Source organism: Macaca nemestrina, chromosome 5, assembly GCF_043159975.1.
Source record: "Macaca nemestrina isolate mMacNem1 chromosome 5, mMacNem.hap1, whole genome shotgun sequence".
Taxonomy (NCBI): Eukaryota; Metazoa; Chordata; class Mammalia; order Primates; family Cercopithecidae; genus Macaca; species Macaca nemestrina.
The window spans coordinates 168,324,617-168,396,705 of record NC_092129.1 but is presented as its reverse complement, the minus strand read 5'-3'; the positions used below and the strand labels follow the sequence as shown (position 1 = coordinate 168,396,705).

The 72,089-nt window shown below is 41.2% G+C and overlaps 1 long non-coding RNA gene across 2 annotated transcripts; it reads left to right on the top strand.

Annotated features, from left to right (window-relative positions):
* The first annotated feature begins 16,696 nt into the window (after positions 1-16,696).
* LOC105482477 (uncharacterized) lies at positions 16,697-44,387 on the top strand. 2 transcript variants are annotated; one of them, XR_987649.2, is made up of 5 exons: positions 16,697-16,771; positions 24,424-24,468; positions 24,692-24,764; positions 37,069-37,186; positions 44,170-44,387. It is a non-coding gene; the product is annotated as an uncharacterized lncRNA (long non-coding RNA). The 2 variants fall into 2 exon arrangements; XR_011623159.1 differs by lacking the exon at positions 16,697-16,771 and adding an exon at positions 19,527-19,651.
* Positions 44,388-72,089: the final 27,702 nt, after the last annotated feature.

Genomic DNA, 72,089 nt, shown 5'->3' with positions numbered 1-72,089 from the left:
AGTATATCCAGTTAAAAATATTAGACTCCCTTGCAGCTAGGAATCAACAAGTATCAAAGTCTGGTTACCGTGACATGCTCTCTAGATTTCTGGAAAAGATGCCATCTCTTTTTGTCTCCCTCCCTTCTCCTATCTGGAGCTGGGGTAGCCATCCTGTGACCATGAACACGAAGAAATGAGCTGAGCACAAATCGTAAGTGCAGGATGATAGAGCAGAAAGATAGAAGGACACTGACACACTGTTGCAATCTACCTCCAGACTCCTTAGTATGAAACAAAAATCAACCTCTATTTGGTTAAACTATTATGCCTGGATTTGTTGCTCCTTATACAAAGGTATTATACGGGCTCATTTATTGGGTGACCAGCAAGGCTGTTAGCTTTGAGTGGGGCCCACAGCAAATCTCTCCAACTTGTCAAGGCGTTGATACAAAGCAGTTTTGCCCCTTGCCCCTTATTATCAGAGGATCCAATGAGGCTCAAAGTGCTTGTAGCAGAAAATATATTGTACGGACCCTTTGGAAAAATCTATTAGGAAAATTATGGGGAAGGTGCTTTGGGTTTTAAAGAAAGTGACATTCCACTGGGCAAGTAATAATTATGGAGAAAAAGCTTGTAACTTGATAATGAGTTCTGTTTCTGGGCTCTATTCCATTAGTCTGTCTATCTCTAAGCCAATACTATACTGTCTTGGTTTTCTACACTTATTAAGTTCTTGTTATTTGGTGGAGCTATCCTTTCACTTTGTTCTTCAAGAGGATTTTAACTATTCTTGGCCCTTTGTGTTTTTATATAAATTTTAGAGTCAACTTGTTGAGTTTCATTAAAAAAAAAAAAAAGATCTGTTGGAGTTTTGACTGAGATTGCCCCAAATCTATTAAATTGGGGAGAACTGGCATGTGTATTCCAGTCTATGAGAATACTTTGTCTCTCTATTTGCATAGTTAAGTTCTCTAAAAAATGTTCTAGTTTTCTCCATAATGATCTTGCATATTTTCTGGTAGATTACTCCTTGACATCTAATATTTTTAATGCTACTACAAATAAGAAATTAAAAATTGTTTATTTTCTAACTATTTGGTGGCTGGTATTTAGAAATAAGATTCATTATACAGACAATAATTTTGTATAAAGCAAATTTGCTAAACTCTCTAATTCTTATAATTTCTCTGTGGGTTCTTTTCAATTTCTCTAGATATAATTTTCTTATGTGAAAAATAATGAAAGTCTTTTCTGACAATTCTTAAAACTTTCCCTTATAAATTAGCTGGGTGTGGGGGCAGGTGGCTGTAGTCCCAGCTACTCAAGAGGCTGAGGCAGGAGAACCGCTTGAACCCAGGAGGCAGAGGTTGCTGTGAGCGAGATTGCGCCACTGCACTCCGGCCTGGGTGACAGAGTGAGACTCCGTCTCAAAACAAAACCAAAAACAAAAACACAACCAAAAAAACTTTCCCTTATTTAACCTGCTCTTACTAGGATCTGGATTAATGCTAATTAGAGAAGTATTACCAGAAATCTTCGTTTTGTTTTTGATCTCAAGGGGAGTGCTTTCAAAATTTTACCATTAAATATGAGGTTTTCTTTGTTCCCCTATATACCAAAAAGAGGTGTGTGTGTGTGTGTGTGTGTGTGTGTGCATGTACATGTATATTTAAATGTAATAGATGTTGCCCAATTGCTATGAAATAATTAACATTTCTATCAATTAGCATTTTTGCCAGTGATAGGCATTATAATTCTTTAAAACATTTGCCATTCTGTTGGGAATAAAATGATATCTTATAATTTTATTTTAATTTGCATTTTCTCAATGGCTAGGAAGTTTTATCTTCTCATATGTTGCTGGCCATTTGAATTTGCCCTCTTATGAACAGTCTCTTCATGTCCTTTGCCTAAGTTTTTGTTTATTTCTTACTTTTAATTTGAAATAAATTTTTGCATGGTATAAGTAACTTCATATGCCTTCTGAATTGCAAGTACTTGTTCAAGCTTATAAATCTTTACTTTTTTTTTTTTTTTTTTTCCAAGACGGAGTTTCACTCTTGTTGCCCAGGCTGGGGTGCAATGGCGCGATCTCGGCTCACTGCAACCTCTGACTCCTGGGTTCAAGTGATTCTCTTGCCTCAGCCTCCCGAGTAGCTGTGATTACAGGTATATGCTACCATGTCTGGCTAAGTTTGTATTTTTAGTAGAGACAGGGTTTCTCCATGTTGGTCAGGCTGGTCTTGAACTCCTGACCTCAGGTGATCCAGCTCAGCCTCCCGAAGTGCTGGGATTACAAGCATGAGCCACCGCACCTGGCCCTTATGTTTTTAAGCTATAAAATAGTTTTAAATTTGTTATAAAATCTCTATTTTTTCTTTTGTGTCATCTATTTTTCCAATCTTGTCCAGATGTTGTCTCCTAAATTTTCTTGTAGAATTTTAAGTTTTTAATATTCTACATTTAAGTCTTTTAGCCATTTAGGCTGAAATTTATCTTCATATATGGTAAAACAAAGAGATCTAATTTAATTTTCTTCCACTTAGATTATTTGTATTACCACCATTTATTAAATAATGCATTATTTTCTCACTGAGTTAAAACATCATCCTTATCATATATTAAATTCTCGTATGTAACTGGACTTAACTTTCAGATTGTCCTGTTAAATTTTGTGTTCAATGCCAATAAAATGTTTATTAAAGCATATTATTGTATGTTCTTATAATTACTGAAGCATGTCCTCACCCCCTTCACTAACCTTCTTTTTCATATTTTTTCATGGTTATTCTGAGATACTTATCCCCTGGTATAAACTCTAAGATCATTTATTTAATTATTCTTTCCTCCTTTCTTCCCCTTTGCCAAGAAAGAACCCTGTTGGAATTCTAATTTGAATTTTATTAAGTTTACATATTAATTTGAGAGATTGACATTTTTATATTAACATTTTTTCCATCCAAAGTCATAGTTTGCTTTTCTATTTGTGCATATCTTAGTTTATATCAAGATTTTCATAATTTCCTATGCTCTGATTTTTAAAATTTATTCCTAAGCATTTTAAAGTTTTTACCTTTATTGTGAATGAATTTCTCTCATATCCATTTTTAAATTTATTTCCAGGACAGAGAAAGGTTACTAGTTTTTGTACACTTATCTTTTATCCAGCCACCTTACCTAGTTCTCTTGTTAAGCCCAATAATATTTTTGTAATAGATTCCCTTGGATTTTCTATTTCTACCTTTTCTTTTCCAACGTTTATGTTATTTCACTTTTTAATCTTTTTTCAATTGCTAAAATTCCCAAGACAATGTTAAATAATGCTAATCTAGTTTCTGATTTTAATAGAAATAGTTATAGTCTTTTATCATTTAGTATAGTATTCAGTTTTATTTTTTGGCAATTAGTCTTTATTATACATATTTCCTTCTTTCTCTGTCTGACTTTGATTTTTTACAAAGATTAAGTGATACATTTTATCAAATGACCTTTTCCATCTATTGACATAAGCATTTGCCTTTTTCCCTTTAGTTTACTCATGTAATAATGTTAATAGATGTTTGATACTCATTCACATGTTAATTTACATGGTAAGTCTTGATTTATTATTTTTAATTTTAAAATATACTGTTTTGTTTCTTTCAATATGTTGCTGGATTTATTTGTTAAGGTTTTATTTAGAATTCATAATTTCTGGATTCAGTCCTGTTATCCTGCTCCTTAAAAAAAGAATAATTTCTATACACATGAGATTAATCCCAAATTTTATTGTTGTGTTATAATTTTCATGGTTTAGTATTAAAGTTATTTAGTCTTCATAATAAATTGGAGGAGTTTTCATCTTTTTATAAGGACTGGAATATTTTAGATGCCATTGGAATAACCTGTTCTTAAAAGGTTAAAGCTCAGCTGTGAAACCATCTGAAGGGGTGCTTTGTTTGTCCAGTGATAGATCTATAATTATTTTCCAATATCTGCTATGGTAACTGGTTCTTTTCAAGCTTTCTTCTTATTACTGGGTTTTCTAATTTTATTTTTGCTAGAAAATTATTTCTCTTAGATTTAAAAATGTTTCGTCATAGAGCTGCTTGTAATATTTATTTATAATATGTTTAATCTCTCCTGTGTCTATGGTTTTAGAGGTGTTTGTCATTCCTTTCAAAGAACTAGCTTTTGGACTTATCTGTTTTTGTTTATTTTTATTTTTATAAATTTCTGCTTTTTCTTCTTTATCAAATCATTCTTTCTAGTTTTTAAAACTTTTTAAATGTAATTTGGAAAGTTTCTTAAGATCTGAATAATCTATTAATAAGTTTTTTTTTGTTGGTCAAATACACCAAGATTAATTTTTATTGTTTAGAACTAGAATCCATAGTTCTAGTTGTCAAAAAGTGTTTAAGTAGGATGAAAGGATTAATACATGAAGAAAGCCAGGAAGAAAACTTCATAAGCGAAGTGAAAAATTCTACTGGTGTAAATGTATCAAGGAGGTGAAAGGCAAGAAGAAAGTATGCTTTATCCTTTGGGGCAATGTTTCTCCACTTTAAAAAAAATTATTATTTCCCCTTAAGGAGAAAAATTAAATCAATGAATTACTGAAGTTTCAAATTAAATGCAATTTCTCTCCAACAACAGAAATTAAATACTAAGGAATAAAATGTTTTCAGATAGGGTTGAGCTTTGGAGGATTTCCAAACTTTTATAAAAATCTACATTTTTTTCCCCTGTTCTTCCCTCCCCACCAAGAACAATTTTTTCCCTCTTGGAGGCAATGTTACCTCTGCTGAGAATTCATGCTTCGAGGTATAGGTATAAGACATAAGGAAACTTTGCCCCATAGTGGGTTATTACAGATATCCAGAAAGTGAGTAATACCTAAGGTTCTGGAGAAACTTAAAGATTCTTCAGGACTAGCAGATTTCAGAAATCCCCTTCAGACCCCCACAAGAATAAATAAGGTCTCTGGTGTTTGCTAATAGATCTGGAGGCAACCAAATGTTGATCTGTGTTAGTTCAACAGAGGTTGGGGTGTTTATCTGAGACTTAATGGAAAGCCAATAGAGACTCAGATGGAATAACTTGACCATTAGAAGTAATGTGGAATATATCTTCAACAACTCTGATGCCCTTGCTAGGAAACTAAAGAAGTTAATGGATCACAGGTGGTGGTTATACTTCTTTCTTTTTTTTTCTTTTTCATTGAAGGTCTTGAATGTGCATAATATATGAAGATGTTGGAAGTAAACATTTGCCATAGAAATGGTATAAAAGAATAAGATTTAACTTTGTGTATGGAGTTTGGGTTTTGAACACCAATAATTTGGCTGGTGGTTATGGCTGATAAAGTAATGTCATATTGAAATTTGAGGTGTGAGAACCAAAAATCTACAATTATGAATATGACAAAGGAAGACTAGTAGTAAAAGAAGTTTCTGTAACTCCAATAAGGAAACAAGAGATGTTTTGGGGAGATATTTACACCCTCCTGTGTATACCAATACACACACTAGAGACAAAAAAAGTGAGCTTGAAATTCAACCACTAGGTAAAATTCTATTTTACTAGTACTACTAAATTTAACAGGTATATCTGTAAAGAGGTCATATTAGTCTGTTCTCATGCTGCTAATAAAGACATACCTGAGACTGGGTAGTTTATAAAGGAAAGACGTTTAACTGACTCACGGTTCATCATGGCTGGGGAGGCCTCAGGAAACTTACAATCATGGTGGAAGGGGGAGCAAATATATCCTTCTTCACGTGGTGGCAGGGAGGAGAAGAATGAGGGAAGGAGAAGAAAGCCCTTTATAAAACCATCAATCTCCTGAGAACTCACTGTCATGAGAATAGCCCTCACGATTCAATTACCTCCCATTGGGTCCCTCCTAAGACATGTGGGCATTATGGGAACTACAAGATGAGATTTGGGTGGGGACACATCCAAACCATATCACTGGTATAACTTTTCAAAGTCATAATCTAGGAGAAGAGACAGGAAGTAGCACTGTATGTCGACAGGGAATGCAACTATGCTCACCTGGGGCTTGTTTGCTTTTTGATTAACCTCTTGCTTTCCCCCAGCTCTGCTCTATAATACAAGGGCCGAATCCCACAGCTTGTGCCTCTCAGGCTCTCACGTTTCCCAATTAGGTTTGTCCACTGGGAGGTACTGGCAGGGAGATTGGAAGATAGGAAAAAGGGAGAAGCTAAGGTATTTTTTTTCTCCTGTCTTTGCCATGGCTGTGTATTTCCTGTGGTTCCAACTCCTACTGAATGCTGGCTCACTATAAGTTCAGCTATCAGTGGGCTATCCTAGCCTCTGGACTCTGGTAACATGACCTCCTCCCTTTGTTCTTCCAGCCTATGGGTATTAATGGCTTCCATCTCTAATGTCTCACTTGCCTCACAGTTCCCTATTGTCTTCTCAGTTCTCCCACCATCTGTGTAACTGATTCCCTACAATGACTATCCTGTTTTTAGATGCTCAGACCCTGACAGATAGAGCAACTAATTGGAAGACCCCCAAATTTAGCATGGATGCATACTGGAAAGCATTTTTGATCAATGAAAGAAGAGACAAAAGTGATTGTAATTATAGAAGTTTATTTCAGACTGCTTAGCCAGGGTGAGGGGACAGACAATAGCTTACCCTTTGAAATCATAAACAAGTGCATCCACAATACTTTGCTTATGTCTTAGTCTATGTTGTCATGCATACTATTAGTTTATACATTTGATTCCCTTAGTAGGCAATGAGGGTAGGTACAGAGTTGTATTGAACTTTCATATACCAAGTACTAAGCTCAATGCCTAGCACTTAGCAGGTGCTCATACATGTATGTAGAAAAAACGAAGGATCATGCAGGTCTTCAAGTCTTAAATTATTTTTAAGATTCAGTCTCTTTATATAAGTTCCTAGCCTGGGGTCCATAAAGAGATCTCAGGGAGCCCACAAACTAGGATGAGAAAAAATTATATCCTTGTTTTTGAGACAGAGTCTCACTGTGTCACCCAGACTGGAGTGCAGTGGTGTGATCTCAGCTAACTGCAAGCTCCACCTCCTGGGTTCACGCCATTCTCCTGCCTCAGCCTCCCGAGTAGCTAGGACTACTGGTGCCTGCCACCATGCCCAGCTAATATTTTTTTTTTTTTGTATTTTTAGTAGATATGGGGTTTCACCATGTTAGCCAGGATGGTCTCAATCCCCTGACCTTGTGATCTGCCTGCCTTGGCCTCCCAAAGTGCTGGGATTACAGGCGTGAGCCACCATGCCTTTTTTTTTTTTTTTTTGGAAATGGAGTCTCACTCTGTTGCCCAGGCTGGATTGCAGTGGCTCGATCTCGCCTCACTGCAACCTCCGCCTCCTGGGTTCAAGCGGTTCTCCTGCCTCAGACTCCCAAGTAGCTGGGATTACAGGCACTCTCTACCACACTCAGTTAATTTTTGTGTTTTTAGTGGAGATGGGGTTTCACCGTGTTGGCTAGGCTGGTCTCAAACTCCTGACCTCAAATGATCCACTTGCCTTGGCCTCCCAAAGCACTGGGATTACAGGTGTGAGCCACCATGCCCAGCCAGGAAAAATTACATTTTTATTTCCCCTAACTTTTAAGGAGAAATTTAGCATTTTCTTCAGTTATGAATGCAGGACACTATCCCCAGTAGTTTTTGGAGTACCCATCACCAGTAGAATTCGCAGATACTTTTGTAGCACATTTTGTTTGTTGCAACTATCTCGAAATGTATTGTTTATACCCACAAACTGTCATCATATCTTGCTATTCAATGTGTTAATAACATTACTGTATCACATGTTTGTTTTTTAAATCATTCTGATAACTGTATTTCAATATGATTGTTTCCTTTGTAATTTCTATTTTTTTTTTCATTTAAAAACATGAATCTGAGAGGAGGAGCATAAGCTTCATGAGACTACTAAAGAGGTCTATGGCTCAAAAAAGGTTGGAATGCCCTGCAAACTTTATAAATTGGACTCTGCTGTTAGATTCCCAATTCTGCTTCTTAACAAGTTGCATCTGCTTGGGCTAAGCACCAGTTCCTCATTTGTGAAGTGGGGTAACAATAGCAACTAACTCCGAGGAATGTTGCATGTCATTAAATGGCAAGTGTGTAGTTTCATACCTGGCACAATTAGTATTACCTATCTAGGCATATAAACTATAAGTCACACAAGAAAAAAAGTAGAGTTTGGCGAAGAATGGCTTGTCAAGCTAGGGTCTTAATTTGAAGACTGTGAAAGGAGGACTCATGCATAGGTTGACAAAATAGGCCAAGTCTGCTGGACCACTTAAAACAATGGGGTTTAACATCCCTGATATTTGTCACTACATCTATAGGGAACACATTAATGAAGCAATTAATTACAAAAAGGATTTTACTTCTTTGTAAGAAAATATTCTTTCAGGGCCTTTTTAGAACTCTAAAAGTCAGGAGGCACTTAAAGCTTGCTGTTCTCCTGGTCTGGTCCCAACACACTGTGGATCAGTTGGGTCTGCCAGGTGCCCCCAGTTGGGAGTGACTTGCTGGAAATAAGCTGTAAGAACAAAACTTAAAGCAACCAAGTGATAAAAGGAAAACAACGAACAAATCCAAAAAGCTGAGTAATGAATCAGAAAAGCCTAAGAGACTTCCAGGCGGCGATTTCAGCACCAGGCTGCGTTGCTGCAGGGTATTTATACCTTTTCCAAAGGCTGAGAGTTCTGGAGGTGTGGCAGGTGCGCAGGAGGCAGAGATAGTTTATGTGACAACATGGCCAGGGCAAGGACAGGGGCAGGACGTTTCTATGTTATCCACCATTTCACTGTGGGTTAAAAACACAGCCTAGCCCCTGTGATTAGGAGGAACATCTATCACAACTGACCCTTAACACAGACTTGAAATACACAGTTCCGCTGACATGTGGATTTTCTTCAAGCAAAGTTACACCAAGTGTGCCTGCCTCTACTGCTTCCCCTTCCACCTCCCCTACCTCTTCTGCCTCTGCCGCCCCTGAAACATCAAGACCAACCCTGCTCTTCCTCTTTCTCCTCTTCCTCTTCCTCTTCCTCCTCTTCCTCAGCCTCCTCAACATGAAGACAATGTGGATAAAGACTTTTACAATGATCCACTTCCACTCAAGGAACAAACACATGGTCTCCTCCTTATGATTTTCTTAATAATGTTTTCTCTAGCTTACTTTACTGTGAGAATAGAGTCTATCATAAATATAACATGCAAAATATGTGTTAATCAAGTGTATATATTATCAGTAAGGCTTCCCAGTCAACAGTAGGCTATTAGTAGTTAAGTTTGGGGGGGAGGTAAAAATTATATAAGGATTTTCAACTGTGCAGAGGGGCTGGCACACCTCACTCCTGCATTATTTGAGGGCCAGCCTTAATATTTTCTTCTTAAATGTTTATATGCTAGATACGTTACACATTCCTCACAACAGTCTAAGAGGTAGGTATTATTACTCCCACCCTCTTCTTTAACAGGTGGGAAAACCAACGCTTAGAGAATGTGGTTAAACTATCTGAAGTCATGTAGATTACAAGAGATCCTGCAGGGATTCAAAAATTGCAAAATACAGAGAAGTTGAGGGAATTGTAGAGTGAATACCTACAATTCACACTGAAAGCCTGCCTGTCTCTTAGGTCTTTTATATCCATATCACCTGACCAGAAGTCACCAGATTTACTAGCAAAGGAATTTTGCCAGGAGAAAACAGAAATCTGAAAACATCTGTGATTCTAGACTAATGAACAGAGTTCTTAGCTTCAAAGTTAATCACCCTTAATGAAAAGTCCATCTCTCCTTTTCGGAGTTTCCTAAGCTTCCTTCAGTGTTTTTCAGGTTTCCTTTGGGCCGGCAAATTCAATCAGAATAATACATAATCTTGGCTGGTATTAGGGCTCTGTCCCTTTCAAAGATGCTGTGATAGGGGATGAAGCTCTCTTGTTGCTGCCATTGGTGATCCTTGGGAGTCTCCCTTCCCTCTCCCGCAGAGCTCAGTGAGAGGCAGCCTTAGGCAAAGTTCAGCTCAGTACATAGTCAATGTCTGGTGAAGCAGAGAGAGAGGGAGAGAGAGGGAGAGAGAGTGAGAAGCTGGGGACATCTCTGATCTATCCTACCCATCTCTGGGACCAAACATTTGTCAGATCCCATAAAATCGTCAACCTTAAACCTGGAAGGGATCGCAAAAATGATGCAGTTATACCCCATTTCACCTCTTAAGAAATAGAGGCCTAACAAGGCTTCCAACAGCCATATAACTGGCTAATGGCAGAGCTCACAATCCATTGCTCTTCTCCCTGCACCACAATGTCATTCACAGCCATTCAGTGATGCATCATTACTTTAGAGGACACTTAATACTATCAGGTACGATTTGAGAGGCCGGAGTTATATTGACTCCTTCTCTGCCCATGAGGGGCTTACAATCAAGTGAAAATGATAGGCCTATTTATTGAACAACTTCCGATGCCTCAAATACATTACTTACTCCACCCAACATTTCAAGTTGTGTTATTATATGTTCAGAGAGGTTAGTGTGTACACAGGTGAATGTGCCCACAGCATTCATTGGTAGGGCTGGGATTTGAGCCCCTGTCCATTTGACTCTAAATCCTAGGCTTATTCCACTGTGTAACTCTGCCTCCCTAATATTAACAAATGTGTGGGAGAAGCATATCTATGACCCCTCTACCATGCTGGCTCAGATATCTGTGTGTTTCTAGAAGATTAAGAAGTTATTATTCTGGTACCTTTCTTACAGGGAAAAGATGGGGTGAAGTAATGCAGAACATGGAAATGACTTTCTAAAAAGGATTTGAAACAGCTGAGAGGAACATAAACAGCAGGTTAAAAGATGAAACAAATACGTAAGTAATGGGGGAAATGAGGGCAAAGCAACAACAAAGGATAAAGAGGAAGCCAGGGGTGAAGGAGGGACATAAAATGCCTACCATGGGGTCCAGGAAACCTGCTAGCAGGAGTCAAAGGACTGAGCTGCATTTTGATGAAATCGTTCTCGAAAATGCTAATCTATTCTCATATACAGTCTGTCCATTAATACTAGAAAACAGAAGGAATAGAGAGACAGAATACAAAGCTGTTAGAGTTTCAGCCTCTCTACTCAATGGATTTTAGAGGACTCAATTTGATTCAAACTTCACGTTACACAGACTCTATTAGATACTGTCTTAAACCACCAAATAAACTTTACACTAGTATAGCAGAATATAACTTTGTTTGAAAGCAATATCTTTTGCTGGCAAGGCCCAGTTTTCAAAAGGTACATGTGCAAGGCATATTTAACTATATGTTGAATACACCAACATTTAGCTGGGGTTGGGAGACAGAAGACTGAGGCTTCAATGCATTTGAGCCCTGTGGTCTAGTCAAGTTATTCTCCGTCTCCAGGTCAGTTTCCTAATTCACAGAATGAGGATGAGGTCTGCTTTATCAAATGTTTGTGAGAGTTAACTGAAGTAATAGAGGGGAAGTGCCTGGCAATTTCATGTCATGGATGCTGCTGATGAGGTAAAAACTTGTGATCTTTCTCCTTTGCTATGAGCTGATTCTCGGTCCAGTTTTGTTTTGGTGTTGTCTCCTTACCAGAGAGGTTAGTGGTAATCATTGTTAGTGATAACAGACCAGCATCTGGAGATGATAAAGAAGACAGCGGATCATGCTAATACCCTTTCACTTTTCCAAATAAACACTCTGTCACAGGGTGGGTCCCCCAGAGTTTAGCGTGCAGGGTGTTGATTAAGGACTGCCCTCAGGATCAACATCTGTGGAAGGTGTGGGCAGAAGAAGCTGAGCTGTCATGCAGGCCTCACAAAAGCCCCAGCCTATGGGGCACACTGGAGTGGAAATGGCCCTTCAGAAGTGTCCCAAGGTGGGCTGAGATGGCCCGGCCTTTTTACTCCATCAATCAGTCATAGCATGTAGGGGGCGACCTTGGTCAAGGGGGTTCTCCACAGCCGAGAAATCCCTGACAGGGCATGTCCTTCATGAAGTGGGGGGTTGAGGGGGGGTGAGCATCTGGACAGCGCCCCACTGCCTATGCTGCACATACTCATAGGTTCTCTTTCTTTGGTGGCCTTCCTGCCTTTCCAGACACAGAGAATGTCAACATTCCTTCTAATTCTTTTATTAGAGGTTCCTAGGGTAGATTGAGAGAGATCTGAATCAAAGGTACACAGTGGTTTCCAAGGGAGAGGGACCGCTTTATGTTCTCAGTTGAAGAGCAACTCTGACTTCTTCTGAATGAATTCGTCAGGGGCGAAGGGCAGAATGCAGACAGGCGTCACACAGCCCCGTCAAAAGAACCTGAACAAAGGCTGAGGGAGGCTGATTGGGGACATGTACAAAAAGCACAACCTCTGAGAGATCTGAAGTCCATCAAGTTCTACAGGCATGACCATATCCCAGCCATATCCTTAAGATAATGAGGGCAAATAAGAGTGTAGCAGGTGCATGGTAGCTTAGGAGTTCAGAGTCCAGCTTTGAATATAGAAATTAAGTCCCTAAATGGCATAATGCAAATGGCAGCACCTTCTTGTTGAAAGCTTTTTTAAAAAGGTGGAGGAGGGGGTGCTATGTTCTCTAAACGTTCTCTTAAGAAGGAAACTCAGAAAAGCTTAGTCTCCATAGATATTACTAATGAAATGTACCTATTTTCTTTGTCTTAAATCAAGTGAGGAGGCCAAGAATTGTCCAAATAACTATAGTCTTCCATGAAACTCATCTCCTTATATCAACAGAAAGAAGGAAATATAAATTTTCTGCAGGGTATTACACCCAATAAGAGAGAGAGCGTTGTGTTCTTGCAGAGAGACTACTAAATAATACTTCAGTGATTATAAAGAGGATGGATGTCTTTCTTCTAGTAAAACAGACAGGGTCATCAAATCTGCTTTGCCAAGTATTTATTTGAATCTCCATTTCAAGGCTGAGGGATCAATAATATACCAGAGGAAAGAAAAAGAATTAAACTACGTAAAATCACCTTATGAAATAAAATACCATGAAATAACTTATGCACATGCGGCTAGAGTCTTTTCTAGAACTTGTTAATTTTGGCTTCTGACAATCACCTCTGGCCAACAAATCTACCTATTATACTAGCTTGGCATCTGTACCTTTGTAGCTATTCGGAGAGGGCTGAAGAGAAAAACAGTGAAGTCCTGCTAACCAAATAAAATGGCACCTGTCAAAACATCAATTTGTGTGAAGTGGCAAAAGAACATCTAATAGATAGAGTTGGCCAATGAACATCTAAATAATAGTGCTAAATAATAGTGCTTTTATCAGCAACGTCTGTGCTTGAGTTTACGTTTAAAGTACGCAATACAGGAACTCAGAAGTCATGCAGGTTGAGTTAGAGCTACCACCGATGTTTCATATTTGAGCTCCACCTCATGACAGGCTAATAGTGCATTTAAAGCATTGTTTATCCTGAACAGACAGAAAAGAGAGACGGAGACCCTGCTTTATAGACTACCTGTAATTATGGGTGTGCATTAAAAGCAAAGAAAAAAAGCCATGGATCCCATTTACAAGCACAACAGTTCAAAGCCTTTGAGAGTGAAAAGTGTGTGGCCGTGTGGGAGGGGATTTTCTTACAAAAAGTTATCAAAGGCATTATTGTTGTGTTTCTATTCCCAAACTCATATGAGCTCCTCTGAAGAAAAAATACCTGGCCAGGTGCAGTGTCTCTTGCCTGTAATCTCAGCCCTTTGGGAGGCGAGGTGGGTGGATCACTTGAGGTCAGGAGTTTGAAACCAGCCTGGCCAACATGGTGAAACCCCGTCTCTATTAAAAATACAAAAATTAGCTGGGCGTGGTGGCACATGCTTGTAATCCCAGCTACTTGGGAGGCTGAGGCGGGAGGATCACTTGAACCCAAGAGGGGGAGGTTGCAGTTAGCTGAGATTGTGCCACTGTACTTTAGCCTGGGTGACAGAGCAAGACTTCATCTCAAAAACAAAAATAAAAACAAAATCAAAGCATGATGTGGACAGACCCTTAGGAAAGTTAGTGACATCTGTGCAGGCTTGTGACTTCACTCAGCCAGAGAGAAAGACACTGAAGTACAGGAGAATATTAGACCAGTGCTGGAACAGTGTCTGCCTCATGATATACTGGATCACACGGAAAGAAGATGCAGGGAATTAACACATCTTCCCTCTCAAGAGAAGGATGAGGGGTCATAGGAAGTGAAGCAAATCCTGGAAAATCTCACTAATTGCGATTTCCAGATTTGTAGAGATGAGTGTTAGAGGCATGGGTGGGTTTCAGAAAACATCACATGGCCATTTACTTTTTTCTCCCGCTCTCTCAACTTAAAGCCCTTTGTAAATGCAATCTGTGGAATGGTTTCATCTCAGTTCTACCTCATTCTTTATGAGGTATTTCTCTTTGAGAAACTATATTAAGACAATCACTTTGTGATATTCAAGAGATTTTCCTGATAATGTCTTTGTATTGCTTTCCTTCATTTTCATTCTGTTATATCCACCTCAGTTTCCTTAAACTATTCTAAAGAAATTTCCCACTGTCAGGTTAGGGATTTAATAATGTGGTAAAATAATTGTAGAACCATTTGAATTACCAGTGAAAGAAAGAAGGTAGACAAGTCTCACACACACACACACACACACACACACACACTGGTTCCCTGCCATATCCAAGCAGCAGTTTTCATCTGTTGAGCCCAAGTCTGCCAGGACTGTCAACACCCCAAATCCTTTCAACTGTGAGAATGCAGCAAAAAACTCCCTCACACATTTCCAAGGGAGACTTCCAAACCCTTGTAGTATTGTGTGCCTTTCAGCTTCACTGCTGCGTGCACTCAAAACATGACAGCCTCTTTCTCCACAGAATACACACACGGGCAGTGAAAGATCTAAGAAGAACTTACAAGCAGGGGGAGGTTGAGCTACATTCAGAAATAAATTGCTTTTCAGAGAACCATTTTCAAGAAAGAATCACCACCATTTGCTGCTAAATAAACCCAAAGAACTTGAGAGGGACTGAAACAGGCTGGCTGGCTGTTTGAACCTGGTATTTCTTTAGAGCTGGGCCTTTCTTTTTTAGAACTATGATTTCATGCTTCAGTTTTTGGTGAAAGGCAAAGGTGTAGGAGAGGTGCATAGTAAAACAGCCTGCCAGAAGCATAGCACTGAGGTGATGCTTCCAAGGGGATGACACACTCCTGGTTTCAGACCTCTGGATCCACGGGATAGTTTCTTTTTTCTCTGAAACAAGCCTACCATAAAGACTTTTCTATCTACATCTACCTCTACAGTTGTAGACAGACATGTGGATATTACAGCAGGAAGTTCTCTTAAATACCAACTATTCCAGTGTTTAGCCATGGAAGCATTTCTTAAATTGGTGGAGTGTCGCTAGAAATGCAGATAAAACTGTTCTGGTTGACATAAGGGAAGGGCTGGCCACCCCACATCCCCACAGAGCCTTCACAGTAGCGCTATGGAACCTTAGGTAGACTTATTTTGAAAACTCGAAAGAGTGTCAAACTGCTGCGTTTCGGGCCATAGCACTGGCTCACAGGGGCGTCTTCGGTTTGGTTCTCCCAATGTTTTAAATGTTGTTGTATTAGTTTCCATACTCAGAATCAGTAGATTTTTGCAAAAAGACAAGGATGCCAAGCTCCTGGCAGAAAATCTGAAGATAAAGAGTAAACGTGCCTGCATTGCCTCTTGGCCATGGTGTTTTGGGTCGAGTTGCTGCTTGCTACTGCTTCCACCGGGTCTGGATACTATGAGGTCACATGCCCCCCCATTTTGGATTTGCAGCCTCCTCTGAGCTCTGATCTAGACTTTCTCCTTTTACAGATGAGGCAACAATAATGACCTGGCTGGGTAGTGGCGAAGGCAGGACCAGAATCGGTTTCCTAAGTTCAGATTTGGAGTTGCCTTTTCTACCATGCATCGGCATTTCTTAAACTGGGGGTACGTAGATGTGGTCTTCACGATCAACAGGAATATTTTTTCCTTAAAAATATGTCTGTACTTGACTCACATTTGAGAAATCCCATGCTACACCCAGTTACCAGTGGAACACCCAAACTTTCCCAACCATATATTCAGTTGTTTCTGCTTTGTTATCTGTCTTGGAATAGCGGGACTCCTTGTGGCACAGCTTATTGTTGTCCAAATTTGTATATGCTGCTAACCAGATATTTCCCCTGAAACTTAATAGTTAGACAAAGAAAAGACGTTTGTTGTTGTTGTTGTTTGTTGTTGTTGTTGTTTGTTTGTTTGTTTGTTTTGAGACAGAGTTTCGCTCTGTAGCCCAAGCTGGAGTGCAGTGGTGCAGTCTGGGTTCACTACAACCTCTGCCTCCTGGGTTCAAGTGATTCTCCCTCCTCAGCCTCCCAAGAGGCTAGGACTACAGGCATGCCACTCAGCTAATTTTTTTGTAGAGATGGGGGTTTCACCGTGTTGGCCAGGCTGGTCTCGAACTCCTGACCTTAAGTGATCTGCCCACCTCAGCTTCCCTAAGTGCTAGAATTACAGGTGTGAGCCACTCTGCCCAGCCAGAAAAGACATTTTAAAGCAGTAAATAGTTCTGATTCCTCCAAGGTAACCTCACAAAGGGATCCACAGTTAAAGATACAGAAAGGAAGTGTCACAGGAGAGAGCCCATGGCAACAGCACTGCCTTCCACCCCGGAGAGGCCAGGGCAGGAGCAGCTGCAGCCTCAGCTTCTAACAGTGATTTGAGTCTGCTATACTGGGAAGTAGCACAGGACAGTTGGTAAGTGAGTAGGCTCAGCTGCCAGATGGCCTGGGTTCAAATCCCAGGTCCACCATTTACTGCTGGCATTATGTTTAAGCAAGATATTTAGGTTCTCTGTGCTTCAGCATAGTCATCTGTCACGGGAATAATATTTACCTTGTGAGAATTCAATGAGATAAGCCACATAGAGCTCAGTGCTTAGCACATAATGAATAATGCTATTATTAGCACAGCAGGTTTACAGTTTATAAACCACACTGACATCATTTCCTCCCATTTTCTCCACGTAACAAATCTATGAGATAAGTAGGATGGATCGGATCCTGTTTTAACAAAGACTCTTAAGAGGTTGAGTCATCCAAGATCGGGTAACAAATACTCAAATCCAGGCTTTCTGCCTCAAGATCCTAGGTTGCTTCTACTATCCACAATGCCTGTGGGACCCTCTAAGGAATAAGAATGATTTTCCAAGACTATTCTGAGGCTTAGCTATCAACATGTGTTCAGATATAGTGGGAGCACATCACTTAAGAGTTAGGGCTTTGAAGGCAAGCAGCAGAGGTGGGGGGAAAACCAGAGAGGGTTTATATAGACAAATGAAAAACTGCAGCACACCAAGGAAATTTCTCATTTGAAATTTTGAAAACCCTGGAAGGGGATGGTGCTCAAATTACCTGCAGTTTTCAGGCAGCAGCAGGAGATTCCATGTGGTGCTAACGGGGCCTTCAAGGGCACTCTGGTCAATGTGAGTGGTTGGTCTGCTGCTCTCATCGGGGGTGGATGGAGTGCAGTATGGGGACCGGGCAGGAGACTAGGATGGGAGACAGAAAAGAGAAAGGTCCCAGTCAGGGAGCATGAGTGATTCTGCACATTGCTGGTGAGAAAGTCTATAGGAGGCAGCAGTCCCATTTCCCATGCAAAGGAAACCGGTCAGATTACAGGATTTTCACTGGGTGCTTTTTATGGTGTTTCCTAAATTATTGCTTTGGATTCCAGAAATTTTGTATTAGGACTTGGCACTGCAGCAAGCTTGTTGGAAATCTTGAGTAGTCTGTTTAGACTACTGCTTGGTCCTAGAGGCAGTAATAGGAAATTGGCTCTAGCCTGGACAGGTACATTTTCAGCTTTATAAGAATCCAAATGGGCCCACGATTTTATTTCCTTTAAGGCCAATGTGGAAGAAATGCGGGTCTCTTTACCATCCCATGGTACCGTGGGCACTTTCTTCTCCTCTGGCACTCCTAGACCCCCATCTCCCCTGCCCCCCTGCCTCCTCCTCCCCCTCCCCCTCCCCCTAGGTCTTGCTGAAGTGGGCCAGGCTGAGGCGAAAGCTGTGCTAAATATCTTCCGAAATAATTTAATGGGTTTCATTTCCTGCAGCCTCTTTCTATCCTCTGAGGGAGACATTTTCCATCTAGCAGGCCATAGTAGGAATGTTGAAAAGAAGAATATAGTGTGGAGTGGGAAAAATAATTTTTGTGTCTTGGTACCTGAGAAGGTGTCCTGCGAGCTCCCTTCCCAAGACGCAGGGGCCCTGGGTGCAGCTCATCAACATATTGCATTCTTTCCCCATAGGGTTGCCAGAGAAACTACAGAAAGCCCAGTTAAATGTGAATTTCAGGGAAGAGAAAACCAATTTTTTAATATAAGCATGTCCCAAATACTGCGTGGAACATATTGTTAATAACACTATAAAAAGATTGTTGCATATCTGAAATTCAGATTCGACCATGTGTCTGTGTTATTTTCTGCTAAATTGGGCTACCCTATTTCCCTAGGAAAGTATCTACGTAAGCCTAGTGAATGGTAAAGAAAAGAAGGCAGGTAATTTGAAGGTCTTCTGAAAACTGAAGAACATAATAAAAAGATTAAAGGTAATATTTTCAAAAAAAAGAAAAAACAGTGCATAATACTAACCATTTCAAACAATAAATTAATTTTCATTTTGCATATTCTGTTCACATTTCTGTCCCTGAACATTTCTATTTTTTACAAATGTAATGCTGCATAATTTATATTTCGCTTCATTTTTTTAAACATTGTCTCAAGTACTTCTAATAATTTTATACTATTTTATAATTATTTTTAAGGGCAATATAAAGTTCCATAGACTTGAATATAGATACCCATATTTTAAAAAAGTGTTAAAAGATTTCCATACTGTTAGGCATTAAATAGTTCTGAATGTTTGAGTTTGGGGGATTATTAAAATTAATAAGGTCTCTGTATTTCTCTTAAAAATAATGTTATGCCTTTCCTGTCTTTAAGAAAAAGTGAGTATTTAAAAATGTGGGGGGACACAAAAGCGGTGTTTGATTTGACAGAGTCTCTCTTTGATCAAACTTTAATCAGGCTTCTCTGCTTGCGCTTCCCAGCCAGTCTCTGACTTTTGCATTTCTGTGTCCATCTTTGTATTGTTCAATTTTAATTAGAATCCTGTCGAATCAGTTTAGCCAGCGTCCTCCATCCTTGATATCTGACCAATTTCTTCACTCCCCACATCCCCCAGGTAATGTGTGATCACCCTGGTCTGCCTTTGGCAAGAATCCTATTAGGTCAATTTAGCAAAGACTTACCCTACCCTCTCAGTAATTCTCGAACCATCTACCTCCCGCACTGCTCCTTGGCTATAAATCTTTCCTTTTCCTTGTTATATTTGGAGTTAAGCCTAGTCTCTCTCATCCACCGAAAAGCCCCATTATCACAGTCCTCCTTAATAAAGTCTCCCTTATTGCTTTAACAAGTGGTGTGAATAATTTTATCTTTAACGGTTATGGTGCCGCAACTTGGATAGGACCAGATTCATTATTGGACCCCTCCAGACCAAAGGTGGGATGTTAAGTACCCACCTTTGATGCCTGTATCTTCACTCCTGACTGATTGATCAGGGATTCACTGGTGAGTCAGAGTCCTGAACCACTGCTCAGGACAAATGAAGCACAGTAAGGGCAAATTTTGATTCTTATGAGTCTGAGTATACTCTAACAGATGCGTTAGAAGCCCAGATGAACAGAAGTTGGGGCCAAGTGCAGTGGCTCACGCCTGTAATCCCAGCACTTTGGGAGGCCGAGGCGGGCAGATCACTTAAGGCCAGGAGTTCAAGACCAGCCTGGCCAACATGGTGAAACCCCGTCTCTACTAAAAATATAAAAATTAGCCAGGTGGGGTGGTGCATGCCTGTAATCCCAGCTACCTGGGAGGCTGAAGCAGGAGAATGGCTTGAACCTGGGAGGCAGAGGTTGCAGTGAGCTGAGATCGTGTCACTGCACTCCAGCCTGGGTGAAAGAGCGAGACTGTCTCAAAAACAACAACAACGAAAACCCAGAGGTTGGGTAAGAGGCCTAGGCAAGTAGAAGCTGGGTTAGGGACCCAGGCTTCTTTGTTTGAAAGGTGCCTGCTGGGCTGGATATTTTTCTTCCTGACTCCGTCTTTAGTGAGGCTAACTCCCCAACTCCCTAGGCTGGAAGTCTCTTTTCCCATTCTTTCTCTCAAGTGGGGTCTGACTTCCAAACAGTGCGCTGGAAAATGTTTCCTGGCTCTGTGAGGCCTGCTTTGTTTGATCCTCTTTCTTCCATAGGAACTTCTCAGTCGGCTGAAGCCACCTTCCCTAACCCCTGCTGACTAGATGCTTTGCTAACTTTGTCCACCTCCTTCTTGTTGGCACAGTTTTACTAAAGATAATGTGGAACTTCATTGGCTTCTTTGGGAAACTTAAGATCACCCCCAACTGGCTCCTCTAAGACCACTGTTTTCCCATTGCTTTTGCTCCTTCCCTCCCTTTACTACCTTTGATCTCCCTTCTGTCCTCTTGTAGAGGAGCACTTTGATACGCTCCTTCAAGTCCCTGCTGCTTCTGCCTTCTACCACTCCGCCAGGCCTTTCCTTTCCCACTGTAGCCTTTCAACTACCTTCAACCACTTGAGCTTTAGGCCCCTTGCCTCCAGTGGGGGCTCTTAAAGGATGCAGGGATTCCCAAACAGCAACCACCTATGGCCGAAAAGAAAAAAAAGAAAAAGAAAAAGAAAAGGCTAATTGGAAATAGACTAGACATTTTATCTGCTCAGTCAGGCTTTCGAGACGTCCAGACAGTTGACTTGATGTCCCCTCACTCTCTTACCTAAAATGTAGTCCATAGCTTCCATAAGGTTACACACCAGGGCAAATGAAAATCTAAAGTCTCCTACAGAAATATGGGTAAAAAACATTAGCTCTCATATTGAAGGTGAATATTTGCATGTATGCCTATATATGTATGTATGTTTTGTATACATGATATTTTCTTACCTCTGGATGGTATTATGAAATTAATTTATAAAATTCCTTAAAGGAGTTTTATTCAAATTGATTAGAAATAAATGGGTGCTTATATAAATTAAACATTCCTAAAACTCCCAGAAATATAGGAACTAACTCAAAGGTGTTTCAGGTTCACATGACATGGGTACATCTTTGGTAAGTAAGATTAGTTTAAGACTATTATTGGCTTAATAAAAACAGTTGTGTGTTCTTAGTTGTTAGCATTAAACATAATATGAGCATACTTTTTATTCTACTTGGGATTACTAGCCAAATAAAGTTAAAAATAGTTAATAGGGAAATAACTTGAGATGATATATTAGTTTAATGCTATAATATGTCTGTCTGAAAATAGTTTCCAAACTCTCTTTGGTAACTTGAAACCTTAGACTTAAGCTAAATTAAGTAATACATATTTATTAAATATTAATCATTTCTAAGTAAGATAAATTACTCAAGTATTAATTACTAAGCACAGGTTAAGTTTATATATTTTTGGCTTCTTATTTTTATATGGTATAAAGAAACTGAAAATATTTGGATCTGTTAATAAAAATAAAAAGTTGTTCTATAAGAAGTGTGAGATGCAGGCGGGCATGGTGGCTCACGCCTGTATTCCTAGCACTTTGGGAGGTTGATGTGGGCAGATTGCTTGAGCCCAGGAGTTTGAGACCAGCCTGGGCAACAAGGCAAAACCCCATATCTACAAAAAATGCAAAAATTAGCCAAATATGGAGGCACACACTTGTATTCCCAGTCACTAGGGAGGCTGAGGTGGGAGGATTGCTTGAGCCTGGGATGTTGAGGCTGCATTGAGCCCTGATCCTGCCACTTCACTCCAGCCTAGGCCATAGAGAGTAAGGCTCTGTCTCAAAAAAAAAAACAAAAAACAAAAAACAAAAGACATGTGAGACGGTATGTTCATAAAATTTGCTAGTGTGCTACAGAATGCTTATTTATGACAGATAACTCATAATTGTCTACCCCTTACTAACCCTTAGTTTTCTCTGTAATAGGAGGTTACTAATGATTAAAATTACAATCAATATATGTCAATAAAACTGTTGAAAATAGTAATGGAACAATTCTGTATGAAAAGTGTACAAGGATATAGGATGTGTTTTTGATTTGTATTTTCATGGCAATATAATTATTTGCCCCAGTTCGATAAGAATCTAGTCTTCTTGTAACATGACACTATTGTGAACATTGCTTATATATTACTAAGGCTTTGACTGACATAGCATATTTTTTTTTTTTTTTTGAGATGGAGTCTCGCTCTGTCGCCCAGGCTGGAGTGCAGTGGCCGGATCTCAGCTCACTGCAAGCTCCGCCTCCCGGGTTCACGCCATTCTCCTGCCTCAGCCTCCCGAGTAGCTGGGACTACAGGCGCCCGCCACCTCGCCCGGCTAGTTTTTTTTTTTTTTTTGTATTTTTTAGTAGAGACGGGGTTTCACCGTGTTAGCCAGGATGGTCTCGATCTCCTGACCTCGTGATCCACCCTTCTCGGCCTCCCAAAGTGCTGGGATTACAGGCTTGAGCCACCGTGCCCGGCCCGACATAGCATATTTAAGAATGATGTGCATAGGGCTGGATGTGATGGCTCACACCTGTAATCCCAGCACTTTGGGAGGCTGAGGTGGGAGGATCACATGAGCTCAGGAGTTCAAGACCAGCGTGGGCAACATAGTGAGATGCCACATCTAAAAAGAAAATAATAATAATAATAATAAAATAATTATATGCATAGAATCTGATTTAAGAAACTATGGTTGACTTTATGGAACTGATGTTTATAAAGCTGTCTTGAAAAAATCTGGCCTGGTACCCAGTTTATAGTGTTCTAGCCTTACGGGTGTCATTCCCTGGCAGACCTAACAACCTAAAGATATTTGGTGACCCCAAGAAGAGAGAAATTTACCCAATCTCTTGATTTTGCAGGTGAAATTTGGTGGTGAGTTCTCCAGAGGCTTTTAATATGAGATTTGATATGAGATTCTGTATTAGTCTGTTCAAGACATTCCTGAGACCGGGTAATTTAAAAATGAAAGTGGTTCAATGAACTCACAGTTCCACATGGTCGGGGAGGCCTTACAATGATGGCAGAAAGCAAAGGAAGAGCAAAGGCACATCTTACATAGCAGCAGGCAAGAGAGTGTGTGCAGGGGAACTGCCCTTTATAAAACCATCAGATCTCGTGAGACTTATTCACTATTATGAGAACAGCACAGGAAAAACCTGCCCTGCCCCCATGATTCAATTACCTCCCACTGGGTCTCTCCCGTGACACGTGGGGATTATTACAGTTCAAGGTGGGATTTGGGTGAGGACACTGCCAAACCATATCAGATTCCTATGAGAAGTTCCAGCAAAGCAAACTCAAAAAGTTCTATGTGGTTGATTACCATTCTTGCTGCACTTATGTAAATAATCAGGCCAAATCTAATGAGACTAGACGTATTTGGTAAACAAGAATCAAGGAGTAGAGTAATTATAGAGAAAAATTTTATGTTTCAATGGAAAACAATAGTGTGCCCTGGTTGGTTCTTTCTTGTACATTTTGTCAGTCCCTAACAAATTCTCAATTCTTTTCATTTCCTCTGATCTGACTATAACTCTTCAAACTAACATTTCTAGTTTTTTTCCTACCCTCCTGGCTTGACATCATGGAGAACTAAAACTGACCTTTTCCCAAAGTCCTGAAAGCTGAAGCTAGACAACTCTATATATAAGTTTCAAAGAAATCACAATGGATCATGTCTGGACAACCTTTGCTGGCTGCTGTGAGGGCCATTCGGAAAGTTCAACTAAATGCCAAATGCCATTACCAAAGACACTGAAACTGCAAACCAGGAAACCTGTCAGATTGCTACTGCCATCCTCATTCCACCACCTAAAGATGCTCCGAGCCCTTTATTTAAAAATTTTCTTAAATGTTTGCCCTTCAGACTCAGAAACTGCACTTGTTAATTTTGGTTGGTTTTTCTTTTATTTCTGTAGAAATTGCCCTTATTTCATGCCTAAATGTTTTTATCAACGTCAGTAAATACCCTCTACTACCGAGTCTGAACAGATGGTTCCGCTGGTTGGTAAAGAACAAAAGGCGACTATAGGAGAAATGGACCTACATTGTAGATACGTTACATTCTTGTTATGTCTCTTCTTTCCTTTGAACGAGAGGATGGATTGACAAAGAATCTCCCCTTGAACAAAGTTAGGCTTCTCTGAATCCTCTTCCCAACTAGTCCTCAACTTTTGGACTTCGTGTCTATCTTTGCATCACTGAATTTTAGCAAGAATTCTGTCAAGTCAGTTTAGTCAGAGTCCTCCACCTTTGATATCTGACTAATTTCTTCATTCTCCATATCCCCCAGGAACTGCTGATTACCCTGGTCTGCCTTCAGCAAGAATCCTATTAGGTGAGTTTGACAAAGAATTATCCTACCCTCTTAGTAATTTTCCATCCACCTACCTCCCACCCAGCTCCTTGGCTATAAATCTCTCCTTTTCCTTGTACGTGGAATTGAGTCCAATCCCTTTCCCCCACTGCAAAACCCCATCGTAGTACTCCCCCTTACCATTCAAGTAAGTAGGCTGCCTTGCCATTATGCAAGTGTCACAAATAACTTTTTTCTTTAACAGAATGTAGAAAAATCAGCAATACAGACAAATACAAAGGATGTACTCCTCCCCATCCAACTCTGTGGACTCCTTGGTCTGTATCTTTTCCATTTCTTTTCTATATACGCTTCCAACAATGGGGTCATACCACAGTTACCACACTGTAACATGATTTTTCATGGCACCATGTATCATGATTTTTTTTCGTTTCAGTAGACAGATTTCCGCAACATCATTTCAAGTAGCTGCATAGTATGGAGGCTTCATGTTTTATCTGGACAATGGTCTATTGTTGAACGTTTTCATTTATCATCCCAGCTTTTCTTTATTGAAAATAGTACTGACATGAATATCCTCTTGTAGCTAAATCTTCATACACATCTTTAATTATTTTCCCAAAACAAATTTCCAGAAGTGAAATTGCTGTATCAAAGGTCATGAATATTTTAAGGTTTTGATAAGCAGGACCAAACTGCCTCACAGAAAGTTTGCTCCAATTTACATTGCCATTCCCAGTTAAAAATGACCAATTTCTCAAGGATCTCATAAATATTGCTTATCATACAAACATATTTTTCCCATTTTGGTGGTAGAAAATGGTATCTAGTTGCTATTTTAAGTTCACTTCTTTGATTACTAAAAAAAATTGAATATTTTAATGCTTATTTGCTGTTTGTTTTCCTTTTAATCCTTTGTTCTTTGTTAGTCCTTTTTCCCCAGTGGAATGTTCTTTTTTTTCTCATTAATTCATAAGAGAATATTATACTAAGAATATTTATATTTTTATATACTAAAAATATTTATATTCTTACATGTGAATAATAATATATAAAGGATATAACATATCTTCATATGTAATATTCTTAATATATATTAATATTTTTCATATGTAATAATATTACCATATTCTTCATATATGAAGAATATTACCCTTTGGGTTTTTTATATTATAAAATTTCTTTCCTAGATTATCATGTGATATTCATTGTGAATTTTTTGAGGTACAGAAGTTTTAAAATGAATTAGTGATTGCTATATACTAATTATTTTGGTAGAGAATTATATGTTCTATAAAACATATAATTGAGAAAAGGGGAACAATCTTTGCTTAATTTCACCCAGTAGTTCTGGTATGGTTTGGCTGTGTCCTTGCCCAAATCTCACCTCGAATTGTAATCCCTGTAATCAGCACGTGTCGAGAGAAGGAGGTGATTGGATCATAGGGTGGTTACCTCCATGCTGTTCCCTGACAGTGAGTTCTCACGAGATCTGATGGTTTTATAAGTGGCACTTCCCCCTTTGCTTCCTTCACAGTTTATCTTGCCTACTACCATGTAAGACATGCCTACTTCCCCTTCCACCATGATTCTAAGTTTCCTGGCCTCCCCAGCCATGCGGAACTGTGAGTCACTTAAACCTCTTTTCTTTATATTACCCAGTCTTAGGTATTTCTTTATAGCAGTGTGAAAATGACCAATACAAGTTCTGAAGAGCGACTTAAATTTAGAATCACCTGAGATGCATTAAAGCATCAGGTGTCCTGCTGTCTGGGGTCTACACTGAAGAGATTCTAATTGGTTTGAGGTGGGGCCTGACATTGTTGTGTTTCTAAAGCTCTGCAGGTGATTCTAATTGCAGCTAGTGGACCAAGGGTAACTCTAGTTTTTCTCATGGTGTGAATAAGGTACAGAAATTTTAAGAAACATAGTCTCTGAACTGTGGCCCTGTATAAAACCATGATGTTGTGGCAAACCTATCACAGGTTATAACATACAGTTTATTTAAGGTTTTAATGTTTTAACCAAAGAGACACATATTTCCTACCACCAGGTTTCATTTACCTCTCATAGCAAGTGACCTTCCGACGTTACAAGTATTTAGACAAAGCAAGAAGCAGAGGATGTGTTATTGGTGTGGTTAAGGGTGGTGTGGCTGTTGTTTTTTCCCTCAATATTTTGCTTGTTGACTTAAGGCCTTATTTATTTTTTCTTGTACTAGGTGCATACATCTAGAGCAATAACTAATACTAGTACTATTACTACTAACACCATTCCTGTTGCATAGATGAGAGCATCTCAAACTTTAATCTGCCTAGGAGACACCTGGAGATCTTTTAAAATGCAGATTCTGATTCTGTAGAACTGGGGCTTCCTGGGATTTTGCATTTCTAACAAGCTCCCGGTGGGTGGTGATGCTGCTGGTCCTTGGGCCATACTTTGAGCAGCCGGGTAATGATTGATGAGACTGGGTTTAGAGATTACCCACATTTCTAGGAAGTAGCAGAGTATGTATTAAAACCCAGGTTAGCCTGACTTCAAGGTCACCGTCTCATATCTAACAAAACGATATATGCATTTGCCTTTTGACCCAGCAATCCCACTTCTAAAAATCTACCCTGAAGATTTACTTTCAAAAATACAAAAATATATAAGTAGAGGTAAGGCACTGCAGCATGATTTGTGATAGTAAAATACTGGAAACAACATGAGTGCTCATACACAGGCTGAATGTGTGGTACATTCACCTATGTCCGTACAATGAAGTACTATGCAGCTGTAACAAAGAATGAGGAAGATCTCTATGACCTGAGCTGGAGTGATGTCCAGGATCTGCTGATGAGTGAATAAAGCAAAATGAAAAAGAATACATATAGTATATACAAAAATACAATATGTGTCTCCTCATTTAGTGCAAAAGAAATACAGGAAGGATAATCCAGAAACTAAGATGGTTGATTATCTGCTGGGAATGGGATGAGAGTGGTGAGAGGAGAGCAACACTTTGAGTATACCATTTTGTATAGTTCTGGCTCTTAGAAATATAATGATATTTGGCCGGGCTCGGTGGCTCACGCCTGTAGTCCCAGCACTTTCGGAGGCCAAGGTGGGCGGATCACCTGAGGTAAGGAGTTCGAGAGCAGCCTGGCCAACGTGGTGAAACCCTGTCTCTACTAAAAAAAAAATACAAAAATTAATACATGCCTGTAATTCCAGCTACTACTTGAGAGACTGAGATGGGAGAATTGCTTGAACCTGGTAGGCGGAGGTTACAGTGAGACGAGATCGAGCCACTGCACTCTAGCCTGGGTGACAGAGTGAGACTCCATCTCAAAAAAAGAAATACACTGATATTTTACATACCCTCTAAAATAAATATGTAAATAAAGTTAACCAGGATGAGGAGGCACAGAGTAATATGAGGCCCAAAATGGAATACAAGCAATAACAAATGAACCTAAATGTATTACAAATGAGTAATATAACCATACAGAAGGGGAGGAAAAGAACCTAAGAAACTTTAGAAAATAAAATCTTGACTGTGTATGTAAGTACTTAAGGCTAAAGACAGAACTGTAGACAAATGTTATACTCTAGTTGGCAAATCTGTTTCCCATGGGGGTAATGGGTTAGCAAGTCTGTAACCCCGCAATGTATAGTTCGGACAAATAAGTAATCAACTCATCTTGATTGTCCTGGACTTCCCTGGTTTTAAAACAGAAAGTCCCATGTCTCAGGAGCCCTCTCAGTCCCAGGCAAACAAGAAAGGTTGAACACCCTATATACATGTGAATGTATTTTAGATCAGAAGAGCGAGACCTCATTGCTGGAGAAAAAAGAAGCTACAAATAAGAAAGGGAGAAGAAGTTAATCTTGTGGTATTAGATTGGAACCGGAGGTGTCAATATAAATTCATGGTTTTTAATGCAAAAATAAACCGTTGAGTGTGTATGTGTTAGTATACACAGACATTATTTCCTAATTCTGCTTGCTTTGAGGCCTAAGGACAATGATCCAGTAGCACAGAGATTTCAGTTTTGAAATACCATTCTAAAATACAAGAAACCAGGGCTCTTTGGAGAAGCTGATTCCAGAATGGGGCAGGGAAAATACCAGATAAGCCTGTGGTGCCAGAAGTTAAGAAAGTGCTTGAAAAGAATGGTGTGCATTAAACGGACACAAGCATCAACCTGAAGAAGCTCTTGACTGCCAAAGCTGAAACAATTTAAGCAACAGGATGGGTGTAGTGGTTCATGCCTGTAATCTCAGCACTTTGGGAGGTCGAGGTGGACAGATTGCTTGAGCCCAGGAATTTGAGACCAGCCTGGGCAACATAGGGAAACCCCATCTCTTAATTAAAAATACAAAAATTAGCAGGGTGTGACGGCGTGTGCCTGTAATCCCAGTAACTTGGGAGGCTGAGGTGAGAGGATCACTTGAGCCTGGGAGTTCCAGGCTGCAGTGAGCCGAGATCACACTACAGCACTCCAGCCTGAGTAACAGAAAGAGACCCTGTCTCAAAAAACAAACAAACAAAATAACCGTAAGCAACAAAATAAATGATGGTGTTGGATTATAACCCATAGAATAAAGTACATATCCATGAGTTCACACTGATATAAATAATTGAGTAAATAAGTAAACAGGGGAGAAGGGACGGCTTTTCTTTACAGAGGAATGCAAATGTAGAAGGACTGAGTGAAGTGAAAATCATCACTAGGTGAACATCACAGTAAACATTATTGTGGACAAAATCCACCGACGGATGCTAAAATTAGTGGGCAAAAGTTCGAAGAGAAACAACATGCTAGCCTTGTCTCAAGTATCTTCCCGAAGGTATTTATCAATTACCAAGAAGAAAATGGTAACTTTATGGTAACTTTAAAGTACAGAAACTTTCTACACACCACCTAAGCCCAGTGATCAATGTTAACATTGCCAGTAATATGACATTAACTTCATGAAACCCCCACTATGACACACTGAGGACAAAACACACTTCTGTGGTGTTCTTGCCAAAAATTGTACAAGTTCAATCTGGTCATGAGAAAACAGACAAACCCACATGGATATTTTATGAAGTAACTGGCCAGTGCTCATCAAAAGGGTCAAGGCCTTGATGGATAAAGAAGGACCAAAAAACTATCCCAGATTGGAGGATACTAAGAAAGCAGGACAAATACATGCCATGTGGAATCCTGGATTGGATACTGGAACAGAAAAAGAATATTGGGGGAAAATGTGAAATGGGAATAAGGTCTATTTTTTAGTTAATAGTGTAGGCTGGGTGCAGTGGCTCATGCTTGTAATCCCAGTGCTTTGGAAGGCTGAGACTGAAGGACTACTCCCTGAGGCTGAGAGTTTGAGACCAGCCTAGGCAACAAAGTGAGACCCCATCTCTACAAAGTTTTTAAAAATAGCCAGGCATGGTGGTGCATGTCTGTAGTCCCAGCTACTCAGGAGGCTATGCTTGGAGGATCACTTGAACCCAGGAGTTTGAGGTTACAGTGAATTATGCTTGCACCAGCCTCCAGCCTGGACAACAGAGTGAAACCTTGTCTCAAAAAGAAAAAAGAGATATAGTATCAATGTTGATTTAACGATTTTATGGTTTTGATGATTATTGTATACTTTTATAATTTTTTAACATTAGAGGAAGCTGGGTCAAAGGTATATGTAGGCTCTCTATACTATTTTTGCAATTTTTACATCTAAAATTATGTCAAAATAAAACATAAAAATCTAAAAATAAAAAATAAAGTCACGGCCCTTCCCACTATGAGGCCATTTCATAGTTAGTACCTGCTTGCCGGCTGCCCCACCCCAAAGCTCTGAGACATAATGAATCTCCCTAACCTAGCTCCATCACTGAGTACAACACTGACACATCAAGGTGCTCAGGAAATGGTTGGTTTTTCCTAGCTTATCACTAGATAATAATGTACTATTTTAAGTTACTTTACTTGGTTAATGGATGTTTATTTGGTGACGAGCTGGTGGCAGGGTTCTCCCTGTTTTTTAAAGCTGGTCTAAGTCAGCATGAAACTTTCTCAGCCTGGGCATCTTGCGCTATGATCACAAGAACACAGTGAATTCTGATTTTCTTTTCCTTAGCAGATCCAACTCTATGATTAATTTTACAGTTGCAAATAATGCTAGTCAGCATTTATTATATGCCCGCTCAGAATCATATTCAAAACCAGGAAATCCACATTTGTTCCCATAGGTGCATTTTTAGACATCCCATTATAAAACGTGGAATTGTAAAATTCTGTTTTCTATATGTTACCCTCCTCAATCACAGCAGAGACTTGTGATCCCCTAAAGGACAGAGGGCACAACATCCATCCCTCGGTCATCTGGATTACCCTGTTTGTTCTCTGATCTTTGGTCCTCCATTCTCTAGTTCCTGGTTTCTGCTCTTTTGGAGTCACACAACTTAGTTCTCTCACCTGGAAAAAGGGAGAAGATAATATCACAAAGCAGGGTTGTGGTGAGGGTTAGAAAACATGATGTGTAAAGAACTATGGTACAAAAGCATGCACAAGCGCTTGATAAATGCTCAAGTCCTTGTTTCCTTCAGTTTCCTCTGTGCCACAGGGCCTGCCTAACCCATTAACAACATATAACAGAGTTTGGCATTAAATAAGGTTTGATACAGTCCCCAAACTGCAAACTAGAGTGTTAACCTAAAGGCTACTGTTCCAAGGTTTATAAAAAATTATAAGATTATATAAAGTGCCCTAACTATAAGATCAGCAAACACATAAACAATCTAAATATTCAGTATTATAAATTTGAGCAACAGAAAACACGCTGATGGCAATAAGTATCAAATTAAACATTTTCTGGGTAGTTGTATTTGTCTCTTATAGGAAGTTTTTAAAGAGATGATTTGCATGATTCAGACCTCTTAGGAAGTTTTTAGAACATATTTGGGCTGGTGACTTCTTTTTTATCAGTTATTCAGTAGTACACAGAGAACGTATTCAGTGAAAATGTGTTATTAATCGTGATAATTAAGATGACAATGATGTTTGATACTGACAAATTTATTTTAAAGATATAATCCTCTTTTTGCCCTCTTTAACATCCTCAATCTTCTGACTTAAAATTGTAGTAGTTGTAGTAGTAAAAATTTATTAAAACCTTACTAGATTATAGGCATTATTCTGAATCTTTTACTTGTATTAACGTATTTAATTCTCCCCAAAACCCTATTATAATGGTAACAGTTAGCGTTGCTATAGCATTTACTATGTGCCAGAAATTGTTCAAACACTTTATATGCATTAATTCACTTACATCTCACAGCAGAAATGTGATGAAATTACAGTTGTTAACTTATTCATAAGGAGAAGAAAAGTAACTTGCTGAAGACTACAAGCTCAGCATCAGGCAAAATCAAAGTACTGGGAAATAATAAATGTCAGTCTATCACTTTACTTTTGGCTGTCACAGGTCCTATTTAATTTTATGTCTGCCAACAAAAGAACACTTCACACTGTGTCCTAATAACAGATAAACTAGACCATTAAAGATCACCATCAGAGAATTGCTAAAATGATCACAATATCCTGAAAATGCTTGATCTGTTTTCCTTTGTCATTTTTGACATTTTGCTGAATTTCTTGTCTGTGTGTGTGTGTGTGTGTGTGTGTGAGAGAGAGAGAGAGAGAGAGACAGACAGACAGACAGACAGACAGAGACAGAGAGAGAGCGAGCATGCGCACAAGGGAGCGCTTCTTTCCTGCCCTCCTGGCCTGGAGGAGAACCAAAACTGCCCTTTTCCCAAAGTCCTGAAAGCTGAAGTTAGACAACTCTCTATATATAAACTTCAAATAATTCATGACAGGTCATGTCTGGACAACCTTTGCTGGCTGCTATGAGGGCCATTCAGAAAGTTCAACTAAACACCAAGTGCCACTACCCAAGACACTCAAACTGCAAACCAGGAAATCTGTCAGATTGCTACATGCCTGGTACCTGAACCTACTGGAGCCGTCTTGCACCCAAAGGGGAGTTAGCACACTGAGGATGACAGAGGGGAAAGAATCTGGGTCTTTGATGATACAATTGAGTAGGTGAACTAAGGGATCCTGGAATTACTATACCTCTCTTATATAAGACAATAGATTTATTGTGAAAGCAATTTTCATTTCGGGTATCTATACTTGAAGACAAAAGCTTTCTGATACAGATATATTAACTATACTCATATTTCCCTCCATGTTTCATGTAATAGTTGTTTCATGGAGGGAAATATGAGTATAGTTAATACGTCTGTAAAAGAGTATACCTTATCTTGGTATACTCTTCAGAGATATAAACATGCAAACCACACATACACACAGACACACCAGGACGTCTCACTGCAAATCAGCGCAGTAACAATCCCCAAATCTCAGTGACTTAAAACAACAAATGTTTATTTCCTGCCATGCACGCCTGTTGCTCGTGTCTACTGTGAGTTGGCTCTGTGTCAGCCTCTCTCTGGGACCAAGACTGATGGATGGCACTGACTTGAAAAATTGCATGTCACTGCAGCAGAGGACAAAAGACATCCCATGGATCTCACACTGGCAATTGGATGCTGTAGCCCAGGAGTGACACACATCATTTTCTCTTCCAACTCACTGGCCAGAACTAGTCACACAACCCTCCCCAACCACAGGACGGCAAGGAAATGCAATGGGACCATGTGCCTGGAGTGGGAGGAGAAGTGCAACAGCACTAAGGACTACCAAAGTTTACTAAGTATTAAAGCTGCTAAATAGGGCTATTCGACAGGGGAGGGGAAATGAGGGGTGGCAGGTAAATAGGGGAAAGAGTTTTGTTGTTGTTGTTAGCATTTGGATTTTCTTAAACTTTGAAAGATTGAAGTATGACCATAGAGATAAGTGAGCAAATCATAAATGTACAGCTCAGTGAATGATCAGAAAGTGAACTCATTTGTAAAATTACCACCTAGATCAAGAAATAAAACATTACCAGTTCCCTAGAAACCTCCAATTTCTACTTCCATTCTTCCTCCCAAAGTTATCCTATAGACTGAAAATTTAAAAGAAATACACATTTTCATACCCATCATGAGGGAAGTAGAAAGTATCATTCCTTTGGGGTTTCTCTAAACCTTGGGGAGAATGACTATATTGTTATTTTGGATAACTGAAACCTACAGGGGGTAAAGAATGGGTCTGAGTTTACTAGGAAGTAGCACAAACCAGGGAGAACTAGGTTCTCTGAGACTTGGAGGATGGAAAGTTCTGCGAATGGAGATGATACAGATACTTGCTCCCCTGCACTCCTCAAGGTGTCAGGACCTATGATGATGCTATATCTTGCTTCCTGGGAGTTAGCATTGGCCATCTCGGCTTTGGAGGCTTACAGCCCAGGCTGAGGCAGACTGGAATGCTGATGAGTTTCTCTGTGGCAGCTATGCCTGATAAACAACAGAGGGCCAAATTCAACACTGGTACTGGGAAATGACAGGAGAAAGAGAAGTGATAGCAACCAAATCGGACTAAGGCCAGGCCCTGCCCTATTTCCTGGCCAACACTCAGGATTCCTGTTCTATACAATGGGGAGGTGGTGGTGGTGGTAGTTAACTGTCCCAGTAATGACCGCTTTTGTATGTACTCCCAGCCAAGGAGGTGGAGGCACAAAGCCAGATATAATTTAGCTTAACACACAAAACAGGCCAGGCATGGTGGCTCACATCTGTAATCCCAGCACTTTGGAAGGCAGAGGTGGGTGGATCACTTGAGCTCAGGAGTTCAAGACCAGCCTGGGCAACGTGGTGAAACCCCTCTCTCTACAAAAAATACACGAATTAGCCAAGTGTGGTGGTGCATACCTCTTGTTCCAGCTACTCAGGAGGCGGAGGTGGGAGGATCGCTTATGCCTGGGAGGTCAAGGCTACAGTGAATCCTGATCTTGCCACTGGACTCCAGCCTGGATGACAGAGTGAGACCTTGTCTCAAAAAAAAAAAAAAAAAAGATAAAAAAAAAGAAGAAAAAAGAAAAACCCCCACAAAAACAGCAAACCCACCAAAATTAAACACCAATAAACAACAACAACAAAATTATGCTGTTTCTAGCCCCTGGATTTAAGGAGCAAATTTAAGTGGAGCCATGTCTGGACTCAGCAGAAAATGTTGCAGTTTGCTGGTGATGTCTACCATGGATGCATCTAAAGCGATGCTGTCTGCCATCTTTGTTGTGGAGTTTGGTAAAATCGTGTTCCTCTCCCTCTTCACTTACAGCGTAGGGTGGGTAGGGCCTCTTTCCTCAGTTGTTATCTGAGCAGAAGATAGTAATTCCATCTTCCTTCAGTGCCAGGTGGGCTGTGAATGGGAACTTGTCCTCAAAATGCAGTTTCACCTTCCTGTTGTTGTTGGTGTCCAAGTCTGAGGTAAAGCAGCAGAGCAGAGGGCCGGCAGTGTGTGCGTTCTCTGTGAAGCCCAAGGTGTACCAGTGCCCTGACATAAACTGGGGAGGGGGAACACAATGAGTGTATCATTCTGGGTCCAACCAGAGAAGAAGATGGATATGTATATATAATTCATTTGGAAGACAATTATAGGAGCTGGCTAAGCAGCCTCCACAAGGCTGTTTCCTTGACTAATGTTTGAGCCTGAAGCCCGTGGGCAGGCAGGCAGGGAGGAGAGCTGATGACAGCAACCTAGAACCCCATCGGGCCAGACTGAAACTCATCCTTTTTTTTCCCTCTCACCTTGATGATGAGGGTATCCTGCAGAAGTTGAGGCCCTGTGTCATGTTGCTGAACAAGTCAACACCCACCTCAGGGGTCAGAGAAGCTGTGGGAAGGTCCAGAGGGAAGGGAGGGCAGCGACAGGCCCAACCATGCTTCATGTCAACAAGGTGAGTCAGCAGATCAGCAAAGCCTGTCCATGCGCTGCAAAATGGCTGTCCCCACCATGCCTCCTTCCATCTCTCACGAGAGAATAACCCTTTAGCTCTTTCTAACCGGAAACATAGGAGAAAGAATTCTGGGAAATGTAGTCTAGCCTAGCCAAGTTAGCACATTCCAAAGCCACTGGACTAGCTATTGAGCCAAGCCTCACTAAGGCTGTGGCTCTGCCCACTTCTCAGGAAGTGAATTTGGTCTTTAAACCAATACCATGTGGCCTCCCCTGTTTCCCCAGCTGTTTTCTGCCCCTGCTGGCAGAGCCACTTATGTTAGTCCAGACCAAGGAGCAGACACCAGACTAGATTACATGTGCCAGATATTTACTAGGGGAAACACCTATGAGAGAAAACAGGGAGGAAGCCAAGAGAAGCTTGGAGAGCTTTCATACCATGATGTGAGTCCAACCCCGGGGAAGGAAGAAATGAAGGTTGGATAGAAATGACAGACTTTGATGCAATTCTAAGGAAAGTTGGGAAATGCTGCCTGTCAGAGGAGCCCTGCTTTTCCCTGAGGCAGGTCTGCTTTAGTATCCCGATGTGCTTAGGAGCAGCATTTGGGAAGTGTGGCCTGCAGGAAAACGCAGAGATGGATTTCAGAGCACAGTGTTGGGGGCCCTCGATCAATTGCTGTCTCAGCAATAGGAGGTCCAAGGGTGCCTTGTCCTGGCCACACTGCCTTGTTCTCATTTCTTGCTTTGGTCAAAACTCAGAACCAGCCCACCTTCCTCTTTTAGAGCACGAGAAGTAACTAACTAGGGCCAGGAGTCTTGCTGGCGCCTCTTTTGCCCAATGCCTGATTTCTGTTCAATCAGAAGAAGCTTTGTCAGGAGGAGATGGTGGCCATACTTGGAGGTGAGGGGGGTTCCAGAATATTCAAGGAAGATGGAATTGTTGCCTTGATCTTACAATTGGTCTAACCTTAGGTCATTTTATGAAAGTGTTTGGCTAAATATTAAACACTCCTGATGCCCTGTGATGTATTACATATTTCTTAAAGGAAAAAAAAAAAAAAAAAGAAAAACAGAACCAGTGAAGTTTTCTGCTATGAAGGGGGAAGTATGGGATTTGCTAGAGATAGGGATTTGGAAAATATAGGTCAAGGCATTTTCTGCAGTCTTTTATTTCTATTCTCTTGAGAAATCAAAGGTAAGCATCTGTAACAAATGAACGTAATGAAATGGAAATAATTTTTGCCTAGGCATTGGAAAGGTAAGGATTCATTAAAATGTTAACTCCTGGAAGGCAAGCATTGCTTTTCTGAAGCTGTGTGACACCTAGCGGGTATCTGTACAAAAGAGGACTTAGTTGCTCTTTGGCAGTGAGTCTTTTGAATTTTCGGCTTTCTTTTCATCGTTGCGTAACAGCAATAATAAATAAATTCACATTGTTCATGGGAAATGTGGGGTGGAATGCACCACAGCCTTACCAAAGCCTGCTCTTAGTATCTCGCGTTTATAGCAAACAAACTCCACTTTTGCAATAAGTGTAAATGACACTTTTGCAATTCTATTTTTTCTGTAATGCTCACTCACCAGAGATTTTTCCAATCAAGCATACAGTCCCCATCATGGTTTCTCATCTGTGCAAAGATGGAGTGTGAGTTGCTCTACTTGACCTTTGTTCTCAGTTTTCTGCCCTTAGGGTCAAATTATGCGCTTTTAATGAGAATTCGTATCATTTTTTTCAAAGAAAACACGAAGGGCTGATTGGCTAGATTGTTGAAGCCTGTACTGACAGCTAATAAATGAAAAGGATCATCAAGAAATCATCTCCCTTCCAGTGTACCTGCCTAATGGGAAAAACACAGGTAAATTGTCTTTATTCCCTGTTAAGCCCTAAAAATGGGAACAACAGTTCCATTGGATTCAAATTCCCTAGAGAGCATTCGTTTTTTCACGTTTATGGATGAATAAACCTCACACGCTCATTAGGCCCCATCGACCTCCTAATCAGCTCAGGAGACACTGAAAAGCAACCCTCTATTAGTAATTCCTGGCTAGGGCACTGACTTGAAAGAACTTGTTTTCCCCTAATTTAGAGCAGTCCCCTGGGTGTAGCAATATTTGCGGGAGCTTGGTAAACAGTCTGTCTGACACACTGCAGTTGCTGGCAGCTTCACACCTGGATCCTCATCAGGTCTAAAGACTGAGAAGTGAATTCATTACTATCTCCCAGACAAGGCCCTGCACTGGTGCAACAGTTATCAGGAACTGGGATGAAGAATGAATTGGGGCCAGGTACAGTACAGTGGCTCATGCCTGTAATCCCAGCACTTTGGGAGCCCAAGGTGGGCGGATCACTTGAGGTCAAGAGTTCAAGACCAGCCTGTCCAACATGGCGAAACCCCGTCTCTACTAAAAATACAAAAAGTTAGCTGGGCATAGTGGTGAGTGCCTGTAATCCCAGCTACATGGGAGGCTGCAGTAGGAGAATTGCTTGAACCCAAGAGGCAGAGGTTGCAGTGAGCAGAGATCGTGCCACTGCACTCCAGCCTGGGCAACAGAATGAGACTCTGTCTCAAAAACAAAACAAAACAATGAATTGGAAATACGCTGAGAGCCCCAACCTTGGATTACTTAGAAAACAAGCCCGAATATCTTTTCCATTGATAACAGTGTCTCTGTTTACCCATTTTCTTGCACTTCATTCTTCATAGCCAGGCCCATCAATTTTGCCTGTAAAAAGTCTCTCATAGCTGCCTCTTTCTCTCCTTTTTTCTCCCACAATCAGGGCTTGTATTCAGCTACGTTGTAAGGTACAGGTAAAGCCATCATAGCTGGCAAATAGTCACTGGTGATTGCTTCCCCCCACCCCATTATCAGCCCTGGGCCTCTCTCCTTGGACCCAGCGCACACCAGAGCACCAGGCTGGCCAGAGCTCCAGACTGGTTAGATGATCTGCTCTGCCTAGGTCCTTACCACCTGCGATAGGCTGATAAAAGTCCCCAAAGATATCAGGTCTGTGGTCGCTTACCTTAAAAATCAAACACCTGTGAATATTATTTTAAGTGGTCAAAGATGTGATTAAGTGAAGGATTTTGAGATGAGGAGATTGTACTGGATTATCGGGGTGGGCTTTAAATGCAATTACATGTATCCCTCTAAGAAGGAGGCAGAGAGAGATATGACAGCTGACACACAAAGGAGAAGGCCATGTGAATATGAACAGGGAGAGACTTGAAGATATTGGCTTGAGAATTGAAGCGTTGTAGCCATAAACTCAGGAATACCAGAGCTACCAGAAACTGTTAAGAGGCAAGTAACACATCTTCTCCTATGGTTTTTGGCAGAAGCATGGTCCTGTTGACACCTCAATTTCAGACCTCTGTGAAATCCAGAACTGTGACAGAATAAATTTCTGTTGTTGTAAGCCTCCCAGTTTGTGGTAATTTGTTATAGCAGCAAATTATAGCAGCAAATTAGTTTCTCCTAAGAAACTAATATACCACCTTGTTCCAGAATCATAGCAGCCTCCCAGCTGACTTCTTTTTTTTTCTTTTTTTTTTTGAGATGGAGTCTCTGTCATCCAGGCTGGAGTACAGTGGTGTGATCTCAGCTTACTGCAACCTCTGCCTCCCAGTTTCAAGCGATTCTCTTGCCTCAGTCTCCCGAGTAGCTGGGATTACAGGCGCCGGCCACCACTCCTGGCTGATTTTTTTGTTTGTTTGTTTTTAGTAGAGATAGGGTTTCACCATGTTGGCCAGGCTGGTCTCGAACTCCTGACGTCAGGTGATCCACCCACCTCAGACTCCCAAAGTGCTGGGATTATAGACATGAGCCACTGCGCCCCGCCCCAGCTGACTCTCACGGGCCAGTTCTCTCCTCCCTAACCCGCCCTGCCTACTTAATTTTCCTGAGCTCCTCTGCATGGTTTCCAAAACTTTCTATAATCTGTTCCTCTCTCTTACTGGCACAGCTTTAGTTCCCATGAATAGTAATGATAGTAATAATAATAACTTTATTGAGTGCTTTCGATGTGCTAAGCACTGTGCTGAAAGCTTTATTGCAAGTATGATATTTCATTCTTGCAACAACACATTGAGTTTAGCATTATTATGCTTTCTTTACAGAAGAGGAAGCTGATGCCCAAAGAAGTTAGGTAGCTGCTCACATGAATGGCAGAGCTGCAGGTACCCTCATGCTCCCAGCCAGTGTACTGTTTTTGTTCTCCCTCCCATCTGCTTGTCAAAAACTCACCCTCATTCCAGACTCAGTGTATATACCACCTTCTCTCCAAACCAAGTTCTATTCTTCCGTAAAATATCTCAAAATATGATAAAACAAGATTTTTATAAAACGTCGAAAGTACTTTTTTTTTTTTTTTTTTTTTTTGAGACGGAGTTTTGCTCGTCGCCTAGGCTGGAGTGCAATGGCACGATCTTGGCTCACTGCAACCTCTGCCTCCTAGGTTCAGGTGATTCTCCTGCCTCAGCCTCCTGAGTAGTTGGGATTACAGGTGCCCCCATGACGCCTGGCTAATTTTTGTATTTCTAGTAGAGATGGGGTTTTGCCATTTGGCCAGGCTGGTCTGAAACTCCTGACCTCAGGTGATCTGCCCGCCTTGGTCTCCCAAAGTGCTAGGATTACAGGCGTGAACTGAACCACCGCGCCTGGTCAAAAGTACTTTCCATTCCCTATAGAAAATGTGGAAAATACAAGGAAGAAAATACGACTCCTGAGTATTTCAACCTTGGAGGGTTTTTTTCCCTAAGCGTAATTAAAAATGTAGATTTTAAAAATTAGGATTATTCTTTTTATCCTATTTTGTAATATGGTATTGGCTCAGAAACATAGCACTTCCCCAAAGTTTTTGTATTGTTCCATGCATGTTAGTTTTCTAAGTAGATTTTAAAAGTAGAAGACAGAGGTCATGATTTATACCATTTCTACATTTCTAGATACCTCAGAGTGTATAATTGGGCACATGGCACTCATTCAATAAACACTTGAATTGACCAAGAAAAATGTTTAATCAACAAATATTTATTGAGTGGGGTTAGGCGTCTCTGACCTTTTAGTTAACAATAAACTTAATTTGTGGGTTGAAAGCCCAGCTAAACAACTCACTTTAGGTTGAAATAACCTGCTGATCTTGGAGACAGAAGCTCATGCCGCTTATTAGTGTCTACACATAGGGTGAGCCATTAAAGCTCTGTCAGCCTCATTTCTCCAACTGTATAGGTGAGAAATGTGTGCTTGATTACCTTATCGACTCTCTCACCTCTTCCAGGATTATGTGAGAACCAAATGAGGTAATGTTCAAATGACATAATACACAACAGCACTCTATAAAATAAGGAGGTATGTTATCATTCTTCTTTCTAACCTTGCTATAGTAGGTGAAATGTGTTCTGAATATGCTTACAATTTGTCCCCACTATTGATCACATCTACATCTTGGTAACGTGATCTAATATTATAGACTCCAAATTATTAGCATTTATATTTTAAATTATTACTTTTTTCGGGGGGGGGGTGGGGGCAGGGACAGAGTCTTGTTCTATTGCCCAGGCTGGAGTGCAGTGGCATGATCACAGCTCACTGCAGACTCAACTTCCCAGGCTCAAGCGACCTTCCCATTTCAGCCTCCCAAGTAGCTGGAACCATAGGCACACCACCATGCCATGTTAATTTAATTTAATTTTATATTTTATATATATTTTTAAAAATATTTTTTATTTTATTTTATTATTTTATTTTATTTTATTTTCGTAGACATGAGGTCTCCCTATGTTGAGCCTGGGCTGAAACTCCTGGGCTGAAGCGATCATCTTGCCTTGGCCTCTCAAAGTGCTTGGATTACAGGCGTGAACCACCCTGCTCTTCCTGGGATTTTAATCGTATTTATATCAATTTTTAAAACTTAGTTTTAGTGCTCGCTGCTAGTTCCCTTCAGTCACGACTTTCTTATTCAATGTTTGAATATTTCCAAGTAATTGTTTTAGAAAAAACACGAGTGGTAAATCATCCAGTTCTTTAATGTCTGGACAATGTCTGAATGTTCGTCTGTTGCCTTTATATTAGAGTCGCCAGATACAGGACACCCAGTTACGTTTGAATTTTCAGATCATCAATGAAAACATTTTAGTATAAGTATATCCCATGTAGTATTTAGGACATACTTACAGTACAAGCAGATTCATTGTTTATTTTAAATTTAAATTCAACTGGGTGTTATGTTTGTGTTTTTATTTTCTCAACTTGGTAGCTCTAAAATATATACAACAATTTGAGTATAGAATTATTGGGTTATATCCTTTTCCTCTGAAATCTTTGAAAGTGATACACCATTACCTTCTAACCACCATTGTGGAGTCTGATTTTTATTCCTCTTTCGGCAACCTTTTTTTTTTTGTTCTTCTGAATGCGATAGGAATTTTTATTTGTTTTTATGATATAAAGAATTTTTAAGGACATATAGGAATTTCAGGCCTTTAATCAAGGCTTATAAGACTTTTGAGACTTTGGAAATTATATCAAGTATCTGGTAACCAACCTTCATGACTTACCTTAAACTTTTTCTCCCCCACCCTTTTTGTTTAAATACGAACTTGTTGAGGATGTCAGTTGTGTATTCGCATCTCTGAGCCTGTAATCCACAGAACAGTGAGAGAGAGTTGAAGAAATGTTGGTTGCAATATCAAATGAATGAATAGGGGCTGAACATTAGAACTAGCCACATGTTTCTCATGCATCGTGTTGTCAAATGATTGCACAATAGTTAAGTGTAACAATATGAAGATAAACTCTGAGAAAAGTTCCCCAACATAAGGAATCCCCTCAGTAATGAAGCAATGAACACTGGTTTCAAGGAATGGAGAGATTAAAACAGGTCTTGTTTTCTGGTATGGAGGATATGATGCAGAAAAAAATTTAATTACAAAAACATAGGCTATTAGGCTATTATTTTATTCAGAAGCAGAGTGAAATTCATGTTTCATTTTGTCACCCTTGCTGAGAGGCCCAGGAGCATGAGAAAATAATTTTTCCCACTTTGTAATGAATGACAGCAGGGTAACCCCACTGTTGAGAAGAGCAACATTCCAGCATTTCAAAAAGCCGAGAGACCAGGGAGAGCTCCTTGGACTGGGTCCAGACTGTTCCTGGAGAGGGTTGTAAAGGGTGAAGACTTCTGAGGCCATCAGCATGTTGCAAAGGGAGGGAAATACCCTTTGATGTGAGATGGCAACCCTGAGTCAGAGGCCTAATTTCCAGTCTCAAACTGTCTATAAAATCAAATCACAGTCGGACTTTGCTGCGTAGCTCGTCTCTGAGGTCCTCACCCTCCAGAGAGTGAGTTCATCTTCCTTTAGTTATGAATCTCTCCCAGCTCTTCCATGATTGGAGCAAATAATGCGCATATGGCGCGCAGTTCTGCAGGTGCTGTGAGTAAGATTTTTCTCGACTGCTTGTACTTTAGCACAAATTCATTTTCTTTAGGGCAATAAAGGTAAATCTTCTTTGAATTATCAAATCTTAGCTGCTAACCTCAGTGAGATTTAAGCTGATTCTAATTTGGATCCCATCTGCCTTGCTTTCCTTTATTGGCTTATTGTTTATTCAGTCACATAGGTTTCCCAGGGCATCTGATTTCCCATGAGGTCCTCTTCTTTAAAAGTTAAGTAACAAAAATAATAACAATCAAACTCCCAGTTTTCTAGAATTCTACCTGGAGCTTTTGTCTCCAGCTGAGCTTGATCTCAGCACCACCCTGAATGCTAACCCTTGGATAGTGGCTGCTACCTCAATAAGCTCCTGAGTCTCTCTCATAATTAAAAGATTGTGTGACTTCAAGAGCCCAGAGGGAAATCCTTCTCATTCCTAGAGCTATATCACCACTGTTTCTGATAAACTATGAAAAAATCAAGTCTTGAGCAACGTCATTGCCAGCTTGTAAACCTGAGTATTGGAATGTCACACTAGGAGTTTTCTAACGGCATGTGTGTGTTTGTGGGTATGTGTAGACCTACATGTAGGCATAACATTGATAACTATGAGTTACGAATGGGTTATGCAACTGGAGAATGGATCAGACCCAGTATAGAGTCTTTTCTATTGCCTCTAGAGATTTATCTTCATCAGAATCAAAGCCTCAACATTTTTAACCATTTATTGAAACTCTATGGCTCTTTTCTTGAATTGAGATTTGATTCTTATATGAGAATCGGGAAAGGACAACAAGGGAGGCGCTGGTCTCTGTCTGCTGGCAGGTGTTTGGCAATGTTTAGGAGAACGTGCATGTAGTGTTGTATAGGATGAGGCAATGAGGCTATTTCTGGACCTTAGAACTAAGTCTTGCTTTTGTGGAACATCATCATTTCAAGTGTGCTATTTTACCACACACTTCCAGGTCATGGTGGCCTCATTGTTCTACACCTGCTATCTTGAGGGGCGTGGCCTAACTGTTAATGATGCCATGAATATGCATGAAGAGAAGTCAAGCAGATAGCTCTGATATTAAGAAGTGATAAAAATCATCTTTAATCGATTTAATATAGTTACCCTAAGCAGGCATCCCAAAGTAACATAAATGCACAGGATAAAATATGCATAGATGAGTTGTATAATTCCCTTATTAAGAAGGATAAGTATTAAGTAATAAGTAATTTTTCACCCAGCTAGAACTGGGAGAGAATGTGTGCACTATTGTATGGCCCCAGACCACTTTGGCACTGACTATTCTCTTTCTTCCCATTCCATTCCCCATGATTGATCCCGTTAGGTGTAAAATACATGAGGAATAAAACACTGCTGAATCTGGGGGAAATGTCATTTGTTTTTTTAATTCTAGGCATTATTTTATACGGTACTGAAGAATCCTTTCAAGGCCAATAATGTGGATGACTCTAGTAAAGTTCATTGTTGAATCCAGGACTTGAGCAGAGAAGAGACTGGACAGGCTAAGAGGAAGGAATTGGGCTTGGTATTATCCAGACACCAGTCATCAACTGTCAGAAAATCACAATGTACCATACTGATTGTAAGGAAAGGGCTGATTAAAGGAATATGCTGTGCAATGTCTGATGTCAGACTGGGTGGAAGGACTCATATGCAAAGCAAATTCTGGATGTGCAGGTCAGGTTTGGGGTTCTGAAATATGATTTTGCACAAGGGGGAGACCACAATGCCTGGGCTTGGTTCTATAGCAGAGAATACTCAGTGACATGAGGGGAAGATCTGGTGGTGGATAGCAAGGCCCTGCAAGGGACCTAGAGACATATGGGTAAGAATGTTAATATGCAAGGTGCATGTTAGGAACACAGACAATAAATGCCTGGGTTGCAGAGTCAGAGCCCAGACAGAAAACACTTGAGCTCCAGGAACAGTGCCCAGACGTGGCATGCCTAGGCAAGGGGACCGAGCCTCATGACACAAAAACTGAGAAGCATCAGCAGCAAGGTGATAATGACACCAATAATGATTACAGTAATAAACATGAATAACCATAGCTCATACATACTGAGCACTTGTTATGTGCCAGGCTAAGTGCTTAACACATACATGTTTTTTATTCTCATTTAACAGGGGAGAAAATTGAGGGCTAGAGACATTAAGTACACAGTTCAAGGTGAAACAGTGCTAAGTGGCAGAGCTGGGATTTGAACCCAGCTTTGTCTCACTCCCAAGCTCCTGAGCTTCCCTCTTTTCAGGACAGATTCTGATAGAATTTCCTTCCCAAGGTTGTGATGAGGCTGGAGCCTACAGCAGGGATGGCACACAGGTACACATCAAAAGCAGATCAGTGCTGCTTCCAAAAATTAACATAAGTAAATATCAAGCCTGGTTATGCAAAAGGAATTCTAGCCTTCAAGACCTCTAAAAGGTAATCACCCCACCATGCCTAACATGGATGAAGATCTTCATGGAAATCTATTGCCTGTTTTGAGGATATAGATAATGCAATTAAAATATAAAGCAATATTGCTGGGGACTGCATGATGGGTTGGGAACTCACGTATATCATTTATTGTTTGTTGAATTATGTACCCCAGAGAGTTATGTTGAAGTACTAATCCGTGGTACCTGTGAATGTGGCCTTATTTAGAAATAGGGCCTTTGTGGATATGATCAACTTAAGATGAGATCATATTATATTAGATCAAGCCCTAAATTTAAAGATGCGTGTTCTTATAAGAGAGAGATTTGGAGACGTACAGTTACATAAGGAAAAAGGCCATGGAGGATGGAGGCAGAGATTGGAGTTATCCTGTCACAAGCCAAGGAAGGACAGGGATTACCAGCAACCAACAGAAACTTGAAGAGGCAAGGGACGATTCTTCCCCAGAGCCTTCAGAGAGAGTATGGCCCCACCAACACCTTGATTTCAGACTTTTAGCTTGTAGAACTGTGAGAGAATAAGTTTCTGTTGTTTTAAGCCATCTAGTTTATGGTAATTTTTTACAGCAGCCCTAGGAAACACATATACCATTGGTGGGCCAGTTATACCTTGATAAAATCTTCGTTTTTGTTGTTGTTGTTGCTGTTTTATTTATTTATTTATTTATTTATTTGAGACTGAATCTCATTCTGTCGCCTAGGTTAGAGGGCAGTGGCACGATCTCAGCTCATTGCAACCTCCGACTCCGGGGTTCAAGCGATTATGTTGCCTCAGCCTCCTGAGTAGCTGGGAGGTGCCCTACCACGCCCACCTATTTTTTTGTATTTTTCCTGGAGATGGGGTTTCGCCATGTTGGCCAAGTTGGTCTTGAACTCCTGGCCTCATGTGATCTGTCCATCTCGGCCTCCGAAAGTGCTGGGATTACAGGAGTAAGCCATCGTGCCTGGCCATAAATTGATAAAATCTTCTTGAAAGCAATTCAGCAAATGCATCAAAATCTTTTTGTATTTTTTGGGTTTTATTTCTAGTAAACTATCTTTGTATGTTCCTCATAAATTGAGATACAGAAAAGCCTTATTGACAGTTGTTGCTTTATGTATAATAGTTTTTAAAAGAAAATAACCTAATAGCTAATAAGAAGAAATGAAGAAATAGTCTATGATATAGCCATAGAATAAAATGTCCAGCAATCATTAAGCACTTAAAAAGAAGTTTTTGTAATGTGGGAAATATATAAGTTATAATGGTAAATGAAAAACTGGGAAATAGAATATCCAATTTAATATGATCATAACTCTGATATAATATACATGGAGGAAAACTGGAAGGAAATATATCAAAAGATTAATCGTGATGATCTTTGGGTTTGGGAACTATGGCAAACATTTTTTCTTTATGTCTTGACATTTTAAAATTATCTATAATAAGCACATATTACTTTCTATATGGGGGAAAAAAGAGCTTGTCAAGAAAACTTAGAGGAATTTTATTAGAGAGGTGAAAAGAAAATGCCTCCTGAAAAGTCATCTCTGAAGAATGTAAACCTGTCATTATTTATTTATACTCATGATAAATTAGGAGCAAATATGTTTTAATGTCAACAATGTTAGTAATGCTTATATTTGCATAGGGATTTATAGCACCTCAAAGGGCTTACACTTTGCAAAACATTTTCACCCTGTATCTATTGTCCCATTTGATTCTTAAACTAGTCTGTAAAGAGTAGGTATTGTTATCCTTATTTTACAGACACAGAATCCTGCGATGCTGGTAGAAATAAGAATAGAACAGGGATGGAGCTGAGCACTCCAGGAATTGCAGGCTGTCCACTCCTGAGAGTGGCCTAGGCTCTGCTTCTCACTAGTGCAAGCTTCTACCAGCCCTTCTGCCTGTGGGTTCCAGCTCCCTCAGCTACAAAATAAGGAAGAGGCATTACTTCCCTTGGCTTTAAAAATCATATCATCTTAAAATCTGTGAGGCCTTGAGAGATGATGAATTGCCTAGGAAGTCTTTAACTTTTTGATCCCCCTGATTTCTTCTCAGAGATGAGATAATAGTATAAATTTAAAATGCATTATCTCTTTCTTTACTTCTGCCCAAAATAGAAATCCCTGAAATATCCTCGTTCTGTCTTTTGGAATGGGAACATAAGCAGAGTTCCATGAACATTGACTTTGTATTCTTCCAGCTCACCTCTCTTATGAACACAGGCTGTGGACACATTGACACCTTTATATGCAATGATTTATTACCCTATCTCAGGGACAGGATGCAGGACCACAGTGAAATACGCTCTTGTGGACCTGACAGCAGCTCATCAGACAGCCATTCTCCCAGCCTGGCAGCTTCTTCTCTTCTGCCTCCTGTTATCCAAATAATAGAAACATAAAATCGAAAGACGGGAGGAGAGCTCTAGGATTGGGGTAAGGTTGGCTCCTAAATCACCCAACTCTCTCCCTTTATAGAGGCTCTGTTCATTTGATAATCAATTCCAGAGTCAGAGGAACAGGCATCAGAATATAAAGAAAGGTTTCCCTTTCCACATCCCACTTGCATTAGAGTATAAATTATAAAGCGCACTTTAATTCCACGTCCCAGTTTCCCGCAGTACGGAGACTCTAATGGTTTCATCTGAAATTACATTCACTCCAACCCCATCATTCTTACTCTGTCTCACAAGCTTGCCTGGAGGAGACTGATAAATGGCATCCTGCCAATCAGATCACTCCATGTCTTCAGAGGAAAGCTCCCAGGGCTTCTCAGGAACCTTGGTGTGCATTCATACACATTTGTTAAGCACTTACTAAGTGCAAGGCAAAATCTAGGGACTTTTGCTTTTCGTTCCTCCCTTCCTTCTTTCATGGAGAATGTTGTTTGAGCTCCTACTTAGAGTGTGACAGAGGCAGTGTGGATATAATGATGAATTAGTCACTGCCAAGGAGGAGCTCATGGTCAGTGGGAGGGAGGGAGACATATACATAAACATGAGGCAGCAAGCGGGAGAGGAGAGAACACAGATGTTCAGATGTCAGAGTCAGACCAACTAGGTGTGACTCCCTGCTTGGGTCCTCATTAGCTGCATGACCTTGTGACAGGGCACATCATTTCTATAAGTTATGCCCTTATGAGTGAACTAGAGATGATTATACCCATCTCAAAGGTTGGGCATGCAGATGAAATAACATATGTAAAACATCTAATGCAAAACCCGGGTTATACTAGGTGGTCAATAAATATTAATTTCCTTCCCTCTCAGATACATATGGTATACGATGGTAAGTGCTATGCCATAATTATCTGAGTAATGCTACCCAGGGTTGTATATCCTCAGAGCAAGAGAGAAGACTCAGGCTCTGAAATTCCACCTTTTCAGGGGCACAGCGAGGGTGGTGGTGGGGTAGGTGAACCATAGAGCACTAATGTCACGGGTTTTGGGAGTTTGATGAGTTTCCTGGGGCAGAGCATGACTCCATGGAGAAATTAGGCTGCGGCTTCAGCTTTATGCTAACATATATAAACAATTCACTCATTAGGTGGTGTCCTTGAGAGACAAGGAAGTTACCCTGAGGAGAGACTCAAGATCTACAATCTTGTTTGGGCTACTGGCTAGGGATTGGCAAGGAGGGAGGTTTTTGAAGGTAGTGGTCAAACTGTCTTTTGGTTTCACTTCCTGAATGTGTCAGATTCCTCCAGAGTGGGGAAGCTGTAAGGAAGCAAACAAGCAAATTAAAGGACAAAGCTTGAATCATGAGAGACACTACTGGAAACTCCCTTTTGTGGCCTAACAAAATTTAAAGCCAGATGTGAGTCAGATGAGGACCTTGCATTCTGATACAAGTATGGTTGCAGGCTAACACCAGAGAGGTTACAGGCTGCCTCCAGGAGCCATGGCCAGGCAGGCAAAGGCAGGAGCACAGGGTCACCATCTGTATAAGGAGTGTGTCTATGCAGTGACCAGGGAGCCACAGAGCGAACATCCAGGTAACAGGGAAAGAGAGTAAATGCTACATAGTGAGGAAGTTGAGGACCATCATGGCTGCTTGGGGACACATTGTGAACACATGAGGGATTTCTCCAGACAGAAGGAAGGTGTTTGAACTTGACAAGCCATCGTAATACTTGCCATGTCTCTGGTCACTGTGACAACTCTGCTCTACAGCTTGAAACCCTTAAGACCATAACTGTTTGGAGCACCTCATCCAAGAGAGACATATTAAAGGTCTTCCAGAGGCCTCCAAGGTGGTCTGTTAATCAGAATCTCTGTTGTTGAGAATATGGATATGAGATAGAGAGAGATTTGGTGGCTGGTGGAGTGGTAGATATGGATAGACCCAGAGAGAAGCAGACATGGAAAACATAGCTGACCTCTAGAATAAGATTCATGAACTCCAGCTGCTGATGGGACCAGAAGACAACTCAGTTTCTCGGAGCTCCCTTTGGCTCCTGAACAAATTCTCAGCCCCAGTCTCCTGACACTTTGCTATTCCACTCTTCAGTCCTTCATGGGTTTGGTTCTTTGACCTAAATGTGGCTAAGCATCATTGTCATCAGTGTCATCATTTTCTGACTTAGCCTTAAAAACGCCTGCCTAAGAGTTTTCATTCATTCTCTGCAAACTCAAATGCCTGAAACTTTTGTTGTTAGGGACTGAGAAGAGGGGATTCTCACTCTGATGATCCATATTCTTCTATTGTATCTCCAGGCTGCCAAGGCCGGGGAAAGCCTGTGTTCCATATAAACATTATTGGTGCCCAGAGAGAAGGAGATGTGCCTGTTTGAAGATTGGGAAGAAGACTCTGCAAAGGATGTTTTACTTGGATAAAGATGACAAAGGGTGCTGGTGTGGACAGGGGCGAAGAGAGAGGGGATGTGTTCTCAGCAAAGGCAAGACTCCAGCATGTGCAAAGGCACAGAAGAATGAAAGTTTGAGTCATGGGAAGGAGTTGTTCTGTGTGTCTTGGGGGCATGGTGGGCAGTGAGGTAGGGAATACTAGTTGGGCCAGACTGTGAAAGGCACTGAAGCTGTCGTAAGGCTTTCTTCTGGAGGTGAGTGGTGGCTTTTAGTCAAGGGAGGTACACAACCAGTTTTATATTTGACATGGTAACTCTGGAAGTAACTACGAGTTCTGGTTAATGGTAGTCCTATCCAGCAGGCAGAAAGACCATTTGGAAGCTAATGAGACAATTCAGGTAAAAGAAAGTGAGGACCTGAACTGAGGTACTGACAGTGGAGGAGAAAGAGGAGCAAGACTGGGAGAGATTTACAAAGTCGCCATGTCTGGACCTGATGAACGACTGCATATCGTTGATGAGGGAGATGGAGGTAATGCAGGGAGGATGAGTCTAAGTTTCTATTTGTGGCAACAGGAGCATGATAGTGATATACATTGAAATAGACATCTCAGGAAGAAGAATACACTTTGGGGGGAATGTTGATCTCCATTTGGGAAACACTGAGTTTGAGATGCTTCTAGGACACTGCAGTACAGGTGCTGTCAGTAGCTGGAAATAGCATCTAGAATTCAGGGGAGAGCCAGAGTCGGAGATGTGGATTTGTGAGTATTTGGTGTATATGTGGTTTATGTTATGGGCAAACACGAGATCACCAGGGAAGAGCACCGTGATGGTGATAGAACAATAGGTCCTAGGATAAAACTGGTGAAGATCAGTGTGAGACACAGAGGCCTAAATCTAGAAGACCTACTGAGTTGAAGAAAAGTGATGAACAAAGGCAGGTTGTACTCTTTCAGCCTAGGCTTCATGAGGTTGAGTCCTTTGCTTTGCAGGTTTAGAAGTTTGTCTTTATTAGTTCACCTAAGGGATGAACTGACCAAGGTCTTGACATCTGATTCATCTAACCAAACTCCTAAGAATCTGCTTCCTAAACTAGAATGAGGTTCTATTAATTCACAGGTGGAAATACTAAGATGCACAAAACTAATCAGGTACTGATGAAAGCATATAAAATCCAAACTCATATTGCTTTGTGTGTTATCTGCTTCAAGGTAGAGCCATTTCTATTAAAAAAAACTAGTATTGGCTGTCTTCAATAGTATTCAGGTGTCCTATGGAATAATACAGGCATACCTCATTTTATTGTGCTTCACTTTATTGTGCTCTGCAAATACTGCGTTTTTTTAACAAGTTGAAGGTTTGTGGCAACCCTGAGTCAAGCAAGTCCATCAGCACCATTTTTTCCAACAACACTTGCTCATTTCATGTGTCAGTTTCAGCAATTTTTAGCAGTATAGTATTTCTAAGTTGAGGTATGTACATTATTTTTAAAGACGTAATGCTATTGCACACATAGTAGACTACAGGATAGTCTAAACATAACTTTTATATGCACTAGGAAATAAAAAAATTTATGTGACTTGTTTTACTATAATATTTGCTTTACTGGAATGGTCTGGAACCAAACCCACTATATCTCCAAGGTATGCCTGTTGTGTGACTGAAAGCCCCCAAACTAAGTGTACTATAGTTAAATAAGTTTGAGAAAACTTGAGTCCTTCTCTTGGATGTTCACAAAGTACATACGAATTAAAGACTTTAAGAACTTCTAGGCCGGGCGTGGTGGCTCACGCCTGTAATCCCAGCACTTTGGGAGGCCGAGGCAGGCGGATCATGAGGTCAGGAGATCAAGATTATCCTGGCTAACACAGTGAAACCCCGTCTCTACTAAAAATACAAAAAAATTAGCCGGGCGTGGTGGCGGGCACCTGTAGTCCCAGCTACTTGGGAGGCTGAGGCAGGAGAATGGCGTGAACCCGGGAAGCAGAGCTTGCAGTGAGCAGAGATCACACCACTGCACTCCAGCCTAGGCGACAGAGCGAGACTCCATCTCAAAAGTAAGTATGTAAGTAAGTAAATAAATAAATAAATATTTTTAAAAAAAGAACTTCTAGAGTAAAGCAACCTGTTATGCTTAACCCAGCATTTGCAAATCCCTTGATCATAGAACTTTCTCACCTATGATACCAGCCCTCATTTCTGACCTGGCATAATCTGTCTAATCAATAGCTCCTCTTGGATGTATAACAGACATTTCAACCTTAACATGTTCAGAACCAGATTCTTGAAATCTGCCTCTCCCAGCTAGTTCTCATCTCCCCCATGTTAGTAAATGATAACTTCACTTTCCAGTTGCTTGATCCCAAAATCTTGGAGGCTTTCTTTTTCTAACACTCTGCATGTAAAAATCAGCAAATCCTATTGGCTCTATGAAAACATATCCCAAATCTGACCACTTCTCAGCAGTTTCATTTTGACCATCCTAGTCCAAACTGCTGCCGACTTCCTCGCGGACTATTACATTCGCTATGCAAGTGGTCTCCCTGCTTCCAAACTTGCTCCCCATAGTCTATTCTTCATATAGCAGCTTTTAAAACTCAAGTCAGATTGTGTCATTCCTCTGCTCAAACTCCTCCAATAGCTTCCCATCTCGGTCACAGTAAAAGTCAAAATTCTTAGAGTGGCCTATGACACCCTACCTGATCTGACCTTCCATTACTTCTCTGACTTGACCTCCCACCACTGTACCCTTGGCTCACTCTGCTGCAGGCACACTGGCTTCCTTGCTCATCCTCCTGCCTCAGGACCTTTGCACTTGCTGTTTTTTGTTGTTGTTTTTTGTTTGTTTGTTTGTTTGTTTTCTGCAAGGAATGCTCTTCTCCAGACATCAGCATGGCTCACTTCCTCATTTCGTTAGGGTCTCTGCTCAAATGATCACTCATTGTCTAACCATCTTATTTAAAATATGTCTGCTTTGTGTTTCTTCATAGCATTTATCAGCATGTCAGTGTGTGTATATATGTGTAAGTGTGCATATTTTGTTACTATCTGCACCCCTGTCTCCCTCACAACTAGGATATAAACTCCTCGAGAAGGACTTTGACTTTTTCATTGCTGTATCCAGTATTTCAAAGAGTGTCTGACATGGTATATTTTGTTAAAGATCTGAATAAATGAATACCCCCATTGCTAGATGTGCAGAACACACCATGAGAAACCAGTTTAGACTTTTGGTGCCTGCTCTGGGCCGTGATATAGATTCATTTTTCCTTTTTCTTTTATTTTCTCTATTTTTGAGACAGAATCTCACTCTGTTGCCCAGGTTGGAGTGCAATGGGGTGATCTTGGCTCACTGGAACCTCCGTCTCCAGGGTTCAAGCGATTCTCCCTGCCTCAGCCTCCTGAGTAGCTGAGTTTACAGGTGCTGCCACCACACCCAGCTAATTTTTATATTTTTAGTAGAGACACGGTTTTTGCCATGTTGGCCAGGCTGTTCTCATACTCCTAACCTCAGGTGATCCACCCCCCTCAGCCTCCCAAAGTGCTTGGGATGACAGGCGTGAGCCACTGTGCCCAGTCCCTTTTTCTTTTCCATATTCCTTATCAATCATCATGTTATCATAGAAGTACTTGGAGTTGCAATTTTTCCAGACTGTATTTTATGCTGGTTTCATTTGAGATTGTTTGCAATATCATTAGAAAACAATCTGTAAGTCATAGGGATGGATAGACTACATCTGAGATTCCTGGGATTGGCTAATCTCATCTATTTGTATTGTTTTTAAAAATAACTCATGATTTTGAAGCTCAGTTTGTTTTCAAGGGGTAAGGGTAGAAACTTGGAAAAGGCCTTAATAAAACGGAGGCTCTGAACCTAGGCCTGTAGACATGGGTGTCTTCTGTTTAAAGTATGCTGCCCTGTAAGAGGTCAAAATTTGGGGGTTTAAAATAGAAGGATGAAAAGCACCAGAGTCAACTGATCTAGCAGTCAATCAACACTTACTTTTGTTTTCGGGTAAATATCTGTATTCTTCTCTTTTTTTTGTTTTTTTTTTTTTTTTGAGACGGAGTCTCGCTCTGTCGCCCAGGCTGGAGTGCAGTGGCCGGATCTCAGCTCACTGCAAGCTCCGCCTCCCGGGTTCCCGCCATTCTCCTGCCTCAGCCTCCCGAGTAGCTGGGACTACAGGCGCCCGCCACCTCGCCCGGCTAGTTTTTTGTATTTTTTTTTTTAGTAGAGACGGGGTTTCACCGTGTTAGCCAGGATGGTCTCGATCTCCTGACCTCGTGATCCGCCCGTCTCGGCCTCCCAAAGTGCTGGGATTACAGGCTTGAGCCTCCGCGCCCGGCCGAATATCTGTATTCTTCTCAAGCAGAGCACACAGTTTTGCCTTATACTTGTTTAGCTGTTTATTGTCCGTTTCCCCAGCTAGAGTGACAGTCCCATGAGAGGAGGGGCTTGTCTTGTCCACTGCATTTCCAGTGCTTAGATGGTAACTGACATGTAGTAGGTGCTGGTTAAATACTGGTCTCTTGGTCATGCTTTGCGCATGTCCATTCTAGTCTTTTCCTGCTGCCTACTAAAGACTTATTCTTTGCTTCATGACTTACTCATTTGGTACTTTTTACTTAATGATGCTCAATATGTACTTTCATACATACTAACTCAGGAGGCTGTTAATATTTATTGAGTACATACTATGTGTTTCGAACAAAGGTACAGGAATATGTGAAGTTAGTATTCTAATAATAAGCTACTTAGTCTCTAGGGATAGCTTGTATTTTGAAGCAGGAAATGCCTATATAAAACTTTCTCCTGAAAAGAGTCGAGTCAAAAATATCTAAAAGTGCTATCTGATGCTTCCTTGCCATTTATGGAAGAGAGCAATGGAATGTATCAAATAAGGGGAAGAAATGAAGACAGAGAGAGTATTGACTTAAGTAAAACGTCACATACTTACTAAAGGAGTTGCAACACAACCCAAGCAACTCATAGCGTCTTGTAAAAGATGCGGGATTCCATCGCTTGAACCCGGGAGGTGGAGTTTGCAGTGAGCGGAGATTGTGCCACTGCACTCCAGCCTGAGCTACAGAATAAGACTCGGTCTTAAGAAAAAAAAAGTGCTGGATTCCACTTACCCTCCCCCGGTGATGATTCAAAAGCCCATTCGCCTGTTTGAACTAAGATGTAAGACAATGGCCTCAAACTCCAATCTTAATAATAGCACAAGTACTGAAGGTACCCACTGTTTCTCTAGAGTTCCCAACCACTCTTAATATAGTTTTACTTTCCATCCAATATTTTGTTCTTGATGTTTTCTGATCTTCCAATTGTACTGCACCCCTAGGAAAAAACCAAAATTGTTTTTTTTATGAGAAAGCTAATTTTCAATTAGTAAAGAAGAAAATCTTATAAACTTTCCTTCCTAAGCATATAGCTATACCCTTGAGAGAACTTGAGCTCATCGTGTGCTCATGAAAAGAACACAATATCCTGTGTGAGTCAAACCTGAAGATGCCAAATGGTGATATATAAGCTTTTAAAGAAGGTCAGAGAACTGAGCCAACACTTCAGTTTTGTTCTTTAAGGGTAGAATACTGGGGGTTATGGGAACTGCATATTATGCAGGAGGGGTGATGGATGATGTCCTCATTATCCTTGTTTTCTAGATTTGAGCTGGTTGCAAGGTGGGGCTGGAAAGTCCCCTGCTGGTAATAATGTCAAGTGTATTGGTACTTGTGACTCAGAGGCACCATCAAAATTGATATGTAAGTGTGAAGGTAAATGCTTTATTTAAATATAGTTTCTCTTCTTATTTCTCCATAATACTCATGGGACACTTTCAATGATTTAAAGCAGAATGCTTTACTATGACTTCAATATTCTAAGGAACTCTTCTATCTACCCTTGACCTCATCTCGACTGCCATTGTTTTAGTAAGGGTTCTAGTTAGAAATCCTTTCTACCAAGGGCAGGAACTTTTTTACTATTGGGGCCCTCTGAAGTTTCACTGAAAAATCAGCTCACAGAAGGCAGGTTAATTGGAGAAAAGGTATACAAGTTTCATGTATATACACAGAAAACTTCAGAATGAAGACCTGAAGATACAAGGGAATTGTCCATTTTTATGCTTAGGTTCAACAAAGTATGGACAACCATGCAGAAATGTGATTGGAACCAGCCTGGGCAACATAGTGAGACACTGTTTCTACCAAAAAAAAATGTAGCTAGACACGGGGGTGCGTGCCTGTGGTCCCAGCTATCAGGAGGCTGAGGCAGGTTGTTCTTGGCTGCTCCCAGTTTCTGGTGATGGTTAGCATTCTTTGACCTGGGGCAGCAATGCTCCAGTCTTTTCTCTGTGGCCACATTACCTTCTCCTGTAATGTCTGTGTAATTTCCCTTTGCCTCACACTTATAAAGGCACCTGTTAATGCGCTTAGGGCTCACCTGGATCATCCAGGGTGAACTCCTCATCTCAAGATCCCTAACTTCATTGCATCTGAAAAGACTCTTTTCACACATAAGATCGCATTCATAGATTCCAGGCATTAAGGCATGGGCATGTCTTTGGGAGGGGGCACCATTCAACCCACTCTATACGCCATATTTATTATTCTGTATGTGTAGCTTAAGTCCGTCTTGCTAGCAGCTACAAAGGTTTTTAAATTAGCATTCTGACCTGAACCTTCATAAATCATTATTCCTTGAGGACAGCAGCCAAGGACAAGACTAGATTAAGATTCTGAACAGGAGAATGGTTGATAGAGGGAGTTAGACACTCATAACCAATCGCCAGAGACGAGGCAGGAGATTCACATGCATTAAATATCTTTTCCATTCGCTTTCAAATGTGGCTTTGTGGCCAGGTGCTGTGGTTCAGACCTGTATTCCCAGCACTTTGGGAGGCTGAGGCAGGAAGATCACTTGAGGCCAGGAGCTCAAGGCTGCAGTGAGCTATGATCTTGGTATGCAGGGAGTGCCACTGCACTCCAGTCTGGGCATCAGAGAGAGACCCTGTTAAAAAAAAAAAAGAAAAAAAAGTGGCCTTGTTTGATTCTTATTACAAATCTGTGATGGACTTTGTCTAATCCACATTCCTGCAAATGCGGAAACAGGCTCAAGAAACTAGGTAACAATGTTCTGAAATCCCACCAACCAAGGGCAGAGCCAAGATTTTGACCCAAATCTCAGTTCTTGTCTCCAAAGCATACATCCTCTGTCACAAGTGGGGATTTCCGGGTGCATCTGGGATTTCCAAGCCAGTTGTTACTGCCATATGCCTATATCCTCCCTCTGCTGGGGTTCCCAATAAGGAGAAGAGGACAGAGCTCTTAAGGCTTTGACAAAATTTGAGTCCTTGGTCTAGGTCAATAGTTTCTGGATTCTGTACACTATATTAGGAAAGGAGAGGAAAGAAATAATTATGAACAGTGTTCCTCTCTGTCACGATCACATATGATTACCATCACTGCATCTCCATAACTAGAAAACTGAACAGGTAGGACAGGCTTGAAAAATCCAAAAGTGATTTTCAGGGTGGGGGATTGAGCAAGGATATATGAAGGTATCAGCGTGATAATTTAGTAATCAGTTTCTTCCTCAATAAATTTAAAGAAAAAACCCAGAGGCAATAGGTTTTTTTGTGAAGACTAATTATGACACTTTGAATTTAAAAATGAATAAATATGCTCTGGAGGAAAAGTAAAGCAAATACATGGAAGATAAAACAGTTTGGTTTCAAGATTAACATTTAAATATAAATTTTGAATGTCTCTTTGCTGGGTAAGGAAAGTTTTTCATTCTAACTGTGAAGAACTGGAGAGAGAATTTCTTCTCTGGTCATATGCACGAACTTCAGATCCTTTCTTGCTTCACCTTAAAAATAATTGAATAACATCAGCATCCAAGAATTTGAAGACAGCATCATTAATGGATGGATGATAGTTCAACCTGCCTGAGAGAAACTGCGTTTAAGAAAGCCCCGGCCGGGCTCGGTGGCTCACGCCTGTAATCCCAGCACTTTGGGAGGCCGAGGTGGGCGGATCACGAGGTCAGGAGATCGAGACCATCCTGGCTAACACAGTGAAACCCATCTCTACTGAAAATACAAAAAATTAGCTGGGTGTGGTGACGGGCGTCTGTAGTCCCAGCTACTCGGGAGGCTGAGGCAGGAGAATGGCATGAACCCAGGAGGTGGAGCTTGCAGTGAGCCAAGATCGTGTCAGTGCACTCCAGCCTGGGCGACAGAGCGAGTCTCCGTCTCAAAAAAAAAATAAAGAAGAAAGCCCCTGATGGCTCAGCCCTTGGTAAGAGTGTATTCCTGCTAAAGATGGAGGTTAAATGCTTAGAATTGCTGAACAGTTACCTCCTTTGCAACAGTTATTAGGCAGAGTAGCCGATTTTTAATTAGATTTAAATGTGTGAATCACTAATGGTTAATGACAAACACTTTAATTATCGGGCCTTTCATTTTTTCTGGAAAGCCTCAGACTGCTCCTGGAATCCTTAATGTGGGCATGTGAAGAATATGGGCATTAATGGGTCTGAGAAGTTTTTCTGTTTTATCTTGTAGACAAAGGCACAAACGGTTAACTCGATTTTATTGAATGTCTCTTCATAGTCAAGATATAGGTTAATGCCTCAGGGGGTTTGGAGATCCACACCAGGACACAGCCCCATTGGTTGGCTTCATTGCCTGCTCTCTCACTGTCCTGGATCCAGTTCCTGAAAGGGTTTTACTTCTCACCAGGATGCTTCCAGAGGATTTCAACTGATTAGCCAATCAAGGTAAGTTCTGATAAGCATAGACCCCTCCAGACATACTTAAATCTTATTAGTGGATTCTTCCAGAGAGAAAGCCTTTTGAGATGTAGAGAGATGAAGCTGTGATAGTGGAATGACAGATGTGGGGTTAATAATTCCTGGCAGGGGAGCCTGCCTGGAGTGTCTCATGTCTCTCCAGTGATGGCAGATGCCTCCTTGCTAATTAGAAGCTGACTGAACTGGCCGTTCTGAAAGCAGTAGCTCTGGCTATAGCTGAAATGACAGTCACACATGCTTAGTGTAAAAAGGTCTCTGACCATTTAAGTCGTCTTCACACATGATCACAAGTGTCTGCAAATTCCAAAAGCAAAGCGTACTTGGTACCATAGACTCTCCATTCCCTGTGGCTTCAGGCTGTCTCTGGCCATCACTCACAGTCTGAGGTATGCTCAGTCTTCTGGAATTTACAGCTATCAGCCAGGATGATGGTGTCTTTCCAAGGTGAAAAATGTCTTTCAGATGTTAACTAAAATTTTAAACAAACACTGTTTAGGCAAAGATGTCACAGAGAGGTTATTTACATTTAAGATAGCAGGTACATTTAGTAACATAATCTATGATATTTACAGAAAACTTATTGGACGTTAAGTTTTGTCTTCCAACAACCCTATGACGGAGGTAGTATTATCCTAATTTACAGATGAGAAAACAGACAGAGAGATTAAGTAACTTGCAGAAGGTGACCCAGCTGGTAAGTAGCAGAGCTGGTTCCAAAGCCCACACTCTGAACTATAATGCTAAAATTTGCATATGTAATCTGTGTGATTCTTACTTTCAGTTGCGTAATTGATTTTGCCACATGGATGAAGACAACTTGAACAAGGGCAACATGGACAGCAGAGAGGCACTAGAGAATGATAGTCTAAAACATGGAGTCCCGTGTCACCTAGTAATGAGTTGATCCCCCAGGTCTAGCACATATGGCTGTGAAAGCTTGGGCAAATTGTCTTAGGACCTCAGTTTCCTCATCTGCAAAATGGGGACAATAAGGGTACATAACTCATAGGATTGTAATGGTTATATGCGACAACTGTGACAATACCTAATATTAATTGAATGTTTCTTTTTGTGCCAATAATGAGAAAGATGTATGTGATTAGCTTTGCCCTGGCATATAGGCATTTTCATTAGCTATTCTTATTATTATTTTATTACTACCTGTCAAACCCGTTTTGACAAACTTCAGGAGATCATCAGCTCCTTTTGCCATATCAGAATTCTGACCTACCGAATATGGCTCTTTGTAAGTGGGTCAGGGATGGAGCTTGGAAATCTTTTTTGTTATGTACAATTTCACCTATAATTTATTTTCCATTTTAATCTAATGCATAATTGAAAACACTTTTAGAATATCACATTATATATTGCTTCTATTACTCTCAGAGATACTTCATCTTTGTCATAGGGTATTATTAAATCTAGCTGAATTTCCAACTTCCCAAGAACCTGATAAACAGGCTCATTTTTCTTCACAGATTAGTAAGGAGAAGGAAATTAACTCCGAATCCTGATTCTTATCTGTAGTTTAAGGGAAAAAATACAGTTAAAGTGACTTGAAATGATAGTCCTAGTCAAAATGATGGGGTTATTCTGCAGCTGTCAGGGGTACCCATGAGCTGCAAAGTCACACCTGCAATAACAGCCTTGATTTTCTAATCCATTTCACAATCCACTCTTGGCATGAAGCACTTTCTACCTTTCGAACTGTCAGATTCTTGGGCTGAGCAAATTGGGTACAGCTTTTCGATTACGCATTCAGTTCCTTCCCAGCTTTAAAACTGATTTCACATTACCAGTATGATTTATCAAGAAGAGAGCCATCTGAAGGCACAAGCCTAAATTATACAGGCGGCCCTGGGGTGTAAGCAAAAGCACTGCAGAATTTCAGATATAATAAAACAGGGTGAGCCTGCTATTACCTGTGTCCTAGATATAAAAGGTGTTCATCTGATAGCCTGGAACAGCTGGCACCAACACCCCACTTTATTAAGGGGCTGCTGTTTCCATATTTCCAGGCCAGGAAGCCCTATTTCTTAGTAACTAGAATTGTATTCATTAAAAAAACAAAACAAAACAAGTTTGGATCACTCTTATCAAGCAATCGAGCATAGTCTGTTGATTAGGGCCAGCCTGAAGCCAGTTAGTTGGGTAAGGTTAGCTGTCTTCTTTCCAATTAGCGCTTCTCGCCTCTCCTCCATAGGCCTTCCCAAGGCGTTCAATGCCTATGCTTCCCACTTCCTTCTAGCAAAACCAGCTCTCACACCCTTTAATCAAGCATCAGTACAGTTGACCCTTGAACAACGCAGGAATTAGAGGCTCTGACCTCATGCACATCTGGTTGTTTAAAAGTATGTAGCACCTTCCCCTTCACTCTCTTGCTTTTGCTTTCGCTATGTGAAGTGTCTGCTCTTGCTTTGCCTTCTGCCATGATTGTGAACTTCCCCAGAAGAGGCCTCCCTGGAAGCCAAGTGATGTTGTGGCTATGCTTGTATAGTCTGCAGAATCATAAGCCAATTAAACCTCTTTTCTTATAAGTTACCCAGTCTCAGGTATTTCTTTATAGTCATGCAAGAACGGCCTAATACACATACCAAAGACAAAAGTATCCAGACAGCAAACAGGACTACTGGAAGGTACAGGAACCAGTATATCTAGAGGTAGCCAAGCAAAGTTCCCAAGTGGCCCACAGCTGGGAGTGGGGCCAAATGTGCCTGAGCATCAGAGTGGGGCATGCAGCTCGACACCACTCTGGCCTCACTCCCTGGAGATTCTGATTCCGGGCGTCTGAGGCAGGATGGAAAGGTGAACTTTAAACAAGCTGTCTTAACCACTGCCAATTTGGGAACTACTGATTTACAAAGTAGAACCCAGAACCCAGAAAATGAGGCCTGCATCCTGTTCCTTTCTCAGCTACAGACTAACTTTGAAGGACAATTTTAACTCTTAGGTGCCTTCTGTGATGGTGTGAATAGGTAGGTTGCCTTGTGGGTGGTCAAAACATGGCACAGCACTCATTTATCATCCTCATGTCTCAGTTTCCCCAAATGTATAATGAAGTAATATCTGAAAGCACTGTTCTGAAATCTTGTGAGCATAAGTTAAATGCAAACATGGAGTACTAAGAGCTCTTTGGAGGAGAGGAATTCCAGTGATTATTAAAATAGCACTTTACTGTAATAGCCAAACGAAGTGCCATTTTAAAATTCTTGATCATCTTGAAGATACAGTTCTTGAGTCATGAAGCCCATAACAATCTCTTAATTATTCAGGTGAAAATCAGTTAGAACTATGTGCATCATCATCCTGTACTTAGAGGGGAAAGCAGCTATCGAGGGTCATTCTCTTCTTTCTTCCCCTGACCACAGGTACTTTATGTAAACCCACTGGTGTGTGTTCATGGGAAGAGGGACCAATCCTTAACCAGTTCATTTGAGTTCCTATTTCATTCAGTAGCTAATACAGGAAACCTTAACAGGGTTTCTGATGTGCAAATAGACTTTGTTTCAAAAGTTCATTTGGAACTTGGAAAAAGACAATGTGTCTAAACTGTGGTTAGTTCACTTCCCTTCTCTCACATCCTTAAAAATATCATTTAACAGTTACCTGAAGTCCTGAATAAAGAAGGTGAAAGAACTGGGCAATTACATTTAGCACTGTGTTTATGGGGTAACACGTAGAGCAAAGAAAAAACAGTTTCCTGACACAGAGCCATCGGGAATTGGGGACATTTGCCTTCCCCTAGGAAAAAGGACAGTCTCCCTCTTCAGCTGGCCAGGGGGAGAAGAACACTCAGCTGCACATCGGAGTTGGTGGCAGCTCCTCTGATGTGGCTGGGTTAGGTTGGGTTTGGGTTTTAAGAATAAGATTGTTGGCTCTTGAGTTGTGGGATGGAGATATTCAGAATCAACTTGTGTCCATCAACAGATGAATGGATAAAGAAACTGTGGTATACGAACACAGTGGAATACTATGCAGCCTTTAAAAAGAAGGAAATTCTGTTATGTGTGACACAAGGATGGAATTAGAGAACATTATGCTAAATGAAATGAGTCAGGCACAGAAAGATAAATACTGCATGTTCTCACTTTATGTGGGATCTAAAACAATCAAACTCGTAGAAGCAGAGAGTACAATGGCAGTTTCCAGGGGCTGGGGGTGGAGCAGAAAATGGGGAGATGATGGTTAAAAGATACAAAGTCTCAGTTAAACTGGAGGAATATGGGTTTTTTTTTTTTTAGTTCTGTTGAACAGCATGGTGAATATAGTTAATAATAGAGTATTGCACATGTCAAAATTGCTAAGAGAACAAATTTTAAACGTTCTCACCACAAAAAGTGGTAAGTATTTGAGGTGATAGATATGCTAATTGGCTTGATTTAATTATTCTACATTGTATTCATAAATCATTATAACCTCACTTTATACCCTAAAACATTACTTTAGGGTAATGTTTTACCGAGCTTACTTTAGTCATCTGTCCAACCAGGCCAAGAGGCAGGAAATGGAGGTGATCCTTTGAGACTCTTCTACCCCACCCACCTCCAGTTCTTTCTTCTTCAGCTGCCTTTCTTTCCCAACTCCCACCCTCTCCTCCTGCCCCACACCCCACCCGGGCACCTGTTCCATTTCGCATTCCTGCAGGGCTTTCCTTTCCCATTGAGCTCTCACCTTGGAAGGCAGATTTGCCAGTGAAAGCTCCAGAGGGTTTTGTCATCACACCTTTTTTCTTTCTTGGTTCTGTTGTATGGGGTGGGGTCTGGTGTGGGCAGAATTCCATCACCCATTAAGGTTTAGTTTATGTCTCCCACACCTCTCCAGCTCTATGCTTTTTAGCTACAGTATTGAACTTGAGCAAATGTGTAATTTTTGTATGCTTCAGTTTTTATTCACAAAGTAGAGATCATACTTTCCCTCATGTTCATCCTCTTCCCTGTTGAGCTGTTTGTTCTTCCCTCCCACATGCCCTGCTGATTCTCTCCTCTTCCCATGACCTCGGCTGATGGATGTTCAGGCCTTCCTCACCTTGAGAAGGGATAGATTCGATGACTTGTCCCCAGCCCCCATCACTGTCCACAGGGGCCTGTGCCACTGTACCATGTTATTTCTGAAATGCAGTCATTCCTCACCCCCCACAGCAGCCATGGCTGGACTCAAGTACAGACCATCAGTTGTGGCTCTGGCTTCCTTGCCTTGTCTCCCGTTTCTTCTCCTTACACACCCCCTCCTTACGTACCTCCTCTTGCTATGTCTTACATAGCAAGATAATTCATGCTAGCCTGTTTCCAGGAAAAAATCTCATCACTTCTGGCTTGATATGGTTTGGCTGTGTCCCCACCCAAATCTCATCTTGAATTGTAGCTCCCATAATTCCCTCATGTCATGGAAGGGACCCAGTGGGAGGTAACTGAATCATGGGGGAGAGTCTTTCCTGTGCTGTTCTCACCATAGTGAATAAGTCTCATGAGATCTGATGGTTTTGTAAAGAGGAGTTCCCCTGCACACATTTTCTCTTGCCTGCTGCCATGTAAGACATGACTTTGCTCCTCCTTGCCTTCTGCCATGATTGTGAGGCCTTCTCAGCCATGTGGAACTGTGAGTCAAACCTCTTTTCTTTATAAATTACCCAGTCATGGGAATGTCTTTGTTAGCAGCATGAGAACAGACTAATACATGCCCTTTGCTGATACTTTTTCCTCCTCGTGGAATATTCTTTCAGCTCAGCAAATTGAGAACCTGTCTAATTTCAGCTCAAATTAAATGCCACCTCCATGACATTTTACTCATGGTAGCAGTCACAAGTAAGCCCCTCCCGTCCTGTGCTCCCTACCTACAGCACTCATGTGTGCCAGCTGTGAATGCTGTTTGCTGATTCACTTGTCTCCTCTCCTCTACTAGATGATAATGGGAGCCTAAGGAGTGCAGGGGAAAGTTTTGCTTGGAATTAGAAGATGGGACCCTGATGTCAACCTGGTTGTTAACGCTGGAAGATTACTTAGCTTTTCTGGGCTTCAGTTTCCTCATCTATTAAATGAGGTGGTTGACCCAGGTGCCCTTGAAGGTCTCCACCAGCACTAAGTCTCTGTGAACTCGTTAGCAGAACTTTAGGGTCCACCCAACCATATGTATTTATCTTCTCTCCTTGCCTCTGCCTCTTTCTGGAAGGGGATGAGAATTAGCTGAGCATTTTCTCAGTGGCCAGTGGGCTACCCAGTAATGCAGAGGGCACTAAAATGGTAGTTAAGAGAATGGGCCTTGGGTCATTCAGGTTGGAGTTTGAATTCAGCTCTATGCTTTTTAGCTAAAGCATTGAATTCGAGCAAATGAGTAACCTTTGTATACTTCAGTTTTTATTTACAAAATGGAGATCGTAGCAACATCTACCTCAGAGGGTTGCTGACAGGTTAAGACGATAATTTAATGAAGATCTCATAATAAACAATAAATAGATGTATGAGTGGTAAAGACCCACCTTCTATGAAGATAATGTGTGGAAGTTACTTAACCAAGTCTGGGTCTCAGCCATGGATGCACATTAAAATCATCTGGGGAGTATTTTTTTTTAAAAATACCATCACCTGGGCCCCAGTCCAAATTGAACAAGAATCTCTGGGGGGTAGCATTCTGGCATTGGTATTGTTGAAGCAGCTCTCCAAGATTTTCTAATTTACAGCAAGATTGTGAACCATCGTTCTAACGAGAATTTAGTTGATCCCAAGAGAGGAAAATCCACATGTTGAATAACAAATTTCTAAGACAGGCTTTAGAGAAGTTTGAGGCACTTGGGCAAAGAAAGGCCTGCTTCCCAGTGCAGGGGCCATGAAGTTCTCTAAACTCATGTCTGTCTCCCAGACTCTTCCTTGCAGGCCTAGATGAAAAGCAACCTGCCTGAGCCAGGAATGGCACTTAGGAAATGTCTCGTGACTCTGAGTCCCAACATTTGAAGTCATTCTGGAGGCCTTCAGATCTCTCCCAACCCTCTAACTGATTTTATGGATTTAAAATTCAAAATCTCTAGTCAACCACTTTTTCCAGTTCCCTGTTCCAAATGTAATTTAATGGGCTGTCACCATGGAAACAGGTATTTCTCCTTGAGGACCAATCCTCCTCTTGAAAATCTGTCTCTTCTATCATTTGATTATGATCAACGAGGGGTCATGAAAAGCGAGATTTATATCCATGGACTATGTGTAAAGAATCTGGATTTAGACTCTTCTGAGGGATGGTACAGCACTTTCTCTGAATCTGTTGAAGTTCCATTTTCGATAATAAGATACTCTTGCCCTTCTGGGAAGGAGGAAAAAAAAAATCCTGTTTCAAGAATATCGCTCAGTACTAGCTAGATGCGTTTCCAAATGTGAGAAAGTAAAATTATCATTTTAATCTGCCTCATTCACACTTGTTGGGATCCAAAGGGTAGAATAAAAAACCAGTTTGTTTCAGACTGGTGCCTGTTTCAGACTGGTGCAGGGGGTGCCAGTAGCTCTGGGTCAGGGGGTCTGTACCCCAGGTTTCCCACCTACTGAAGGGCAGTGAGCCACACAGCCCTGCTGGGGTCTGCAGTGCCCCTTCTGGGCCCTTCTTAATCCTAGCAATTTCTGAAACATGCCCAATCATTTGGCACTTTGGCCTTCACAGATAACGGAGACAATGGGAAGGAAGTGAAGAGGGAACCAGGTGGGAAGCAGAATGTGAGAAAAGGATAAGAGCAGGAGAGAGAGGCCTCTGGTGAAGAACCACGCAATTGCAGGGAGAAGCAGCGCTCGGCAGGTAAGGTGCCTTGTTGTTCCCGGACCAAACTGAGGGTCGGCTGCTCTATCTCGCGGTCCAATAATGAGATGCAGATAAACTGGGGAGGAAGAGTGTTTTTCTTTCTGTAACCGGCTATAGGGAGAAGGCCTGGAAATTATCGCCAGACCGACTTCAAATTACAAAGTGTTCCAGAGCGTATATACCTTCTAAGCTATATGTCTACGTGTAAGTGTGCATTCATCTAAAGACTGAAGTGATTCACTTCTTTTTATCTATAACTAAGATCTGAGTCCTGAAGACCTTCCTCTGGAGCCTCAGTACATTTACTTCATTTAAATGGGTCCAGGTGCTGCGGTGATGACCCTTATCTTGTTTCCTGCTAAATCATGGAGGTTCAGACCCCCCAGGAAACTGGTTTGTGAAGGCCAGGGGAGTTTCTTCAGACTCACAGTGAAACTTGTTTAATCATAAATGTGTCCTTTTAAGAATTCCTTTGTTATTTTGTCATGCCTAAGGTTCAGGAAATGCCTAGGCAAAACTCTTGGTGGGCTTTTGTTACACTCCAGCCTTTGTAGAAGGGCACTGGCTTTTTTTAGCTTTTAATATTTAACTTAACCTCTCGGTCAGTACTGAAACGGTTGTTATGGAGGCCTGTGTTAGTGAGACCTGGCCTGCGACATTGTCACATGTCACCATGGCGAGGCTGAACTGTGCTTCCCAGAATTCCCTTTTCTGCATAATTCAGGTTAGGGTGGGCTGCGAGACACATCTTGCACAAGACCGCAGAGCATCATATTGTCTGTGCATTCGGTGGCTCGGCACTGCGGCGGCCGTGCACGTGCTGTCATTTGTCTGCCGGCTCCTGTTGCTGGTGAGAGACGGCAGCAGGCCTGCAGCTACTACACTTCTCCCGGATCCTCTCTCAGCTTTTGCAAATCCGGGGCCAGATGGGTGTTTAGCTCCATAAAAAAGAGGCCTGGCTCTGGGTCCTGCAGGATGCCCCATCCTGGAGGTTGGGGGCAGTGAGGGAATGACACGGGTTCAGTCCATCCTGCAGGTTCTGGCTTGTCCTTGCTGTCCCCAGTGTCTTAATCAGCTTGGGCTGCTGTAAGAATATGGAGTGGGTGGCTTAATCCATAAACATTTATTTCTCACTGTTCTGGAGGCTGGAAGTCTGAGATCAGGATGCCAGCATGGTCGAGTTCTTGCTGAGGGCCCTCTTCCTGGTTTACAGATGCCTGCTTTCTTGCTTTTCCTTCCAGGATCATCTCTCTGTGTCTCTTTTTACAAGGGCACTAATCCCATCTATGAGGGCTATCATCTCCCAAATGCCCCACTTTCAAATACCATCATATGGAGGATTAGGCTTTAACATATGAAATTTCAGAGAGTGCACAAAATTCAGTCCACAGAATCCCCTTTGCATTCATCTTTCCCTCTAGGCCATCTGACTTGCAAATTCCAACTTCCAGCATTGGACACAGAGAAACAGCCTTGTAGAAACTAACCACTTCCTACAATTGCATAAGATGAAATCCCTATGATAAATTCATGTGGATGTGTGCATGTAAGGCTATCCTAGTGGTTCTGCGTTTCTGATCAAATTCCGACTGCATCAGCAGAAATGCATGCAGGGGAGGACGGCATGAAGGGCTAACACCCTTGTTCTGCATGTGCAGTCACGGGTCCTCTGCCATATCCAAGGGTGGACCAGACTGAGTCAGGCCAGTTCTCTTGGGATGCCTAAAGAATTAGAACTGAGAGAGTCACTCTCTCTCGCTGTGGGGGCTGTAAGAAGTAAAGTTGGGGTGCTGTGGGGAACTGTGTTAGTCTGTAATGGCTGCTGTAAGAAAATATCAAAGACTGGGAAGCTTAAACAACAGAAATTGATTTCCTCACAGTCCCAGAGGCCCTAAGTCCAAGATCAAGGTGTCAGCTGGATTGCTTGCTTCTGAGGTCTTTCTCTTTTCCGTACAGATTACTGCCTTCTCCTGTATCCTCAGGTGGCCTGTCCTCTGTGCACGTACATCCCTGGTGTCTCTTCCTCTTATGAAGACACTAGTCATATGGGATTAGGATCACCCTAACAGCCTCATTTCAACTGAGTGGCCTCTTTAAAGGCCTTATCTCCAAATGCGGTCACATTCTGAGGTACCAGGGGCTAGGACTTCCACCATATGAATATTTGGGGACACAATTCAGCCCCATAACACTGGCCATTGGGGGCAAGTGTGGTGGATATACTTTTTGCCATCTGGAGAAAGCCTGATTGTAGAGAAAGAGAAGAATACAGCAGACGCTCAGAGAGCCATGGAACTGATATACTGTATAGAGAAGACCACAGTCTTTGGGGTGGAAGGAACCCAACTTTGTAAGGAAAGTCATTCACAAACTGCCTCTGTAGATGACTCGTGACATGGCTTGTAGGAATTTACCACTCCCAGCATACAAACTGTCTGATGGTTTGTCCTGCAGCATGGTCAGATCTCTAGGCTGTTTTCCCAGCTGCAGAGCTCACAGGTGTCTGTGCATGAGTCTACTGTAGCTGGAGCACCTCCCCAGCCACGAGACAGGGACTGATGTCGGGATCGGTCAAAACAGCTCTACTAGTAACAGCAAGACACCTTTTTTCCTATTATTATTTGAAATTATCTATGACTTTTTTCTCCCCTCTAGTGCTATAAACTGAAAAAAAATTTCTAGAAAGCTCTTTGTATGTTTTAGACATTATTTTCATAACCTACAAGCTAACTGTATATTAATAAACTATTACCTCCATTCAATCACATGCCAAACTCGCGGAAGCCCAATCACTTTTCAGTAATACGTGCCAATGAACCAACCCATGTTTATTGAGTCTGATTATAAATGAAGCTCAGCAGTAGGGAATTCAAGAGATTCAAAGATGGTGAGGACAAGCTCCTCAATCTCAAAAATCTTACCATCTCGATGAGCTCAGGGACCAAGGCACTGAACTAGCCATCTAGACCTCAGAGTCAAGGTTAAAGCATAATTTTAGTTTTGATTCAGTCCCTTGGCCAGAGGAGCAGAATTGCCAAATTATAGCCATGAACAAGCACTTAAGTAGCTTAGCTTTGTCTATAGGAGGGTCTCTGCACAGCTGAGCAAATTCATAGCCTTTACTCTTTAGTGTTTACATCTTCCATGCATTTTTTATGAATTCCAAAACAATGTGGCTATGCCACAGAAATGGAAGTCACCAGTCTTTGTTTGCTAGTGTACTGCTTGTATACAAGTTGCTTTGGATTTCTTTTATGTCTGGGCCCTGCGTGGCCTCTCAGTTCTGCCCATGGCAGTAGCTGACAGTGCTCTGGTTGTAGGAATATCTGGAAGGAGCAGAAAAGTGGTACAGATGCAATGGGTGGGACTCGTTTGGTGGGTTGACTGCTGATACAGTTCAGTGTCTGGTTACTGCTTTGAACAATTAGGTGAAAAAGATCGTGCTGACCTATCCAGCACAGCCTCTGCGTAACGAACGCTTCACAGAGTAGTGAAATACGGACACACAAGGCAATCATTATATATTATAACACACACCTTATTGGTTCTGTTTCTATGAAGAACCTTGATACACCATCTAAGGAAATTTCTCAAATGTCCCAATCCAAGAAGTGTTCCTAGATAAAATCTAGGATGCCCTGTTAAATTGAAATTGCACATATACCACAAATAATTTCTTATTATAAGTATGCCTCATGCAATATTTAGGACATATTTATAATAAAAAGTTGTTTATTGTTTATCTCAAATTCAAATTTAGCTGTGGGTCTTGTATTTTTATTTGCTAATCTGGCAACCCGACATCTAGGTACTGCTGTTTTTGTAACATCTGCCAGAGCTACATGCCACAGCCATCACTGCCTGCAAGAGAGGCTGGGAAATGTAGTGCTGTTAACCAAGAACATTGTTGCAGTCAAGAACATAGGAGTTTTGGTAATAAGGGAAACGGAGATGATGGATAATGGATATTAGGTGGGCAACTCCTGTAGAGTCCAGGTGACCATTTTACCACATGTGAGATGGGTATAAGTATATTGATAATATTGTTAGCAGCTATCCCATATTAGGTTCTTACTTTGTGTCATGAACCATGCTAAGACCTTTTCATACACTTTCTCATTTAATCTCCACAACAACATTATTGCTACTCCCATTTTGCAGAGTAGAAGCCTTATCCCATGGCACAGGCTAAGAGCAATTTAGTTGTTTGAGGTCACACAGCTAGAAAGTTGCTGAGTTAGGGCTAGAATCCACACTGATGTGGTTCCAAAGCTGATGCTTTTGATATTTTTTTTCCCAACAACAATTCTGTGTGCCTACCATGTGCCAAGCACTGAACAAAGTGTCGAGTTATTAGAGTAAACAAAGAAGACAGTCTTCGCCATCAAGGAGATTACTTCCCATTATTGAGGCCTTTGGGAGGAGGTAATAAGGGTAGGGCCCTAATTCAATGAAGTAGTATTTTTATAAAAAGAGGAAGAGATGGCCAGACACGGTGGCTTGCACCTGTAATCCCAGCACTTTGGGAGGCTGAGGTAGGCGGATCATGAGGTCAAGAGATCAAGACCATCCTGGCCAACATGGTGAAACCTCGTCTCTACTAAAAAAAAAAAAAAAAAAAAAAAATTAGCTGGGCATGGTGGCGGGCACCTGTAGTCCCAGCTACTTGGGAGGCTGAGGCAGGAGAATCGCTTGAACCTGGGAGGCAGAGGTTGCAGTGAGCTGAGATCACACCACTGCACTCCAGCCTGGCAACACAGCAAGACTCCATCTCAAAAAAAAAAAAAAAAAAAGGAAGAGACACTAGAGACCTCCCTCTCTCTCTCTACATGTGCATAGAGGAAAGGCCATGTGAAGACAAAGCAAGAAGGCAACGGTCTAGAAACCAGGAAGAGAGCCCTCACCAGAAACCAACCCTGACAGCACCTTGATCATGGACCTCCAGTTTCCAGAACTGTGAGAAAATAATTGTCTGTTGTTGAAGCCACTCAGCCTATGGTATTTCATTATGGGAGCCCCAGAAGACTAATATACCCCCCTATTAATAGAGAGAAACATAAATAAAAATCAGTACCTATGGAATAAATAAGTAGTGAAAAGGATCAAAGGTCGTGGAGTACTAAGGATTGTGCCAGCTCTTTAGAAAGGAATCTCAACACACTGAGATGTGGCATTTGGGCAGAGACTCGAGGGGTGCAAGTGAATGAGACATGATATTTGGGCAGGATGCTTCAGGCAGAGGGAGCTCAGAGTCCTCCAGGAGGAGCCTGCACTGTGCCTGGAGAGGGAGAGCACAGGGCAGAGTGGTGGGAAATGAGGATGGAGAGTCAGGGCCAGGTCATGTGTGAAAGCCCGGGGTTCTAATTATGATGGGAAGCCGCAGGGGAATGACATGGTCTGAACTTCATTTCTGTAAGATCAATAACTCTGGCTGCTGTGTAAAAACCCGAACCATAAGCAGAGGAGAGTGGGAGTCGGGAGACCAGTT